General features: G+C 42.2%; 2 protein-coding genes and 4 pseudogenes across 2 annotated transcripts; 3 read left to right on the forward strand and 3 right to left on the reverse strand.

The window, feature by feature from the left end:
- The first annotated feature begins 1,742 nt into the window (after positions 1–1,742).
- On the forward strand, positions 1,743–9,188 carry LOC101694407 (annotated as a pseudogene).
- A 5,420-nt stretch (positions 9,189–14,608) lies between these two features.
- LOC106004438 (zinc finger protein 677-like) lies at positions 14,609–32,191 on the reverse strand. Its single transcript, XM_013049652.2, has 4 exons — positions 31,813–32,191; positions 28,500–28,590; positions 26,875–27,001; positions 14,609–18,268 (listed from the first exon to the last, which is right to left on the reverse strand). Exons 2-4 carry the CDS (start codon positions 28,512–28,514, stop codon positions 16,983–16,985), a joined length of 1,428 nt encoding a protein of 475 aa, XP_012905106.2. The 5' UTR covers positions 28,515–28,590; positions 31,813–32,191; the 3' UTR covers positions 14,609–16,982.
- Positions 27,107–27,237, forward strand: LOC123391284 (annotated as a pseudogene).
- Positions 32,192–49,928: 17,737 nt separating the features above from the next.
- LOC123391264 lies at positions 49,929–50,911 on the reverse strand (annotated as a pseudogene).
- Positions 50,912–50,919: 8 nt separating this feature from the next.
- LOC101670240 (zinc finger protein 679-like) lies at positions 50,920–61,423 on the reverse strand. The gene is made up of 4 exons (XM_045077458.1): positions 61,383–61,423; positions 60,777–60,862; positions 56,787–56,912; positions 50,920–51,458 (listed from the first exon to the last, which is right to left on the reverse strand). The coding sequence occupies exons 2-4, from the start codon at positions 60,789–60,791 to the stop codon at positions 51,438–51,440; spliced, it is 162 nt and encodes a 53-aa protein (XP_044933393.1). The 5' UTR covers positions 60,792–60,862; positions 61,383–61,423; the 3' UTR covers positions 50,920–51,437.
- Positions 61,424–70,207: 8,784 nt separating this feature from the next.
- LOC101670835 lies at positions 70,208–71,518 on the forward strand (annotated as a pseudogene).
- Positions 71,519–72,089: the final 571 nt, after the last annotated feature.

The following is a 72,089-nucleotide window of genomic DNA, read 5'->3' on the forward strand; positions in this document are numbered from 1 at the left end:
AGCACAAGTAGGCAAAGAGGCAGCCAGAGGGAGGAGCAGGCTCCCCGCTGAGCCAGGAGCCATATGGGGAATTCCATCCCAGCACCCTGGGATCACGATCAATCAACAAGCAAATTTAAAGTTAAATACATTATGGAGCCCCATGTCCCATTAACCACACTCATCCAGATCTCGGTTGCCCTTCCTTCTCCCTCCCAAGGATTTCTGTCTATTAATGTGTTCGAGTCTTTCTCTTTCCTGATTCTCTCCACTGTTTCTCCTTTCCTGTGATTCCCCTGGCTCCGCCCGGTTTTCTCCCCTTTTCTCTCTTTCACTACACCTACACCTTCCAGGGAACTCTTGAAACCTATTTCACCTTCCCTTACTCTTTCAGCCCAAGCTTTCGCACTGTTCCCATCTCCATAGATTTCGGCCTCTCTCTCCCCCGACCCATGTCCTCTCTGCTCCCCAGTTCCGTTCCCTCTTTCCTATCACACCCTCTGGCTAAGCTCTCGCACTGCTGTTTCTCTCTGGGCGGTCATCCCTACCGCCTCTCTGTCCCAGCATCGTCTACCCAAAACCACCTTCTCCTTCCCACTGTCTGCGTGAAGTGCGTCGCCCTTGTCACCCCACTTCTGTTAACCGAGGGCCCTCTTATTCGGCTCCCCTTCTTCCGGAGCGCCTCCCTTTCCTCCACATTTCGCTCGTTTCTTTTCTCCGCTGGCGACTTGCCCTTCCGCTCTTAGGGCCTCGTTGCAAGTCCCTCCCGCATCCTTCTCTTCTCGCGTCTCTTACGGACCCTCTCACTCAACTTTCCTCCGCCATTCTCTTTCTCCGCCCCCCACCCTATCCCTCCTCGGCCGCAGTCACGGCCTCCACAAGGCCTCCCATCCTCGCGAGGGACCTGCTCCGTCACTCCCCGCGATCTTCCGTCCTAAATCCCACTCCTGAAAGCCTGCACCAAAAAAGGTGCCCTTCCCGGGCCTCGGTCGCCTACACTGCACGCAGGGCTGCACGGATGCGTCTCAGGAGGTCCGCGCGGTCTGCGCGGAACCAGGGCCAGGGAGAGAGTCCGCGCGTCTGTGGGCCGAGCCGGGCCAGGCTGCGGCGCGAGACGCACACGCCCATCTCCCTGGACTCTCATGGCGCGGGTGCGAGCGGTGCCCGGGACGGCGTGAAGCACGGAGACAGCGCAGCAGGCGGCGTCCGAAGGCCCGAGGGCCGGAGACCACAGGCGGGGACCGACGCCGACGATGGGAACCGAAAGGCACCGGGACCCCAGGCCTGCAGCGCCGCCCGCAGGATTCTGTGTGTCTCCGTGACACGCTATTTACCGCGGTGGGAGGTGCGGGTGAAGGGACTCGAATGTACGTGGAGACCCCAGGGGTGCAGGCCTGGGGACCGAGATTCTGACGCAGGTAACAGAGAGGATCGAAAACAACAGAAGTCGTCGTGAGCTTTTAAGCTACCCAGTCGCGTCGGGGCCCACAGGGCTGTAAAAAACTGCGCGTGCGCGCTGGTGGAAGGGCAGGGCTGCGGCGCTGCCGAAGTGGAGCGCTTCCCGCAAAGGGAAGGGTAAGCTAAGTTTCCGCCCAGTGTGAGAACTCGGCCGACCCGCATGGAGCACACCCGGTAATAGGCAGGTTGTGAAAAGAGGCCAGGCCGGACCGCTCACCGTCTGAGGGCGGGGCTTGGGTGGAGCGCTTCCGGGAACGACCCGGGAACGACACACACACTGGCCAGAACGGGGCTGCGTGGACGGGATGGGGCGGAGCTTGGGGGAGCGCTTCCGGTAATGGGAGGAAAAAGGTTAGGATCCCTCCGTAAAGAACAGAAGGCGGGGGCCGAGCGGAAGCTGGGCTGAGAGCTTCCGCCACTGGGCGCACCCCAGCGAACCCCCTGGCTGGATCTTCAGGGGTGAGGCCAGAAACCTTAGACGGCCTGTGGGTGGGGCCTGGCTTTCTTCAGCCCGCTCCCAGGATGTGTCTTTCTTTGGGATTTCCAGCCTTTTGAATTTCTGTCGCTTCCTGTGGGACAGGCGTGCTGCCTAATTTAAGTGATGTCTCCAACAGTGTGAGGTAGAGCTGTAGTCGTTTGGGCCACTTAGGTTGAAAGCTAAAATATTTACGGTTTCTCAAGCTGAGACGGTTTTTGTTAAAAATGGTTTTGTCCTAGAGGTAGAGACGCTGCTCCTTGGAGAGGCCAACCAGACTCCGTGGTCTGGGACCCGTTCCTCGGTAGTGAATGGATGTGGCTCTTCGGCTGGATCCAGGAACTTAGGCTGGATCCAAAATGGGCCAAGGCTGGGTCCAGAATTTAACTTAAGCAATTTATCAAAGTAAGGAACATACCTGTCTGTAAAAGGGATGCAAACCTGAATGTGAAATGGGAAAACCTATCAATGCGAAATACTGCCATTTTTTATCAACATTTTCCAGTCACAGTGCTATGAAACTAGGAATCACTCATAAGGAAATTTTTGGAAAGAGCACAAATACAGGTGACATGATACAATCAATAAGTCAAACAAGAAATCAAGAGATCAAAATTTACACAGAAACAAATAAAAAAAATGTCCAAAATATTTGGGATGCAGCAAAAGCAGTTCTAACAGGAAAGCAATACAAGCCTACCTCAAGAAGCAAGAAAATCTCAAACAACTTACATTTGAGGGAGCTAGAAAAAGCAGAACAGAGAAACCTAAAACCGACAGAAGAAAATAATAAAGATTAGAGCAGAAATAAATGAAATAAAAACTAAGGAAACAATAGAACAAAATAATGAAACCAGGAGCCTGTTCTTTGAAAAGATCAACAAAATCAATAAACCTCTAGCTGGACTAATTAAAAAAAAAAAAAACCCTAAAACAAAAACAAAACAGTGGACTCTGTGAACATCAGAAATGAAAGAGGAGAAGTAACAACTGACACCAAAGAAATACAAACAATTTTAAGAGAATATTATGAGGGGCGCCTGGGTGGCTCAGTGGGTTAAAGTCTCTGCCTTCAGCTCAGGTCATGATCTCAGGGTCCTGGGATGGAGCTTCGCATGGGGCTCCTGCTCAGCAAGGGGCCTGCTTCCCCTTCCCTCTCTGCCTGCCTTTCTTCCTACTTGTGATCTCTCTCTCTGTCAAATAAATAAAATCTTTTTAAAAAATTATGAGAAACAATATGCCAACAAATTAGGCAACCTAGAAGATATGGGTAGGTTCCCAGAAACATAAATTACCAAAACTGAAGCAGGAAGAAACAGAAAATTTCAACAACCAATTACTAGCAATGAAATTAAATTAGTAACCAAACACTCCCAACAAACAAAAGTCCAAGACCAAATGGCTTCACAGGCAATACCCTGAGACCAAAACCAGATGAAGACACCACGGGGTGGGGGTTGGGGGGGAGAGCTACAAGCCAATATCCCTGATAAACATAGATGCAAAAATTCTCAACAAAATACTAGCAAACCAAATCCAACAATATGTTAAAAAAATCATTCACCATGGGACGCCTGGGTGGCTGGCTCAGTTGTTTAAACGGCTGCCTTCCGCTCAGGTCATGATCCCAGCGTCCTCAGATCGAGTCCCACATCGGGCTCCTTGATCGGCAGGGAGCCTGCTTCTCTCTCTGTCTCTGCCTGCCACTCTGTCTGCCTGTGCTCACTCTTGCATGTGCTCTCTCTTTGACAAATAAATAAATAAAATCTTTTAAAAAAATCATTCACCATGATCAAGCAGTATTCCTGGAATGCAAGCATGGTTTGTATTCATAAATCAATATGATACATCACATTAGTAAGGAAAGTATTTAAAAACATGATTATTTCAATAGATGGAGAAAAGCATTTGACAAAGTACAATGTCTAATCATCATAAAAACACTCAATAAAGTGGGTCTTTTTTTTTTTTTTCCAATAAAGTAGGTTTCAGGGGAACATACCTCAACATAGTAAAAGGCCTTATATGAAAAACCTATAGCTAACTCAATGGGGAAACAGCTTTTCACCTAAGGTGAGGAAAATGACAAGGATGTCCACTCTCACCACAGTACTGGAATTCCTAGCCAAGCAATCAGATAACAACCACCACAAAAAATCATCCAAGTGCTAAGGAAGAAGTAAAACTTTTACTATTTGCAGATAACTTGATACTATACATAGAAAAACTGTAAAGACTCCATAAAAACTACTAGTACCTATAAATTCAATAAAGTTGAAGGATATAAAATCGATATACAGAAATGTTACACTTCTATATTCCGATAATGAAGCAGCAGAAAGAGAAATTAAGAAAACAATCCCATTTACAATTGCACGCAAAATAATAAAATACCCAAGCATAAACTTAACATTAGAGATGGAAGACTTCTCTGGAAACTATAAAACACTGATGAAAGAGACCAAGGACAATACAAGAAATGGAAAGATATTCCATGCTCATGCATTGGAAGAACAGATACTGGTAGAATATCTATGCTACCTGGGTGCCTGGGTGGCTCAGGGGGTTAAGCCTCTGCCTTCAGCTTGGGCCATGATCTCAGGGTCCTGGGATTGAGTCCCACATCTCTGCTGAGCAGAGATCCTGCTTCCTCCTCTCTCTGCCTGCCTCCTGCCTACTTGTGACTTCTCTGTGAGCGTGTCAAATAAATAAATAAAATCTTTTTAAAAAGAAAGAGTATCTATGCTACCCAAAGCAATCTACACATTTAATACAATCCCTATCAAAATACCAACAGTATTTTTCACAGAACTAGAACAAACAATCCTAAAATTTGTATGGAACCATGAAAGACCTTGAATAGACAAAGCAATCTTGAAAAAGAAAAACAAGCAGGGGAGGGGAAGGGAAATAAAAAGTAAAATAATTAAAAAGAAAAACAAAACTGGATGTATCACAATACCAGACTTCAAATTACATTACAAAAGTATAGGAATCAAAACCATATGGTACTAGCACAAAAACAGACACATAAGCCAATTGAACAGAATAGAAAGCCCCAAAATAACTCAAAATTATATGGTCAATTGATCTTTAACAAAGGAGGCAAGAATATGCAATGGAAAGAGAGTCACTTCAACAAATGGTGTTTGGAAAACCAGGATTCATGATCTAAACGTGAGACCTGAAACCATAAAATCCTAAAAGAGGCAGTGATTTTTCTTACATTAGTCATGCAACATTTTTCTAGATGTTTCTTAGGCAAGGGAAATAAAAATAAACTACTGGGACTCTATAAAAACAAAAAGCTTCTGCACAGTGAAGGAAACAACAAAACTAAAAGGCAAACTGTGGAATGGGAAAAGATATTTGTAAATGACATATATGATAAAGAATTAGTATCCAAAATATATAAAACATATATGATAAAGAGTTAGTATCCAAAATATATATAACTCAATATCCAAAAACCAAATGATCCAATTAAAAAATGGGCAGAAGTCATGGATAGACATTTCCCCAAAGATGACATTCAGATGGCAGCAGATACTTGGAAATATGCTCAACATCACTCTTCATTAGGGAAATGGAAATTAAAACTACAATGAGCTATCACCTCACACCTGGCAGAATGGCTGAAATAAAAAACTCAGGAAAAAAACAAGAGCTGGTGAGGGTATGGAGAGAAAAGAAACCCTCTTGCACTGTTGATGGGAATGCAAACTGGTGCAGCCACTGTGAAAAACAGTATGGAGGTTTCTCAAAAAGTTAAAAATAGAATGACCCTATGATCCATTAATTGCACTGCTGGGTATTTACCTCCTAAACGCAAAAACAGTAATTTTCAAAAGGATACATGCACCCTAAAATTATTGTGACATCATTTACAATGGCCAAATTATGGAAACAGCCTGTGTCCATCAACAGCTGAGGGTAAGGAGATGTGGTGTATGTATACAATGGAATATTTTCAGCCATAAAAAAAGAATGAAATCTTGCCATTTGTTAACAACATTGATAGAGCAAGAAAGTATAATGCTAAATGAAATAGGCCAGTCAAGGAAAGAAAAATGGTATATGATTTCACTTGTATGTGGAATTTAAGAAACAAAACAAACAACCAAAGGGGAAAAAAGAGAGACTAGGAAAGAGACTCTTAACTATTGAGACCAAACTGATGGTTACCATAGATTTGGGGGCGGGTAGGCTAAACAGTGATGGAGATTAAGGAATGCACTTGTCCAGATGAACACTGGGTGAGGTATGAAAGTGCTGAATCACTTATCGTTCATCTGAAACTAGTATTACACTGTATATGGCTGGAATTTAAATTTTAAAACCTTAATAAAATAACAAACCACCACCAACAACACCTAGCCCTAAACAATTTCAAGTTTCTGTCTTTACAGGGAGAGGGGAGAAAAAAAAGGAAAATTGATGCTGATCTATAAGGCAAGTAACTTTCTTTTTCTTTCAGCTCTTAAAGATCTGCCTGAAGGGGTGCCTGGGTGGCTCAGTGGGTTAAGCCTCTGCCTTTGGCTCAGGTCATGGTCTCAGTGTTGTGGGATTGGGCCCTACATCAGGCTCTCTGCTCAGCAGGAAGCCTGTTCCCCCTCCCACACACACCCCCACCACCTGCCTCTCTGCCTTCTTGTGATCTTAAAAAAAAAAAAATTCTGCTTGAAGACCACCAAAGAACACTGCCACATACTTAAGAAATCAGCCTGGTTCTCCTGCCCACTCTCCACTCTATGCACTATAATTCAATAAGGGCAGAAGGGTGGAAGTGGGTAAGAGAAATGGGGGACAGATGGCCTCAGGGTGTCAGGTAACCTCTGAAATCTGACAGCCCACAGCAGGTGATCTTTGCACACCTACACAACCTTAGTGCCTCTCAGAAAGAGTGGCTATTGAAAAGAAATCACTTTCCTTTCAGGGTTTATTCTCTGGTTGCTCCAGACTTAAGATTTCAAAGGAGGGTGAAAGGGGGAAGAGGACTTAAAAAGGAGGGTGGTGTAATTAAAAAGATGATTTTTTTCCAAAGCTATAGCCTCTGCCCTAAAAGTGATCAAATCTATACTAACTTGGGAGAAAGTGTTAAAAAGAGCTCCATTTAAGACGCCAAAGGAAAACAAGAAAGTACAGAAAGGATGCCTGAGTGGCTCAGTGGGTTAAAGCCTCTGCCTTTGGCTCAGGTCATGATAGCAAGGTCTTGGGATCGAGTCCTACATCGGGCTCTCTGCTCCACAGCGATCCTACTACCTCCTCTCTCTCTCTCTCTCTGCCTGCCTCTCTACTTGTGATCTCTGTCAAATAAATAAAATCTTAAAAAAAAAAAAAGGTACAGGAAAACAAAACCGTCAACTTGATTTTCAAGAAGCATCATTCCACTGTTGTGACCCAGACGCCACCACCCAGTACCTGGCCCCTGCCATGACCCCAGGGAAAGTTGGGAAAGGAACTATATGGGAAGTTCTAAGTGCAGACTGTGAGGCTTCCAGCACCCTGGACTCCCAGGAGGCACTGGGTGGGGTCACCACATGCCAGTGAAGGTCTGGAACTGGAAGGCTTTACCGCAGCTCCCCTGGTGGCACTGAACTGCAGTTTTCCATCCCAGCATGCTCCCTCCCTCCCAGGACTCCCCCTCACGCCCCCCCCCCCCCCCCCCCCCCCGCCAACTTTTCCCAAACATCCAGCTTTCAGCTACATTGTTCAGGAAAGAGGCCAGCTTTCTCAGTGCCAAGCCTCAGTCCTCAGGGCTCCCAGAGGTGTTGGGTGTGGGCTGGCATAGCACCCTCATGTCCTCCCTGTGGTCCAGCCAACACTGGCTATCATATCACTCAAGTCCCCAGTTCCCAGGGGCTTTGGTGGCTACTGGCAAGCTCTCCGAGATCCAAGTGGCTACATCCAGAATGCGTTCAATGTAGCCACCACAGGTGTGGGTGGTGTGCCTTCCTGGCTCCAAGGGAGTATGAAAAGGGGACTATGGATGGGCTCCTAAAGAGTCTCACTGTGAGAAAGGGAGAGTCCAATATGTGGACCCATCCCAGGTGCTGGAAAGTGGGAGCTAGGGAAGTTCCACCTGAAAGTGAGAAGAGCCGCTACCTGTGGGAGTTTTCCTCAGGATAAAAGTATTAAAAACTTAGACTAGTAACATTAACAATAAACATGTACAGGAACTTATATATCTTTGAATGGCACCAAAGGACCCTGCATTTTGATAGGAGTGTTGTCTGTTCCTCTTATGTAAACACATCACTAAGGTGAAAGATGTTGCTAAAAATTATAGGACCATGATCATTTCTAATGGGGAACCAATGGTAAGTAGAGAGTATTGAATTGCAGTCAACATGATAAATGTAGCTCACACATTATATTCCCACGCAGGATCCTCTGACTCTGAAGACAAAATAATTATCAGCCATTGCAAGCTGAAAGAATGGCTTCAGGAATGCGACCATCAGAACAATCTTACCACAATCAGTATTCAGAATCACTGGAAATTTCTCTCTTCTCTACCATTATCTCCTCCTTTACTCTACTGGGTGCAGGGTAAGGTCCACAGATTTGATTCTCAAGCACCTGACTCTAGCCAACTCTTTAGCCCTGCTTCCTAAAGGAGTCTCCCAGACAGTGGCAGCTCTTGATTTGAAAGATTTCCTGGCTGATGTCAGATGCACACTTGTTTTCTATCTTCAGAGTGGGAAGGGGTGTGCCCATCAGCAGCACCTGTCTCTTGAGTATCTTCCAGGGTATCACAGTCACCCCCAGAAGCTCCACCATGGGCAGAACTTAAAGTGAAAGGTTCCAGGTGCATTGGCTCCTTTTTTTCCTGGTGCTGGATCCTGCTAATACTGGTAAATATCTCTTTTCTTGTGTATGTGACTGGCAAATGGAACAATGCAAACATCACAATGAAAAATTATTTGCGATACTGTTCAGGGCTACATAATAAAACCCCATTATCACTACAGTAACACTGTATCAATTCTCTGATATTTGCTGCTTGGGGGTCATGCTTTGGGCCAGTGGCTCCGTGGTTTCCAACATGTATAAGCATAAGCAGTGGGTCAGACATATCCATACCAACAATCTCTCCCCAAGATGCTCTCCTGGGTCCATTTTCCACCTTCCAACTCTGCATTGTTATTAATAACTCCAGTGTGTTGCTCTGCCTTAAACAATAGATTTTTCCCAACTATAGGCCTCCATTCTATGAGCCACGGCTCCAGTGTCTCCAGGCTGTTTTGTGTGGACAAGGAACAAAATCTCCTGATGTCATCAGAAATGTCAAATGGGGCACCTGGCCAGCTCATTCAATAGAATGTGAGATGTCTGACTGCATGGATTGTAAGTTCAAGTCCCACAATGGGGCTTGAGTATAACATAAAAAAAGAAACGAAACATATGAAGTTATGTTTATGCACAACATCCATTGTTTATTCACTCCTCTTCACAGAGTTTTACAGTGATGACACAGTCACCTTACAAAAGATGTTGGACTGAAGTTGTGTCCAATAATAAACCATAAACACAAGAATTGTAAATGGAGTACTGCATGTACTACATGATTATTATGTAAATCCTCACATAACTGTTATTATAGTGGAGTAGTTTGAATCTATGAAATAATAAAACATGGATCCTGACACAACCTGGATATTATGGGGATGTCTTTGAGCACAGAACTTCTACTTTGACATAATACATTTATCCAGAAATTAACCACAGAATGTCTGCTAAAGTTCCATGGAAAAGGAACAGTATGTAAGATGGCCATTCAAGAAACTGAACAAAATGTTCTCTGGGAAAAATGAAATAAAATGGGGTAAGCAGAAAAGGAAATCTGGTTCAGGTAATACATGTGTTTGGGGCCAAGATAGGAAATTAGTACATTACAACTTTATAGAGATGATGGTTGTTGGAAGGATAATTATATGGAGGGAGGGAAGCACATTTTTTTTTCCCTATAAAAATATCTAGATTAAACTGTAGTGGGAAAAATGAAAGCACAAAGATGTATGGCCAATTGTTTAAAAGACATCAGGTGAGTGAGAAACAAAAAGGCAAAAGGTCTACGATAAGGTGGCATGGGTTTTGCCAACTCTAGAGACTTTTCTGTATCACATGAAGATGACAATTCTCATGTTGGAAAGAAAGAGACCTGGAGGCACTCATGTCCATTATGAGGAGGTAAGTGGAGTTTTTGACTAAACCTGTAGCAGCTTAGGAAGAGTCATGTAGAGGGAAAGTCAAAGAATCCTGTTTATGTGCAGTTTGTGGCAGGAGGATTTCCACAAGGACAAAACAGTTGTTACTCAAGTATGGGAAAAAATGACAATATAGCTATCTCTGTATTTACCTAATGAAACTGTAGTAAAATATTAAGTATTCAATAATTTGAAGAGAGTTAGCTTGACATAATGAATCTTGTTATACTGAGCCCTGTGGCACAAAAATAGAGCAACACCATTTTTAAGATGATAAGAGACACTCAAATATTTGCCACACATTAGACCACAAATCAAGATGTAATACACACACACACTTGTACGAATGTCCGTGCATGTATATGTGTGGTTAGTTGTTAGACTGTTTTTCAATTATAGTACTGGAAAACTGCATATTAATAAATATACAAACAATACCACTTACAATGACTATAAGGACAACCTACATTAAACTCTATTATACAGTCCCGTTGGCAATTTACTAGGTTAAAATGTCAGATTATATTTCATTATTTTACTTTAATCCTAATGTTTTAACTTATGAAAAAAATTCACTGAATAGAGTCAAACAATGTTAGATTATAACGAGCAATTACCAATGTATGTTCAATGTAATAGTGATAAAGTGGGATTAGATTTACCAACACGCAATAGCATGTTCTGCATTACCCACGGTCTATTTTCTTATCTTTCTATCTTCTCTGTAAATTTTCAATAATTCTCTACTTTACCTTTATTTAGGAGGTTTTACACTCAATATCTTCATGTTTCACCTAGGAATCAGAGCACATCTTTTAAAAACAAATTACAGTACTATTTAATGTCTTTACAATAACAAAAGGACATGAAAACAGCACTCTATTTACCTTTAGCTGAATTTTTAAAAATTGGTGATAGGTATTTAAAAACAATTTTTCAAGATACACGTATAGGTCTTAATTACAAAGACAGTAAAACAGCATGAAGTGAACACATCTCTGTATCTATTTTGTAGTTTTTAAAAAAGCAGATTTTCAGTCCAAAAAACCTCTTTGTTAAGCCTTCCAATTACCACACACCACAGTAAATAATGTAACATTTAACAGCACAGATCACTTTTCAAAGTGCCTCTTTGGCACTTTATAGAAATGGACCCATACAGAATAGAATATTTGACTTCACATTCCAAATGATTTCGTGAACTCATTAACGTATGTTATAGGTCATTTACTAACATTAGTTCCATTGTGTGGACTCAACATTTAATAGACTTTCTTTGTGTAAATTATCTAACAATTACTTTGACCTTTCACTCCTGATGCACATGTGGGTGTTTCTCAGTTTGGGGCTATTATGAATAGCTCTGTTATGTAAATGCTAGAATTTGTGCTTTGGTGACACATGCACAAATTTATGTTGGCTACATATCGAATGGTAAATTTCACGGTCATAGGCTTACATCTGTTCAGCGTTCATTCATACTTCCAATACTTTTTAAAATATTTTACCAGTTCTCACAACCATCACCATTTGTATGAGATTCCTTATTTATGCACATTCTTCAAGGTGGGCTCAAGGTAGAACAGTGTTAGTGAAGAAAACTCCCCAGACATTTGTCATCAGTGTGTGGGTGAGAATATAGCACATTTGTCTCAACCCTCTGCTGCGAGGGTTTCACTGAGTGGGTGAATTGTTTGTTGGAAACTTAGAGACATTAGTCTCAATAGTCCTGTATAGGACATTCCTTCTCTGACAGTAGGTAAGGCTGATAAAATGTGACAAATTCAAAATCCTTTTCCAATTACAGTTTATTGGAATTATGTAGGCAATGTACAATGCTCATTCTAGCAGTAAAGACATAATAGACTTCTGGAATGTCAGAGAAAATGCAAAACTGTGTCAGATTCCACCATTTGGAGTCTCTGACAAAGGCTGGAAGTCTCCCCTGGAAGACTCCATTGGGGTTTCGACTCGGGTTTGGTTTTTTTGTTTGTTTGTTTGTTTTGTTTTTTAAAGATTTATTTGAGAGAGAGAAAGAGAGAAAGATAAAGCAAAGCAGAGGGTGGGGAGGAGCAAAGGGAGAGGGAGAAGCAGACTCCTGCTGAGCAGGGAATCCAATGCAATGCGGGGCTTGATCCCAGGACCCTGAGATCATGACCTGAGCCACCAGGGCACCCCTGGACTCAGGTTTCACATAACACAGATAAATTGCTTTTAGAAAGCAGCCACTAGCTTACTACTGAACATTTGTCAAAAGTGAAGCATGACCCATTCAGGACTTGTGACTATCTGGTGTAACATTCCCATGTTGATGAGGCAACTTGAACGCTAAAACCAACAAGGCAGAGAGGTCCTAAAAGACCTGCTGGTCAAACAGAGAAAGTATACTCAAGAATGAATCCTGACTGACATCAACAACATCTCAGCTCTACAGTAATGAGTCATATCTATGGCCTGATGCAAAGCTCCTGGTACCACAAGGACCTCAGTGATCCCAGGTTCCCCTCATTGTCTGACACTGGTCCACTGATGGCTCACCAAAGCTGAAACCTCACGGATTCGCTGGGCTGGATGTTTAGCCTCTATGTCGGACATGCAGAAATGAGAGTGGATATGGTTGTTTTACTCAGTGGTCAGAATCCAGGATCTTGGGCTACTGCCCATGTTGGAGTTACCCGACCTGCCACTTGAAAAACTACAGACTGAGATTAAGGGCACTAATCTTTGTGCAATATGCAGAAACAAGTCACTGGCACTGACATAACTATCTGCATTCATTCAATTCAGGAGCCATAGTGGGCGAACGCCTGTTCACTGAAGAAATGGACTATAATCAGGCTGTTGACCAAGCCTAGAATTTTTTTTTAACTTTTTTTTTTTTATATAAGTAAACTCTACAGTCAATGTGGGGCTCAAACTCACAACCCAAGATCAAGACTCACGTGCTCTATCGTGCCAGCCAGGTACACCAAACCTGTTTTATAACTACCACTGCATCATACCATTGTGGGTCTTCTGTTTGACTGACAGAAGGCTGTCATGTTTGGGAGGCCCTCATCTGTTCAAAAAATCCTTTTATTCTCTATCCTAAAGCTTGCTTTCTTCTTACATTTCCTCTGAATTCTGTATCCCATGGCAACACTAGGCTCTACTGCTGTCCTGGGACTGCATCAGTCATGTGAGGAAAAGGGATACAGGAAAAAAGAGATTAATCAGCTGCGTCTAAGAAACAGCAGGTGCCATGTTACTTCACTTTTCTCTTCAGGCAAACCTTCCAGGTTACGACAACAGGAGACAAGGTTACCAGGGTGAAGGCAGAATGCACAGCGATGATGCAGGAGGCTGAGAATAGCTTTTGGGGTGGTATGTTCACAAGATGAAACTGAGAAGCACCAGAATTAGGATACTAAATCACATGACCTGTGACTAGGACAGGAAGACACGTGCATGCGCAATGCCCTCCCTCAACCACATTTCACAGAAAGGTCCCACACGATGTGCAACCAAGCCTTGCATGGAAGGCACCGCCCCAAAGGAGCAATCTGAGACTGGCAAAGGTCAAACTTCTTCAAAGTCAGGACCCAGAAGTTCCGCCACCAAACCCAAGTAATAATCCTCACACGGCGCCAGAACCCACTCTTATACTTCTATTCTTAGCTCATACTGTGTGAAAACAAAATAATCTTCCCACTGCCACTTTAAGAAATGCATGTCTGGGTGCGTGTATTTCATTTCAGGGACTGTGACATTCACCAATAATACACAGTATTCTCTTAGAATCACAGGGACTGCATAGACCCTGCTCACAGACCTTACATGTACAGTCAGGATATTAAACCTAAAGAAAACTGGTTGTCTTGTGTGAGGATAGCTTCCCTCCTTAAGGCAGGACCTCTCCTCGGGTACCTCTGCTCTTCTCTCGTGTCTTGAGAACTTTGTCCAGAATGAGGAGTTTCTGACCCTATTCTGAAGGGAAAGATGGAAGCTTTTCATTCAGACATTAAGAGAATTTCGATGGTGCTTCTGGAATCGTCTTCCCCTTTCCTCTGACCATCTGCCCACTTCATGCAGGATTAGAGGTGGTTCCAGAACAAAGTAATCCACCAATGCATAATAAAGCAGACACTTGAAACATCCAATCCTGTGGTTCTACTCCTGTGTTTCTGATTCAGTTCTAAGAAGCAGAGTAAGCCGCACATTATGTGGGGTGGAAGCACACGTCATTTCCAGTGTTCTGGAAAATTACCAAGGTGGTGACAAGTTTTAAGAATGATTTTTGGAGGGACGCCTGGGTGGCTCAGTTGGTTAAGCAGCTGCCTTCGGCTCAGGTCATGATCCCAGCGACCTGGGATCGAGTCCCACATCGGGCTCCTTGCTCCGCAGGGAGCCTGCTTCTCCCTCTGACTCTGCCTTCCACTCTGTCTGCCTGTGCTCGCTCTCACTCTCTCTTACAAATAAATAAATAAAATCTTTAAAAAAAAAAAAAAAAGAATGATTTTTGGATGTACCTATAATGTCCCTTATTCCCATATGAACATACAGCTGCACCTGAAATTTCTAAAAGCCACAGCATATCATGCTGCCTTTCTGTACTTTTTATTTTGAAGAAATTAGATACACAAAATGTGCAAATACCATATGAAAAAGTCCTTATAAACTTCACCCCTTCATCCAGATTCTTCAGATACTTACATAATATAGCACAGTATATCACGCTGTAACCCAGTAAACAAATTTACATCCAAGATCAGGGAGAAAATATTCCTACCCAAAAGCTGTCACGGTGCTGGAGATTCTTGTGAAGATGATGACTAAGAAGTTGGCTACAAACAGGTGCTTGACACTCAGATCTGTAGACCTCAACCTTCACATATGAGAAAAAGGAAGATACACAGGTAAAGAAAGAAGAAAGAAACTCCCCAGGATTGTAATCAGCATCTGTGATATGAAGATGACTCCTCCCATCAAAAATCTGGAGGTCATCTGATGCAATGAATGATGCTCTTCCTTTGGGGGATCCTGCATGGGAACCTAAGTTTCACCTACACTTACCATTTCAACTGGAAACTAGTATTCTTGGGGCACCTGGGTGGCTCAGTGGGTTAAAGCCTCTGCCTCTAGCTCAGGTCATGACCCCAGAGTCCTGGGATCGAGCCCCACATCGGGCTCTCTGCTCAGCAGGGAGCCTGCTTCCCTTTCTCTCTCTCTGCCTACTTCTAATCTCTGTCAAATAAATAAATAAAATCTTTTTTAAAAAGAAAAGAAAACTAGTATTCTTCACTTATGCTTACTTCCCATTAAAACACATTTGCTCTAGGGGCACCTGGGTGGTTCAGTGGGTTAAGCATCTGCCTTCAGCTAAGGTTATGATCCTGGAGTCCCAGAATTGAGCCCCACATCAGGCTCCCTGGCCAGCAGGGAGTCTGCTTCTTCCTCTCCCTCTGCTCCTCCCCCTCTTCATGCTCGCTCTCTCTTTCTCTCTTGCAAATAAATAAAATCTTTAAGAAAAAAATATTTAATTTTAGCTTCATTAAGAGCCTTCTGAGAGTTGAATGGGGAATTCTAAAAAACACTCACAATGTAAGAATCTCTGCTGTCAAGGCACTTAAAGTCTTCATTCATCAAAAATCAGGGATGGGACTACTACCACTTTCATTCTAAGGAGGAGACCTTAGGCACACAGGGTTGAGTGATTTCACTAACTTCACTCCTTGTTTAGCAGCAGTATGGGGACTTAAACTTACTGGGGAGGTAACAAAGCACATGATTAAACCATTATGATATACCGAAAAAGCTGGAAGGCTATGTTCTTACAATAACCTAGATCTAAAAAATAATAATAATAATAATAATAATAATCTAGATCTACACTTAGGTGTTTTCATAACTTGTACTCATGTTTTAGATTACTGGTATGTTTATAATTTTGGCTATGACCAGTTTCCATTTATGTGCAAAGATTTCTTTTATATGCCAATACCAATAACGCATAAAGCTTCTGAGACCTTAACAAACTGGATACTCTGATTGCCAACACAATACATCCAGAACCTGCACCATAACCAAGCTGGACTTAAATGACTGCAAGATTCAATCGGTATTAGTATGGTAACAGAGAGTCCTGTGTCTTGATGCCAGAAACAAGATAGAGTGGCACCTGTCACCAGAACTTCCAAGCCACCTCATACGATGCACAAAAGTATGGTAGATAAAATACTAATGTGCAATAACACCAAGGCTGTGGGGTACAAGATCACAGTACAAAAGTTAACTATCTTCCTACATACCAGCAAGGAACAAATGACTTGAAAATTAAAAATAAACCATCATTCACATTAGGACCAAAACAAGAAGTTCCATTGTGGCAACACATGGAAGGTCTATGATGAAGACATAACATCATTAATAGATTTTCTACCACAGATCCAAATTCAATAATAAAGTAAACCTCATCACAATATCTAAATGAGTAAAATGACTATATAAACTGATGATTAAGTGGGCATTTCCATAGATGCCCCTGCTCCTTTGATACCCATTGTCTTAGGAATTTTAAATCACTTTGACTTCTAATTTTCCTGCAGAGTTTGACATGTGATTTGATTAATCTTCAAGAACTAGACTTAGTTCTCACTAGTAAGAATTCTGTCAAGTACAGTACATTGTACAACTTACTTAAGCAATTCACCACAAGTTGTATTTCTAGGGTTTTCTCCAACATGAACTCTTTGGTGATTCCTGAGGTCAAATCATGGCACGAAGGCCATGCCATTCTTTTGTAAAGTTTCTTTGCAATATGCATTCCCTTATGACTCCAAATATGAGATCATTTAATAAAAGCCTTACTACAGGCTCTACATCTATATCTTCATTCTGTGTATATTCTGGTGTCTACTCAGGCTTGAGTATTGCTTGAAGGCTTTACCACATTCACGACATGTGTAAGGTTTCTCCCCAGTATGAATTCTCTGATGAACTGTAAGGCTTGAATTCTGACTAAAGGCCTTGTCACACACGTTACATTTATATGGTTTCTCTCCAGCATGAATTCTCTTATGTTGAGTAAGATTTGAACTTCCAGAGAAGGCCTTTCCACACTCATTACATTTATAAGGTTTCTCTCCAGTATGAGTTCTCTCATGACCCCAAAGATGTGAACGGGTGATAAATTCCTTACCACACTGATTACATTTGTAAGGTTTCTCTCCAGAATGGATTCTTTTATGTTGAACAAGATTTGAACACTCAGAAAAGGCTTTTCCACACTCATCACATTTGTAAGGCTTCTCTCCTGTATGAATTCGCTCATGTCCCCAAAGGTGTGAACGTATCATAAAATCCTTACCACATACGTTACATTTATATGGTTTCTCTCCAGTATGGATTCTCTGATGCCTTGTGAGGTTTGAGAACCTGTTAAAGACTTTGCCACAATCATTACATTTGTAAGGTTTCTGCTCAGAATGAATTCTTTGATGAGTAGCTAAGGTTGAACAATGGCTAAAAGTCTTCCCACACTCTTTACATTTGTAAGGTTTTTCTCTTTTGGGTGTTTTCTGATGTTGTGTCTGTAATGAAGAATGTGTAAGAACCTTCCCATACTTGTTAGAAATGTTGGTTTTGACACTAGAAGGAATTTTTGGAAGGGGTGAAACTGAGGACTTTTTGGTAGACTTCTCAACTTGGTTACTTTCATGAATTTCCTCTTGGGTTTCAAATCTCTGCAGTTCAGCCAGATGTGAATGAAAGCTTAAACCAAGCCTATTGTCCAAACAGTTCCTATACTTATTTCCTGAAGAGCCTGCCTTGTTTTTCAGTGCGTTATTCGACGTATCATGTTTGTAGTATTGAGATTTACTATTTCTTACAGAAACACTATGCTTTACAGGAAAATCATTACAGAACTTGTGATGTTGTTGGTCTTCTCTACAAGTGAGATTTTTATAATGGGATGTAGTCATTCCTTTGCAATTTTTTTCTTCACATAGCCACTGAGTCTCAAATTTGTTCCCATCTTGCTGAACCCTCAAACCGAAGTCAAAGTCATGACTTATGCGTCTTTTCAAAATCAAGGTTTGGAATAATTCTCCATTATTAATGTTGTCTTTTGGTGGTAATTCTTTGTTCATACATCTAGTAGAGATATCTGTAATATATAAATAGTGATAGGCTTCATATTAACTAGAGTACGAAGACAGATATTTTATAAGAAAAGGTATTACACTGGGCACCCAGGTAGCTCAGTCGGTTAGGTGTCTGCCTTCAACTCAGGTTATAATCCCAGCATCCTGGGATCGAGCCCTGAGTCAGGCTCCCTGCTCACTGCGGGGGCCTGCTTTTCCCTCTCCCTCTCTCTCAAATAAACAAATAAAATCACACACAAAAAAGTATTACACCAAAAGCAGAATTCGTAATTACCAGAGTTATCAAGCTTCTCAACCATGGTGTGCAAATGTTTAGAAACACCAAAACAACCCCACAAGATTTCTCAGTAATGAAAGAGTGATTACAACATAGTTCAAATCATTTTCAGGGAAGCCTATTTAAATGCTCTGTGATCAAAAGTTCCAGTGCCCTTGGGACGCCTGGGTGGCTCAGTTGGTTAAGCAGCTGCCTTCGGCTCAGGTCATGATCCCAGCGTCCTGGGATCGAGTCCCACATCGAGCTCCTTGCTCCGCAGGGAGCCTGCTTCTCCTTCTGACTCTGCCTTCCACTCTATCCGCCTATGCTCGCTCTCGCTCGCTCTCTCTGACAAATAAATAAAATCTTAAAAAAAAAAAAATAAGTTCCAGTGCCCTGAAATACAGGAATTTTCCATAGCCATCCCAAAGCCTAAAAACCTCACAGGAGGGTTAGAAGTGAATCATACTTGAAAAAAAAAAAAAAAAAAATTAAAGTCAATTCTTGAGGGGCACCTGAGTGGCTCAGTCAGTTAAGTGGTTGCCTTTGGCTCAGGTCATGTTCCCAGGGTCCTAGGATCAAGCCCTGAATTGGGTTCCCTGCTTAGCAGAGAGCCTGCTTCTCCCTCTGCTTATGTGCTCTCTCTCTCTCACGCACTCTGCAAACTCTTTTTCTCTCAAATAAATAAAATCTTTTTAAAAAGGGAAAATTCCTTAATACTTATTGTCTACAATATTAAAATAACATTCAAAGATAATAAAATATCCTGAATACTTCTTCCAAAAATATAACCACACCAAACAGGCATACTGCAATATAATAATCAGTGAAACATGGTTATATACCATAATACATGTAGAAATTACATGTTAATCATGTTAAAAAATGATAAACATGTTAATAACCCCAAGTGAATCCAGAAGTAATTAGTAAGTATGTTCATTTATAAAAATTACACAATGTATACAGACTTCAGAATTCTAAAGGGTTTACCCAAAAGAGAAAAATGGGCTGAATTTCAGGAGAAGCACATGACATCATAAATGGAAAATATGTTGAAATCACCTATTTTGAAACATAGTTCTGACAAATATGTACTATCTGACAAATATGTAATATCATAGAGATTAACAACAGGGAACTGTGATGTCAAAATCGCAAAAAAGGGAACACCAGGAGAATACTGCAGGAGATGAACTACCAAAAACGGTCCAAATGAACTCTGTAAAAACCCTGGAAATTAAACACAGGATTCCAGCAACAAGGTACACTCTTCACCAAGAAAAAGGTAGGTGTTTCAACTTGCCCTGAATCTGTGCCCTGCACCTCAGTTAGAAAGTGGCCTTGAAGATGGGAGTCTGCAAGGGGTACAGGCTTCCCATACACAGGGAAGAGATGGGATCTTCAAAGAACTGTGACTGGTTATTTGCTTCTTTAATCTGTCTGCTGGCTCCCTGAAGGACTGGCTCAAAATGCTTGCCTTTCTTTGGCCTACCTCAGATCTCTACCTAGGTGGAGGTGATAACCAGGGGCCTTTGTCACAAACACACACACATACAAATACACATTCCTTCATTCAAAGACTTCACATATTTATTTGACAGAGAGACACGGTGAGAGAGGGAACACAAGCGGGGGGAGTGGAAGAGGGAGAAGCAGGCTTCCCACCAAGCAGGGACCCGATGAGGGACTGGATCCCAAGACCCTGGGATCATGATCTGAGCCTAAGGCAGAAGCTTAACAATTGAGGCACAGGGGCCGTCACAAACATTTAAAGGTTAAGTCTAGTAGCCACTGCCACCTAGGGCAGGGATAACAACTGGGGCAAACAATGGGCAAGTGAAACCCCAAGGAAAACACAAGGGAGCAAGGTACACTGGGAAATTAGGTTTTGAAAATCCCCCACATATTCCAGGGACCCAAAATGGTTTCAGGCATGCCCAGGACCAGACGCATGAAAAAAGACCTGAGAAGACCCCAAGACTATACCTCCTGCTATCCAGCAGATTCTGAGCAAGCAGAAGTGAAGGACAGGGCGCTGTTCTCTTAAACGTCTACCCTGTGTGCTTCATGCACTCCCCAACACACATACACACATACAAAGGTGGAAAGTTGGTATGTTTTGTGTTTGGTTCCAGCAGTCTAAGAAGTCTGCTGAATCTCTAGCTGACCGAGAAGTGAACCAAACGCATCAATGGCTACACATAACAAAGAAAATACACCACACAAAATTTATAACAACAATCACAAGAGACATTAAAAAAAAAAAAATACTTGGAAGGGAGAATATTATGATTTCCAAAGTTTCAACATATTCAAAATGTCCCATTTTTAACAAGAAGGTACACAGGAGCCAACACAACAATAAAGCAGGACCCATACAGAAAAAGAAATATTAAATAAGTAACAAAACCTGGCCCTAAGGAAGCCCAAGTTTTGGACTTACTAAACACATGCTTTAAATCAACTATTTAAAAAGCTAAAAGGAATGACCGACAAAGAACTGAAAAGCAATCAGGAAAATGCTGTATAAATAGAGAATATCAAGAAAGAGATAGAAAGTGGAAAAAGAACCTAACCACACTCTGAAGCTGAAATGTAAAATAGCTGACTTGAAAAATCTCACAGAAAGGTTCAATATCAGGTCTAATAAGGTGGAGTAAGACTCAGCAAACTGGTAAGGAAGTCAGTTGAAATTACCATATCTGAAGAGCACAAAGGAAAAGACCAAGTGTAAATGAACAGAGTCTAACAGTCCTGGAAGAGAACACCATGTGAGCCAACACATGAACCACGGGAACCCCAAAAAGAAAGGAGAGAAGGAGGCAGAAGGAATATTGGAAGAAATATGGTAGACAATTTCTTAAATGTTAAGACAAGACTCTACAAATCTAAGAACTCACTGAACATCCAATTTAAGAAAAAAATCCAAGATGCACATGCAACAAATTATGATCAATACATGGAAGAGAAAGATATCAAGAGAGAATGTTGACACCAAGAAGGGAGAAGCATCACGTATAATAGGACACACCATAGCTTTCAGAGCTGACTTTTCAGCCAAACCATGAAGACCAGAGACAATGGGATAAGATACTTAAAGTGTTGACAAAGGAAAACAACAACAACCACCAAAAAACCACAAAAAACTGTTAATCAACTCTATCCCCATAGAACACTGTCCTTTGAAAATAAGGGAGAAATTAAGGCTTCCAAGAGAAACAAAGGGTGAGGAAGTTTCATGTAAATAGAACAGCACTGTAAGAAATGAAAGATATAGGGGTGCCTGGGTGGCTCAGTGCATTAAGCCTCTGCCTTTAGCTCAGGTCATGATCTCAGGGTCCTGGGATGGAGCCGCCGCATCAGGCTCTCTGCTTAGCAGGGAGCTTGCTTCTCTCTGCCTGCCTCTCTGCCTACTTACCATCTCTGTATGTCAAATAAATAAATAAAATCTTAAAAAAAAAAAGAAAGAAAGAAAGAAATGAAAGATATAGAGGTGCCTTGGTGGCTCAGTGGGTTAAGCCTCTCTCTGCTCAGGTTGTGGTCTCAAGGGCCCGGGATCAAGCCCCGTGGCAGGCTCCCTGATCAGTGGGGAGCCTGCTTCCCTTCTCTCTCTGATTGCCTCTCTGCCTATTGTGATCTCTTTCAAATAAATAAATAAAATTAAAAAAAATAAAAGAAATGAAAGATAGAACATGTCTTAATTTACTCTCAGAGGCCAACTTTAATCTTTATACCCCAAGGATTATTTAAAGAGAGACGGAGTGAGTAAGTCGTAAAGGGAAAGAGTAGAGGGAGAGGCACAGAGAAACCTTTTTTTTTTTTTTTAAGATTTTATTTATTTAGTTGACAGACAGAGACAGTAAGAGAGGGAACATAAGGTGGGGGCAGTGGGAGAGGGAGAAGCAGGCTCCCCGCTGAGCAGGGAATCCAATGTGGGACTCGATCCTAGGACCCTGGAATCCTGACCTGAGCTGAAGGCAGACACTTAATGACTGAGCTACCCAGGCGTCCAAGGCACAGAGAATGTTAAGCAGACTCCATACTGAATGTGAGTCCAACATGGTGCTTATCTCATGATCCTGAGATCAGGACCTGAGCTGAAACAGAGTTGGAACCTTAACTGACTACGCCCCCTTGGTGCCTCCGAGGCCAACATTATTCCGATACCAACCCGAAGACATCACAAGAAAACTTCAAAATAGTATCCCCCTTATTAATACAGATGTAAAAGTCTTCAACAAAACACCAGCCAACTGAATAGAAAGTATTATTAAAATTACACAACAAAGAGGCACCTAGGGGGACGCCTGGGTGGCTCAGTTGGTTGGACGACTGCCTTCGGCTCAGGTCATGATCCTGGAGTCCCGGGATCGAGTCCCACATGGGGCTTCCAGCTCCATGGGGAGTCTGCTTCTCCCTCTGACCTTCTCCTCGCTCATGCTCTCTCTGTCTCTCTCTCAAATAAATAAATAAATAAAATCTTAAAAAAAAAAAAAAAGAGGCACGTAGGTGGCTCAGGGGGGTGAGTGTCTGCCTTTGGCTTGGGTAGAGGTCTTGAGGTCCTGTGACAGAGCCCCATGTTGGGCTCCCTGCTTAGCCGGGAATCTGCTTCTCCTTTTTCCTTTGCTCTCCCTCCACCCACCTCCTGCTCTCTGTCTCTCTCAAATAAATACATAAAATCTTAAAAAAAAAAAAGAAAGAAAGAAAAAATATTACACAACATAAATAAGAGGGACTTGTTCCAAGAATTCAACAGTGGAAGGTTCAACATATAACATCAATAAACATAGTATCTATTAATGGTAAGACAAACAGAAAAAAAAAAAAAAAAACCCTATACAATGATCTCATTGTATGCAGAATATTTGAAAAATTCTAAAATTCTTATGAGAAAAACACTCAGCAGATTCAGAAGAGAAAGGACTTTACTCAACCTCTTGAAGATTATTTATGAAAACCTATAGCTAATGTCCTAGATGAAACAGTAAAAATTTCCCCCTTAGAAAAGAAATAAGACATGGATATCCATTTTCACTGATGCTATCTAACATTATTCTGCAAATTCTAACCAGAGCAATAAAACAAGAAAAAGGAGGAAAAAAAGTACAGATATTGGAGAGCAAAAAGAAAATTATCTCCATGTGAAGACATCATAGATCTCCATAATACAGAATTCCCTGAACTATCCCCTGAAAGACATAAACACACAAACACATACAACCTTTTAATGTTACAGTGATGTCAGAAAAGTTACAGGATACTCAGCTGTGCTTTATGTACTATAATGAACTTCCTGAAAAGGGAGTTATAGAAACGATTCCATGTATAATGAACCATTCAAAGAATAAAATGCCATAAAATCAATTTAACCAGGGGTGTGAAAGACCTGTAAGGCTAAGAATTGTAGAACACTGCTGAGAGAAAGTAAACATGTTTACATAAATGGAAAAGACATAGCATACAATGCATTGGAAAATTTCATATTTTTAAAAATGGTAATATTGACCAAAGTGGTCTAGAGATTCCACATAGACAAAAACCATTTTTATCAAAGTAGAAAAAACATGGTATTCTATAAAATAGATAATCAGAGACAAACACAGCCTGGTGGTTTCCAGGGGATGGGGATGTGGAGAAACTGATGAATGGGTAAAGGACAGTAATCTGGAGTGATGGGAATGTTGTACAATTAGACAGAAGTGGTTCAAGTAGACAGAAGTGGTATTAAAAAATTGACATATTCTGATGTTAATATGTTAAAAATTTTGAAACTATCTGGAAATAACAGTTTCTCTTAGACTGGCTTCCTCTAATTACCTGAAATTCTATCACTGCATCTCTCAACATAGTTTCACACATGAAACAGACATGAGGTGACAGGCGTTACTGCCATATGTAGTTATAAACATACAGTTATCATGAATGAATAAAAATTAATGTCCAGTTGCCCAGAATTAATGAATCCTGACTTCACAGAGATTATCGGAAGACTATATATAACCTTAAGGGTCATATGACTGAGAGCAAGGAATAACTTCTAAGGCAGCATTATCAGTAGCATTTGAGGACAGAAAGTCTATTTGCCAGTGCCAGAAGATGCATGTGCAGAGGTGATCACCATAAGAAACAGTGATACCCAGAAAATTACAGAACACTCTAGAATGTAACAGCCTTCATGGGTTACAAATAAAAGGTTTTCCAGAATTTTACAAATTTGGTGGAAAACTCTGTCAAAAGTCATAGTGATGAAAAAGTACATGAAATGTAAGATCCATATGTTTCTATAAAATAAACTTAGAATTTTAGGTATTAGTTCAGTGTACCTAAGAGTTACCTGGTGAATACAGACACAGAAATGATTTAACATGAAGCATCTGAACGGACTTTAAAACACCTCTACAAAATTCATGTGAAACCTAACAAGTTACATTTAGAAAATTTAGGATATACTACAGAAAAACCAAAATACCTTATAAAACGAACAATGAATGAATTTCTTTGTATTTCTGAGGTGAACAGAGACACTTCATAACAAGAGCATAGTCTCAAGATATCCAATATGCCCAATTTTAAAAACCCAAATTCATTCAAATGAAAAAGGCTCTTTGTCATCAAGCAGGTACTAACTCAAGCAAAACAGATATAGGAAGGATAACTATGATTATATTTTCACCAAATTCCAGAGGTCATATAGGTTTTTGGACAAAGCCCACTCCTTCATATCCATCAGAACTGTAAATAAGTGTTCTCCATCCAGAATGTTCGTTCACCCAGTAAAACTCCTCATGGGAGAGCTCACAAGTTGTCCGGCACCTGAAGGCTGGGTTATCACAGCAGAAAATGAGGATAAAATTCCAGACGCCGAGGAACTGTATTTCAAAACCAAGAAAATTTCAGAGGCAAAACCAAACAAATGTAGGAAACCAGGAAATCAGCCACAGTCAAGGGCTTCCCACACTCCAAGACTAAGGAGATGCTGCATGAGCAAGACACACAAAAGGCAGGAAATTAAGGAAGCGGGGTGATTTTGTGGAATGCTCAAACACGACCTGGTGTCTGCTTACAGATTCCAGGCTGAGGGCCCAGAGCCTGAGATACAGTCCCCTTGAAGGACTGGGAATCAAAGGTTTTCCCTGCCCTCTCTCTACAGAGCACTGCCGAACAGCAATGCTAAAACACCCCATCTACTCCCAGTACACATGCCCCTGCAGGGCAAAAGTGGAAAGGAGGATACAGAGGATATGGTGGAGGCACGAACAGCCAGAGGGCTTTGGACAGCCCATGCTTCTGCCTGGAGTCCCACAGGCAAAAGAGCAGCCGACGTTCCCACCGTGACGGGTCACTCAGCACATGAAACGGGATGCAAGCCAGACAGGGCCTGCAGTCAGGACCGGGGGTGGGGCGGCGGGGAAAGCCCTACATCAGATCTGTGTGGACTGAGCAGGGAAGGAGAGGCTAAGGAAGGAAGAAAGCCCCTTACAAAGAGCCCTTCCTGTGCTCCCCAAGGTTGAACCAGTAAAGGGCTCTAAAAGACAGAATAGCATGTCTGGGTCATATTAAAGACTCTGCCCTTGTCGCTGACCAGAGCAGCAGAACCATCAACAGTGGAAACATACACATATGAAGAAGAGGACAAGAAGAGAGGGAGAACAAGCTCCTTTGAGAGCCCAAGAGAAATCGATTCTCCTTTCCCACCCCCTCTCCCATGTGGGGACAATGTCCCAAATGACATTTCTGGAAGTCACCTCCTCTCTGCATCTGCCTCTTACTTGTGTTCACATCGCTGACTTCTTCCCTCTTGCCTGGGTTTTGGGGCTAGTTTTGCCCCACTCCTGGCATTCCAGGGCTCTCCCCTGCTACACAGGGAGGTAACTTTCAGCTCAGAAAGAGATTCCTGCTGACACAAAAACTGGGAGATGATATCCTGGGATTTTCCTAGCCCTTTGTCAGCTGGGACCAAGGACGTTCATTATAGGCAGGTCTAGAAAAACATTTCACAACTTTGTTTACGGATACACCTCTTCCTAATGCTTAAATGTTTGACATGCAAATATCCAGCTCTCTTCCCTGAATGACCAAATCAAGATTACAGGTGTAAAACCAGGCAATGTGATAGTTTTAAAAAATTTCTGACGTAAGGTCTTGTTCTTCCTCCAGTTCTAGCACCACCACAAACCTGCACGATCATCTGGGTGTAAAATCCAGACACCACACTGTGAAGCTTTTCAATTCTGAATCAGCAGGGCTTCAATCTCAGGCAAGTAGGGAAAGGGCGCCCAAGAAATTTCCAAGAGAAACACAAAGATATACTAGGGCAGTTCCCAACCTCCAGAGGGAAACTATCCTTACTCAGGGAGACCAGGTTCCTGTAGTTCTCCACCATCACATCCCTGTACAAGGCCCTCTGGGCAGGGTCCAGGCACTCCCACTCCTCCCGAGAGAATTCGATGGCCACATCCCTGAAGGTCAACCGTTCCTGAAATAAAAGCACATTTCACCAAGAGGCCATTAGGAAACTACTTATTTCATAAAAATGAGGGGAGGAGAGAGGTATAAGGGTCCATTAGAGATGACTGCTTCAAGCTTTGCGCAGTGGCAGTATCATGGCCAATGAGGTTTATTTGAGGCGCGATTATTGCTAATTGAAAAATGACTGCTTCAATAGGTCCACAAAAGATCATTTTAAGCAAGTCATATATCCCTGATTTTGATTTGTTACACTTTCCCATCATAGGATTTCCTTCAGCTAAACTGAGGATTTTAGAATATTGTGCCAGATAAAACACACAAATGCAAACACATCAACAAATGGTAAATTATATGCAAGTTCTAGATAGTATGTACTACACACAAAATGACAGCTGATTTCTAAATGAGCAATAGCCTAAGTAGAGTGTTCAGGGTTCACAAAGTCTACAGTAGTGTCAGTGAAAGGTAGAAACTGCAAAATGGGAATCTCATTAACAATAAAAGCATCTGAAGTTCTGAACACTTCCCGTATGGTACGCATTACTCTAATGCTTTATAAGTGTTAACTTGTATAAGGACACTGCATCCCGTTAAATTAGTATTTGTCCCCATCTTACATAGGACCCAACTCTGGCACAAGTACTCTAACGAACACACTCTGGTCAAACAGAGATAGTAAGTAGCAGGGCCTGCACTTGAACCAAGAGGTCAGGCTTCAGGATGGAACACATATCCATCCCACGCAGTGAATGAAGTAATGCATACGACAGTAAAATCCACTGACAGAAGGTTTGCTAATAGAGAAAATCTGAAACAAGTTCAAGGCTGGAACATAACACATGCAAGCACACCGTATTCTTAAAGCTATTATCTCATGTCCGTGTTGGTGTAGAAATAAATTTAAGGCCATGGAAAACATGTCAGACATAAAATGATGTCTTTTTTACATACCATGGGCTAGTATTCACACACAGGTGTGGACACAAAACGCACACATTGAAAATAACTGAAATCAAAATACTAGTCTCTAAATGACATCTATTTTTGCATAAATCATCATTATCATTTTTTATTCATGTGTATTTCTGGAACACTAAACATGCACAAACTGTTTTAGATGTAAATGAAATTATCAATGTCATTCTATCCAGTTTGCTGACAAAAACAACCCTATAAGAATATATATATATTTTTAAGTAATCTCTACTCCCAACATGGGGCTCAAACTCACAACTTCTAGATCAAGGGTCCAATGATCTTCCCACTGAGCCAGTCATGCACCTCTGCAAGGTTTTTTTAAAAACAGTAACAAGTACTTTTGATCCCCGTTAAATACGTATAGGGAAATAGAACAGCTGGAATCTGCATGCAGACAGGGACTGATGGAAGTCCCTGGGCTGAGCATGAGCCAACCTGGCACGAGGGACCCTTCCAAGTGTGATGAGCTTGGTCACATGGAGGTGAGGACACAGAGCACAGAACAAGGAACCGAGACAGGACTTTACCTGAGAAAGAGTCATTCCTGACTCCTGGGCTTTCTTCTTCTCCCTCTTCTGGGCTTCTCTCCCAGGCAAGATGGGTCTTGAGACGTCAATCCTGAGCATCAAATGTATGCTGTTTAGAACTGAGTCAACATTCACCTGCCTGTGCCACACCCCCCCACACGGGAAGATCCCCCCATGTGGGACACAGCCCTCTGCTGCCCACGGCCACAGTGCGGATTCGGGGACAGTAAGCTGCTACATGGAGACCAGTACATGAGTGTTCTGACCTCTTCCTGCAGAACTTGCTCCCCTCCTGGTGAAGCGCACACAGGAGCTGCAGCAGAGGGGATCCGGGCTGCACTGAGCCTCCCTTCAAGTCACAGACCTGCCCTGATAACACCCTATGCAGAGAACAGCCCCCTCACCTCTCTCCAGATTAGGGGCTGCTTCCAGTCCTTATCAATGGAGGAGCTGGCCTGGGGCTCAATACTGGATATAGATCAGAATCACCTGGGGCCCTTTCAACACCACTGAGGCTGAGCCCCATTACACAAGAAATCCCTGGGGACTGGGACCTTGAGGAATCCACAAAATGCCTCAGCAATCCCATGGGCAGTCAAGGTGGAACATGACTCAGAAGAGCCCAGCAGCCTACCCACCCCTGTGGCTCTGCTCTCTTGTGGGACCATCCCCCGTAACCAGACGGTAGAAGAGGAAGTAGCCGAGATCCACACAGAGAGGCATAACAGGCCAGTGCGGGTAGGGGGAGGCTGGAATGGGACACGGCAGTGTCAGAGATGGCCCCACGAGAAGGTGATATGGCAACAAACACCTGGGGAAGGAAGTCCACCACCAGCATTTGAAGAGTCAGAGAATCCTAGACAGGGACCACCCTTGGAAAGCCCTGAGGCAGTCCTGACCCTGGCCCCAAGAACAGCAGGACAATGATGACCCTGGTCCCGAGAACAGCAAAGAAATCTGTGGGCCTCAATCCTAGTGGGAGGAGAGGATAAGCAGGGGATCAGGTCACAGAAGTAGATTAGGAATGTCTGGCGTGGTCTTCAAACACTCTTCTCCTTCATTTCAAGTGAATTTTGGAAAACACATAGTCTTTCACCCAGATCACTGTGTTTTGTTTTGTTTTTAATTCTATCATAAATGAAAACACATACAAAGAATATGCTGTGTCTTTTAAAAACATGCCAGGATGGTCACCTAAACCCCAGGAAGGACAGCACTTCTCTTAACTGGGAGGTGGAGGACTGTAGGAAACACAACTGGGGAAGTTTAGGAAGTCATGTTTGGAAACTGTAAGGTGGAGATGACTGTTAGATGTCCCAGCAGAGATGCAGAGGAAATAGCTGAACAATACATTCTGGCACTCGGAATGGAGGTCTGAGATGGTGTGTGAACCTAGGAAACCTCAGGGTATTTAAACCCTGAGATGCAGGGACATGGAAAGTCACTGGGTGTAAACAGAGAAAAGAAGAGGTCCTAGACTAGCCAATGGGGTACTCCTCCAATCAGAAAGCAGAGAATTGAGCAAAAATCAACAGAGGAAACTGAAGTTAACAAGTGCAGAGAAGAAAACTGAAAACACACACACAGATAATAGATAAAATATGTCAATTCTGTAATGTCTGGAAAGCCATGAAAAAAAGGTCTTCAAAGGAAAAATGAGTGGTCACTGTTCAACTTGTTGCTTTCAAACAGATGAAGAGAGTCAATTACCCAGTACATTTAGAAAATTGGAGGTCATTACTGCCTCTGACAAGGGGATGGAATGGTAGATGAGAAAGTCTGTTTTAAGGTCAAGTGTCAAATGGAAGCAAGACTGCAGAGTACAGACAAGTTTTCAGTGTTTTGCATAGAAGAGTTCAATGCATCTTTTCACTATTGTAAGTAATGCTATGAACACAGAGTACAAACACTTGTTCTGGTCCCCGTTTTCAACTTCTTTGTGTATATACACAGAAGTAAGTTTGGCGGACTATATGGTAATTCTATGCTTAATATTTTAAAACTATCTCATGATGCTAATAAGTATAAAATGCACCAGCCTTATAAGCAGTAATTCTTTCTCACCTGTTCAAACAAGCAAATTTAACATTAAGTACATTGTGGAGACACAGGTCATTGTAACACAACGGAATCAGCCATGTCCCATTTAGCACCACTCATCCAGATCTCGGTTCTCCTTCTTTCTCCCTCCCAAGGATTTCTATTAATCTGTTCGTGTGTTTCTCTTTCCTGAGTCTCTCCACTGTTTCTCCTTTCCTCTGATTCCCCTGGCTCCGCCCGGTTTTCTCCCCTTTTCTCTCTTTCGCTGCACCTACACCTTCCAGAAAACTCTTGAAACCTACTTCACCTTCCCTTACTCTTTCATCCCAACCTTTCGGACTGTCCCTACCTCCATAGATGTTGGCCTCTCTCTCCCCTCACCCGTGTCCTCTCTGCTCCCCAGTTCCATTCCCTCTTTCCTGTCACACCCTCTGGCTAAGCTCTCGCACTGCTGTTTCTCTCTGGGCGGTCATCCCTACCGACTCTCTGTCCCAGCTTCGTCTACTCAAAACCACCTTCTCCTTCCCACTGTCTGCGTGAAGTGCGTCGCCCTTGTCACCCCACTTCTGTTAACCGAGGGCCCTCTTATTCGGCTCCCCTTCTTCCGGAGCGCCTCCCTTTCCTCCACATTTCGCTCGTTTCTTTTCTCCGCTGGCGACTTGCCCTTCCGCTCTTAGGGCCTCGTTGCAAGTCCCTCCCGCATCCTCCTCATCTCGCCGTCTATTACGGACCCTCTCACTGCTCTTTCCTTAGCCATTCTCTTTCTCCGGCTCCCCCCCCTCCCGCCCCCATCCCTCATCTGCCGCAGTCACGGCCTCCACAAGGCCCCCATCCTCGCGTGAGGGAGGGGACCTGCTCCGTCACTCCCCGCGATCTTCCGTCCTAATCCCACTCCTGAAAGCATGCACTGAAGAAGGTGTCTTCCTGGGCCTCGGTCCCCTCACTGCACGCGGGGTTGCATGGGGACTTCTCAGGAGGTCGGCGCGGTCTGCGCGTAACCAGAGCCAGGGAGAGACTCCGCGCGTCTGTGGGCCGAGCCGGGCCAGGCTGCGGCGCGAGGTGCACACGCCCATCTCCCTGGACTCCCACGGCGCGGGTGCGAGCGGTGCCCGGGACGGCGTGAAGCACGCTGACATTGCGGCAGGCGGCGGCGGGCGGGTGGGGGCGACAGGCGGGGACCGACTCGGACGATGGGAACCGAAAGGCCCCGGGACCCCACGGGCCGGCAGCGCCGCCCTCTGGATTCTGTGCGTCTCCGCGACACGCTACTTACCGCGGTGGGAGGCGCGGGTGAAGGGACTCGAATGTGCGTAGACACCCCACACCTCAGGATTGTATGCCTGGGGACTGAGGTTCTGACGCAGAAATGAGCAAGTTAAAAGCCCTCAGGAGCCGATTTGACCTTCTCTCCGGTCAGCCGCTTCCGGGTCGGCAAACAGGTGCGCGTGCGCGCCGGCGCACCGGCGAGACTGTGAGGGGCGCTTCCGGTAATGAGTCGGATGCGAAGGGCTGCCCGGCCGGGGTGCTCGCCGCCTATGGGAGGGCCTGAGTGGGGCGCCTCCGGCTGTCCGGGGAAGCCCGTACTGGCCGGGCCTTCGTCCTGAATTCGGCGGGCGGGATGGGGTTTAGTTTCGGAGAAGCATTTCCGGCAATGAGAGGGAAACGGATATGATCTTTGGGTCCAGGGCGGGGGCAGGGCCGAATGGGTCGGAAACGGCATAGAGCTTCCGGCAACGGGCGCGCGGGAAGGGTCGCCATGTCTGCGCGGTCGGAGTCGAGGCCACTACCGTTCGGCGGGCCCTGGCTAGGGCGTGGACCGGGAGATTCCCGCGTTCAGGGAGCCCAAACGACCAGGGTCTGGAGCCTGGGAACACAACCGGGACCTAATGTGGGATCTGGATGGAGCCTGGTTTTCTCTGCCTCTGCTCCCACTACGTGGTTTCGGAATTTTCATCCCTGCCAATTTCTGCCGCGTCCTGTGGAGCAGGATTGCTGCCTGCCCATTTAAGTTGATGTTTTCAAAAGTTTGAGGTAAAGGATGGAGTTTTGTGGGCCCTTTGTGTTGAACGCTAACGTGGTTACATTCTCTTAAAGTGAAAGTGGCGTTCCTGAAAAACCATTTTGACGACAAGGAGCAAATCTTGGCAAGGATGTGGAGAAAAAGGAATCTTCCTGCACTGTGTGCGGGAATTCAAACTGATGTGGACATTGTGGAAGACAGTATGGAGGTTCCTCAAGTAAAAGTAGAACTAACTTCCAAACAGTAATGGAACTACTTCGTATTTACCCAAAAAATATAAAAAACACTAATTCAAGAGGATATATGCACCCCTATGTTTACTGTAGCGTTATTTATAATAACCAAATTATGAAGCAGTGAAGTATCAGTTGATAGAGGAATGGATAAAGGAGATGAGTGTGTGTGTGTGTGTACACATACATACACAACCACAATGGAGTGTTTCTCAGCCATTAAACAGCAATTAAACATCGAATTCTCTCGATGGCCACATCCCTGAAGGTCAACCGTTCCTGAAGTGAAAGTATATTTCACCAAGAGGCCATCAGAGAAGGATTTTTATTTCACAAAAATCAGAGAAGGAAAGAGGCAGAGCAGTCAGTGAGAATTGAATAACCAGATAAATACATTAAAGATCATTTTGAGCAAGTCCTATATTCCCAGTATTGATTTGTTACACTTTTCTACCAGGGAATTTCCATCAGCTAAACTACCGAATTTTATAATACTATGCCAGATAAAATACACAAGTGAAAAAATTCAACAAATGGTAGACTATATGTAAGTTCTAAATATTGTGTTGTATACACCGCTGTATGATAGCTAATTTCTGCATGAGCTCGGCCATGAACAATGTCTTCCCGGATGACCAAATGCACAGAAGTGTCAATGAAAGGTGAAAACTGGAAAAATGGAAAGCTGATGATAACTGAACCGACTAAAAGTTTTGTACACTCCCCATATGGTTAGTATTACCCTCATGCTTTACAAGTGTTAACGTGTTTAAAAACATAGTATCCCATTAAGTTAGTATTTGTTTCCCTCTTACACAAGACCCAACTCTGTTACACTCTAAGGAATGTGCCTCTGGTCAGACAGGTAATACTCAGCATAGCCTCCACCTCAACCAAATGGTCAGACTTTAGGATAGACCCCGTAACAACCAGACAGTAAAGTAATGGATACAAGAGTAAAAATCTGTTGACAGAGGGTTTGCTAATGGAGAAAACCTGAAACAAGTTCAAGGCTGAAACATAAGCCTGGATAAATGATTACTATAGAAACATGCACACACACATGCATAAACATACAGTTAGTGCTCTTACTCCTTGTAGCTTATTCGTGTAGTGGTGTAGAAAAAATTTTAGGCCATGAAAAATATTTTAAACATACTTTCAAAGTTAAAATAAAAGGTATTTATGACATGACAACTTTTTTACACACTACAGACTCCTGCCCATAAATGTGTGCACATGAAAACACACACACTGAAAGTAACTGAAATCAAAGTTGAAGTCTCTATATATGTTTTTAGAATAAATCTTCATTATCTCTCGGCTTTTACTCATGTGCATTTTAGTATCTCAGGTATAATAAATGTAAATAAATTGTATTAAATGTAAATAAAATCGTCAATGCTATTTAGCCTGCTTACAAAAACAGCCCTGCAAGAAATTTTTTTCTGAAATAACATTTAACTTTGATCTTCATTAAATACATACACGAAGTGTCTGAGCTGGAATCTGCAAGCAGACAGAGGGACTGAGGGAAGGCCCTGGGCTGAGCATGAGCCAACCTGGCATGAGGGACCCTTCCAAGTGTGACGAGCTTGGCCACATGGAGGTGAGGACACAGAGCACAGAACAAGGAACCGAGACAGGACTTTACCTGAGAAAGAGTCATTCCTGACTCCTGGGCTTTCTTCTTCTCCCTCTTCTGGGCTTCTCTCCCAGGCAAGATGGGTCTTGAGATGTCAATCCTGAGCATCAAATGTATGCTGTTTAGAACTGAGTCAACATTCACCTGCCTGTGCCACACCCCCCCACACGGGAAGATCCCCCCATGTGGGACACAGCCCTCTGCTGCCCACGGCCACAGTGCGGATTCGGGGACAGTAAGCTGTTACATGGAGACCAGTACATGAGTGTTCTGACCTCTTCCTGCAGAACTTGCTCCCCTCCTGGTGAAGCGCACACAGGAGCTGCAGCAGAGGGGATCCGGGCTGCACTGAGCCTCCCTTCAAGTCACAGACCTGCCCTGATAACACCCTATGCAGAGAACAGCCCCCTCACCTCTCTCCAGATTAGGGGCTGCTTCCAGTCCTTATCAATGGAGGAGCTGGCCTGGGGCTCAATACTGGATATAGATCAGAATCACCTGGGGCCCTTTCAACACCACTGAGGCTGAGCCCCATTACACAAGAAATCCCTGGGGACTGGGACCTTGAGGAATCCACAAAATGCCTCAGCAATCCCATGGGCAGTCAGGGTGGAACACGACTCAGAAGAGACCAGCCCAGCAGCCCACCCACCTGTGGCTCTGCTCTCTTCTGGGACCATCCCCGGTAACCAGACAGTGGAAGAGGAAGTAGCCGAGATCCATGCAGAGAGGCCTAACAGGCCAGAGTGCAGGTGGGGGGAGGCTGGAATGGGACACGGTAGTTTCATAGATGGCCCCAAGAGAAGGTGATATGGCAACAAACACCTGGGGAAGGAAGTCCACCCCAGCATTTGAAGAGTCAGAGAATTCTAGACAGAGGGACCACCCTTGGAAAGCCCTGAGGCAGTCCTGACCCTGGCCCTCAAAACAGCAGGACATCTGTGGGCCTCAATCCCAGTGAGGAAGGAGGGGACAAGCAGGGGATCAGGTCACAGAAGCAGATCAGGAACGTTTGGCCATCGTCTTCAGACACTGTTCTCCTTCATCTCAAGTGAATTTTGGAAACCATGTAGTCTCTCACCCATACAGTCTTTGGTTTTTGCTTTTTTTTTTCTTCCTTTCACTCTTTAAGAGAAAACACACACGAAAAGCATAATATGCTATGTATTTTGAAAACAATATGGTCACCTAAGATCCAGGGAGTTGGCACTGCTCTTAACTGGGAGGTGGAGGACTGCAGGGAACACAATTTGGGGGAGTTCAGGAGGTCATGTTTGGACACTGTATGGTGGAGACGTCTCAGCAGAGATGTCAAGGAGACAGGCAGTGAAAAAAATCTACATTTAGGGCAGAAGTCTGAGATGGAGTATGAATCTGGGAGACTGCTGGTTTGTTTGTTTGTTTAAGATTTTATTCATTCATCTGTCAGAGAGAGTGCACAAGCAGGGGGAGTGCCAGGCAGAGCACACAGAGGGAGAAGCAGGCTCCCTGCTGAAGTAGGAGCCCAAAGAAGGATTTGATCCCCTTGACCTGAGGGGATCAGGTCATTGATCCTCTCATGACCTGAGCCAAAGGCAGCTTGCTTGACCAACTGAGCCACCCAGGCGTCCCACCCCTGGGTATTTAAAGCCACGAGACATGGTGACATGGAAAGTTCCTGGGTATAGAGAAGAGGTCCATGACTGTCTTGTGGGGTGCTCGTCCAATCAGAGAGCAGGAAGCTGAGGAAGAATTGGAGAGGAAGTGAATCAGCTGAAAAGTGAATAGAGTTGAGAGAAGAAAATTGAAACACAGATGAGAGATAAGATTTGTCAACAGCAAGATGTCCTGAAAGCCATGAAAATACATGTTTAAAGGAGTGTCCAGTTTAACATGCTGCTGATCAGACAGATAAAGACAGATAAAGTAAATTAACCAGACTCAGGAAATGTAAAAATACCTGATCGCTTTCCTGTTTATAATTTCTCTGGGTATGTACCCACCAGTGGATCTGTGGATTATCTGATAATTTTATATTTACTTTTATAAAGAAATCACTAACTTTTTTTTTTTTTTTTTTTTTTTTTTTTTTTTTTTTTTTTTTTTTTTTTTTTATAGGGGATGCACTGTTTTCAGTCCTTGGGGCAGTGCACAATACTTTCAGTTTCACCACCTTCTTTCCAGGGCTTGTTCTGAAAGACCCTCGATCCGCACCCAAGAAGCAGACACCAAGCCTCCACTGGATGCAAGTTGCAAGAGGTTTATTGGTTACACAGGCGCCTGCAGACGCATCAGCCTTTGTGGACTGAGCGCGCCGGGCTAGGTTGGGGAGCAGATTATATAGGGCAGGGTTGGGGTGGCGGGAAGCAAGCTTACAGAAGCAGATGCATGGTTACAGGGATCTGATTGGCTAATTTAAATCAAGCATAGTCAGGCGTTGGGTTTAAGGCAAGGACACAGCCGTTCTGGCGGGCCTTGCCTCAGCACTCTGGAAAGTCCCAGGTACATTCTATTCCTCATTTGTCTTCCCTTTTTGACAGGCCGGTTGACCATAGACAATAGACATCCTGGTATGTGTTGCCATCCGGCTATGGGGACAATCAAGCCTCAGCAAGGGGAGAGGGGGTGCTGTGGGGACATCAGGTTACTTAAACAAGCCTTTAGCAAGGGGAGAGGGGTCTTTCAGTTTTTTTCGGAGCCTACACTTTTTTTTTTTTTGAGTAGAGTCACACAAGTGGGTATGCAGTAGTATCACTCTGTGGTTCTGATGTGCAGTTCCCTAATGATTAGGATCACTGAGCACGTCTGCATGAGCTTAGTGGCCATCCATCTGTGTATCTTCTCCAAAGAAATGTCTATTGTGGTCTTTTGCCTACTTTTTACCATTTACCTATTTTTCTTTTTTTGTCTTGCTTTCCACTATCATATCCAGGAGTCTGGATTTTTTTCATGAAGGTGATGGAAAGCCAGTGGAGAATTTAATGCCAGTGACTGACATGACAGGACTTCAGATTTACTCTCTGTAAATTTATTCTCTGGCTGAGCCTAGGCCTTGCCTCTTTCCTCACAGTAATGTTCACTATTGTTGGGCTAGGACCAACTTAATCTTCTAATTACAATGGGTAAAAACCTCCTGCAGAAAAATGCCACACGGACACAGGTGCAAAATTTCAATCACTTTAGGGATCATGGTCATTCCGATTTCCTGCTCTTGTCCTTCATCTCCATGCTTCAGCTGTGTTTACTGAGGCCTAGGAAGGAAGTCTTATCACAAGTTACCTTGAGAACCTCTGAGTTCAGTGAGAATTAATTACATGTAACTGGATTGTGAAAGGGCACCCTAATGAAACATGGGGCACTTTTCTTTATCCTGATCATATCAACTCCATTTTAAAAATTCAAGGATCAGAGTGTCTGGCTGTCTCAGTAGGTACAGCATGGGACTTGATCTTGGCTTGAGAGATCAAGCCCCAGACTGGGTGTGGAGCTCACTTAAATAAGTAAGTTAAGTAAGTAAATAAATATAAATAAAGGGCACTCCATAAGAAAAAAAATATGTGACATTAAAAAAAGAAAAATTCCAAGATCATCCAAAACATGCCTGAGCAAAAGAAACTTCTTTCGTGGTTTTAATCAATGGGGAAATATTTTATTATTTTTTAAAGATTGAATTTATTTATTTGAGAGAGAGAACAAGCAAGGAGGGGAAGAGAGAGAGAGAGAGAGAAACAGACTCCCTGCTAAGCAGGGAGCCCAATATTTGCGGCTAGACCAGGATCCCAGGATCATGACCTGAGCTGAACCCTGATGCCCACTTGTCAGAGCCACCCAAGTACTCCATCAATGAGAAAATATTTTAAACACATAAAATGATAAACACAGAGATTTGGTACTGAATACTTTGAAAGAGAGTCATCTGTGGAGGTAAGCTCTGAGCATATTACCTCACCACAAATAGATCAGTTCTACCGGAACAAAGTTCAGAGTCAATCCAGCCCCACCTTCTATATGTTCATACAAAGGACCTGAGGGACCTAAAGGGAACATCTACTTTGGAGCTGGCACCTCACTAATTAAACAAATCACATCAAGGAAGAAGAGACACCAGGGAATGTCAGACTAACTTACTTAACTAGTTTCTGACTATTAAGATCATGGGCACCCTTACCAGACACGCATTGAAATAGTCCAAAGTTATTTACTAACTACCAAATAATGTTCCAATATATGAAAATGAGTAGAATGAATGCAGAGGTTCTCAAGTACACACAATGTATTAAGAAAAAAAAAAAAAACAGGTTGTAATTTTTAAAAAATCTAGTATCTTCTGGAGTCAAAGCTTTCTTTCCTTAAAAAAAAAAAAAAAAAGATTATTTATTTATTTATTTGACAGAGAGAGAGAGAGAGATCACAAGGAGGCAGAGAGGCAGGCAGAGAGAGGAGGAAGCAGGCTCCTCGCTGAGCAGAGAGCCTGACTTGGGACTTGATCCCAAGACCCTGGGATCATAACCTGAGCGGAAGTCAGAGGCTTTAACCCACTGAGCCACCCAGGCGCCCCAAAGCTTTCATTGACTGATTGATTGAGAGGGGGAGAGAGACTCCCAAGCTGACTCCAACCCCAGCACAGAGCCCTAGCTGGGGCTGGATCTCACAACCCTGAGATCATGACCTGTGTTGATATCAAGTGTTAAAAGCTTAACTGATTAAGCAACCCAGGAAACCTTTGGGTCAAAGCTTTTAACATAATACAACTACCTAACATTTAGAAAGAATCATAAGAGCTGGTTTAAGATGTCACCATTATTGCAGAAGTTAATGATGATTTACAGAATAGTTGATGTCCAATACGCTAACATTTACCTCAATCTGACTTACAAAATGAATTAAACGTAAGAGACGTAGAAAGAAAAAGCAAATCCATTTCAAAGAAAAAGAAACACTTTTAATATTGCTTTAAAAAAAATCATGAAAGGATTGATTCGGGAATTTCTAGTTCCAATCCCTCTCCCCATGCGATCCCAAGATAAGAGGGTGATCCATGACTGACTGACACAGGTCTCTCCCCTCTCTCTGGCTGATCAAGGGTTGCAAACGCAAGCTATCTTATGATGCTAATAATTATTAAATGCACGAGCCTTATAAACAGTTGATATTCTCTTTCTCAACCGTTCGATTCAAACAGGCAAATTTAAAGTTAAATACATTATGGAGCCCCATGTCCCATTAACCACCACTCATCCAGATCTCGGTTGCCCTTCCTTCTCCCTCCCAAGGATTCCTGTCTATTAATGTGTTCGAGTCTTTCTCTTTCCTGATTCTCTCCACTGTTTCTCCTTTCCTGTGATTCCCCTGGCTCCGCCCGGTTTTCTCCCCTTTTCTCTCTTTCACTACACCTACACCTTCCAGGGAACTCTTGAAACCTATTTCACCTTCCCTTACTCTTTCAGCCCAAGCTTTCGCACTGTTCCCATCTCCATAGATTTCGGCCTCTCTCTCCCCCGACCCATGTCCTCTCTGCTCCCCAGTTCCGTTCCCTCTTTCCTGTCACACCCTCTGGCTAAGCTCTCGCACTGCTGTTTCTCTCTGGGCGGTCATCCCTACCGCCTCTCTGTCCCAGCATCGTCTACCCAAAACTTTCCTCTCCTTCCCACTGTCTGCGTGAAGTGCGTCGCCCTTGTTACTCCACTTCTGTTAACCGAGGGCCCTGCTATTCGGCTCCTCTTTTTCTGGAGCGCCTCCCTTTCCTCCACATTTCGCTCGTTTCTTTTCTCCGCTGGCGACTTGCCCTTCCGCTCTTAGGGCCTCGTTACAAGTCCCTCCCGCATCCTCCTCATCTCACCGTCTCTTACAGACCCTCTCACTCAACTTTCCTCCGCCATTCTCTTTCTCCGGCTCCCCCCATCTCCCTCCTCGGCCGCAGTCACGGCATGCACAAGGCCCCCCATCCTCGCGTGGGGGAGGGGACCTACTCCGTCACTCCCCGCTCCTGAAAGCCCGCACCGAAGAGGTCTCAGTCCCCTCACTGCAAGCGGGGCTGCACGGGGGCGTCTCAGGAGGTCGACGCGGTCTGCGCGATACCAGGGCCAGAGACTCTGTGGGCCGAGCCGGGCCAGGCTGCGGCGCGAGGCGCACACGCCCATCTCCTTGGACTCCCACGGCGCGGATGCGAGCGGTGCCCGAGCGTGAAGCACGGAGACAGCGCAGCAGGCGACGTCTGAAGGCCCGAGGGCCAGAGACCACAGGCAGGGACCGACTCGATGGGAACGAAAGGCCCCGGGACTCCCGGGCTGGCAGTGCCGCCCGAAGGATTCTGTGTGTCTCCGCGACACGCTTCTTACCGCGGTGGGAGACGCGGGTGAAGGGGCTCGAATGTGCGTGGAGACCCCAGACCTCAGGGGTGAAGGCCTGGGGACTGAGGTTCTGACGCAGATAGGAGCACGTTAAAAGCCCTCAGAGGCCCATTTGATTTTCGCTCCCTAACAGCCGCTTCCGGGTCGGTGAAAAACTGCGCGTGCGCGCCGGTGGAGCCGCGGGACCGGGCAGGGCCTGAGGGTACTGCTTCCGGTAATGGGAGGTGTGCGAACAGTGGCCAGGCTCTGAAGCGCATAGTGTGTGGGCGGGGCTGGGGCGAATCCTGGATTTTGCGCTTCCGGCAAGTGGGGGAACTCAAGCCCCGCCAGACCTCGGCCCTAAACCCGGGGGACAGGATGGGGTGGAGCTATAGAGGAGTGCTTCCGGTAATGGGAGCGAAACTGAAATGGCCGGTGGAACCAAGATGTCGGAAGGGCGGGGCCAGGCGGAAACTGGGCGGAGAACTTCCGGCACTTGGCGAGTCCTGAGGTTTGCTCTAGCTAGGATTTCCGGAGAGAGACCGGGACTGCTCAGCGGCTGGACAGGATCTGGCGTCCTTGTGCCTTTTTTTTTTTTTTTTTTAATTTTTAACCTTTCCTACTTATTTTGTGTCCAGTGGGATGGGACTACTTCCTGCCAATTTAAGTTCATGTTTGAGCAGTGAGGTAAAGTTGGAGTTGTGCGGGACATGTGTGTTGAAAGTTAACATGGTTACATTTTAAGGGTGAAAGTTGCTTTCCTCAGAAACTGAGAACAAGAAATAACGTCTGGCAAGGGTGTGGAGAAAAAGGAACCCTCCTGTACCGTCTGTGGGAATGCAAACTGGTTCAGATTATTCAACCATAAAAGAGTGACATCTTGCCATTTGCAACAACATGAATGGAGCTAGATGGTATAATGCTAAGTGAAATAGTCCTTTTTCTCCAAGTCTTTGCTAACACTCATTGTTTCTTGTGTTGATTTTAGACATTCTTACAGGTGTGAGGCGATATCTCATTGTACTTTTGATTTCCATTTCTCTGATAGTAAGTGGTGATGAACATCTTTTCATGTATCTCTTGACCATCTGGATGGCTTCTGTCAAGTTCACTTTACTTTTATCCAAAGTAACTAATGTGTTTTCATTAAAAAATTATTTTATATTTTAGCACTTTGCTCCTTTTCTGTTTCATTTTGTATAAAAAGACTTTTAATATAAAATTTGTAAGGTTTCACTGACATGTACATTATATGACATTTCATAAGCTTTAAAGTAATGCTTAGAGTCTTGATGTTTATTACGTTTGAATTCCTTAGCATTTACTAAAATTTGACTAATATTAGAAACTCTAAGTTTTTCACTCCAAAATTAACATTGTGATGATCCCACAAAGATTAAATTTTGGGTGAAAATGTTGCCATGTATATTGCATTTTAAGATTTCTCTGAGGTAGCTATTTATTGATGTTTACTAATGTTTTACACTTGCTTAAATATGGTGCCCATTCAGTATAATTTTAAGATCTCCCCACTATGAATGTCTGACTAGTGAAAATTCATCTGAAAGACTTTGCAAGTTCATTACTTTTGCAGTTTTTCCCCCAATAACTGTGATATTTTGTTATCAATAAAGGATGGCTCAAAAATTTCCTACCTTTGCAAGTGTTGGTTTTGACACTAGGAAGAATTCTTTCAGGTTGTGACAGTAAGGATCCATTTTGACAGATTTCTTAACTTGATTATGTTCATAATGTACATCTTTGGTTTTAAATGTAAGTCATCCAGATATAGCTGAAGAAAGAATCCAATCATATTATCAAATCATCCCATGAATTTGTTTCCTACACATTAAAAAATAGTTTTGGGGATACATTTGGAGATCTAGCAGAAGGTAGATTATATAGATTATGCTGTACTATGCAATATTGTCAACAATACATGTTGGTTTCAGCATGGACTCCCATGTTCACAAGCAAAGTTCCATCAGATTGTGGAAGTTGTAGAACTTCCATCAAACAGTTGTGGAGAAGCCAATTATAGGTGAAAGCCATGCACCTATTTTGTTTATGGGGAATTCTGTTGCTTATAAAATTTATAAGTCAGCAAAATGAACACATTCACAGGTGAAAAAAAAGTATTTCCTCAATCACAGGAAGACTTTGATATGTGTCTCCCTCTTATAACATTATAAAAAGGATGCAAATTATTAAAGATTTCAAAATCATTAGATTTCAAATTTTAGAAAAACACAAACCTAGGTGAATTAAAAATTAAACTCTGCATCACAAAAACAGAGTATACACTTTTTAAGCACACATGGAACATGTATTTATCACTATCAAAATTTAAAAATCTAGACTTAGGTAAGGAGAGAGATATATACAAAACATTCTTGCAATAGAGAAATTTCTCTGATCATAAGACATACAAAAATCTCAATGTCTGACAGGAGAAAAAGGTTTTCTAAAAAGGAGTAAATAAGACTAGCAAGAAGAAGAGATGTGGTAGTATATAAGCAGATAGCATGACGTATAGTTAATCAGGAAATTTTTTTTAAAGATTTTTATTTATTTTAGAGAGAGAGTGGGGAGAGGTACAGAAGGAGAGGGAGAGAGAATCCTAAGCAGACTCCCTACTGAGTGCAGAGCCTGAAGCAGGGCCTGAGGCATTGCTGTAGGAGTTTGATCCCAGGACGCATGAGATCATGACCTAAACCACAATCACAAGTCAGACACTCAACCAACTGAGCCACGCAGGTATCCTGATCAGAAAATATTTTACCCTGAGGTCAGCCCTCTTTTTTGAGGGTCTGTTAGCAGGAAGTGTTTTTCCTAATTAAAGTCTTAAGATGAGCCAGTGTTCAGGTTCTGGAACCTTGGAAGAAGGAGAGAACTTAATATTTGATTAAGTCACGTTACAGGTATTGAATTCTGGCTGATCAGTAGGGGTAATCAGTTCACCTAATTATTTACAAAAGGGTGGGGTACTTTAAAGGACTTGTGCCTGGCTTTGTTCCAAGTAAACTATAGACTGTAAGTCCTACCAAGTAATATAAGAAGGGGTATTTTTTGCTGTAAGCTGTTTCCTGGAAGAGAAAGCATTAAGGAATTTCTTAACCATACTGTTTTCCAGGATTCCATACTCAGATAAATGTCAATATTCTCATTACCTATTAGAAGGCCCTAAAATGAATAGAGTTCAAAAAAATGAGTACATGTTATATTTGTAAAAAGGAATATTAAAAGTGTGGATTAATAACAGTGACAGTGAATTTGCCTAGGAACTCAAAAACATATGCCTGTTTATGGCATTGAAAGTCCCTGCATCTTTATTATACCATTTTTGCAAAATTTTGACAAGAAGTAAGTACACAGCTTTAAAATTATTGTACAAAATAGGATGTGGTGCACAATGATGAATGCATTTTGTATGATAATATGACATTTTGTGAAAAATCATTTCATCCTAAAGGGGTCTTTTCTAAAAACCTTGAGAAGGGAGTTAGCCCATATTCATTTTCCTTGGGTACAGGGAAACAGATCATATTTACATAAGGAAAAGAATATGGGGGGACCAGGGGTCATACAACTGACAAAAATGATGTTTAGTTCAGCCTGTATGGTTACAACTGGGGAAAGATGGACTCAAAATAGGCGAACACCTAGTTGTAGCAATGTAATTTCATAGGTTAACACCCATAGGCTTGTGAGTATAATCAGTAGTATCATACGGGAATAAAGAGAAATTGGCTACAGGTAAAAACCAAGTGATCTTCAACATAGTGAATAGATCACAATATTTGGTGACAGATCTAACCATCAGAAAAGTTTTCCCCTTTTGCAATGGACTGAAACAAGCAGATTGGAGCACAGTCTAGGGAAAATCAGAAATGAAATCTTTGTGTGCAACTATGTAAGAAAAGTTTCCTTTGCTCAAGCACATGAAAAACTCCTGGAGTATTAGAGGGGTAGTGAGAAAACCAAACCCTGATCCCTGCCCCCTCCAGCCCAATGGCTTATTTTTTGGTTGGGAGATTTTGATAACTGATTCCATGTCCTTCCTTGTCATTAGTCTGTTAAGATTTTATTTGTGATTTAGGCTTTGTGGATCGTATATTTCTAGGTATTTTTTAGGTTCTCCAATGCGTTGGACTGTTTAGACTTTCTTATGATCTTTTGTATTTCTATGTTATCTGTTGTAATGTTTCCTCTTTCATGTGATTGAGTCTTCTTTTTTTTTCCCAGTGAAGCTCAGATTCTGTCAATTACGTTTAGCTGTTCAAAAAGCCAGTCTTGGGGCACCTGGGTGGCTCAGTGGGTTAAGGCCTCTGCCTTTGGCTCAGGTCATGATCTCAGGGTCCTGGGATCCAGCCCTGCATTGGGCTCTCTGCTCAGCAGGGAGCCTGCTTCCCCCTCTCTCTCTGCTTGCCTCTCTGCCTACTTGTGATCTCTGTCAAATAAATAAATAAAATCTTAAAAAATAATAATAATAAAGAGGACAAGCCAACAAGAAGATAAAGCAATTATAAATATTTGTGCACCCAACACCAGAGCATTTTTTTCCATAGGAGCATTTAAATACATAAAACAGTTAATTACAAAAATAAAGGAACTAATTGATAATACAATTATAGTATGGGACTTTAACACCCTGCTTACATCAGTGGACAGATAACCTAAACAGAAAGCCAACATGAAAACAGTGGCTTTGAATGACCCACTGGAACAGATGGACTTAACAGATGTATTCAGAACATTCCATCCTAAAATGGCAAATACACATTCTTTTCACATGCACACAGAACATTCTCCAGAATACGTCATATATTGGCCCATAAAACAGCCTCAACAAATTTAAGATCAAATTCATACCATGTGTATTTTCTGAACACAATGCTATGAAAAAAAGTCAACCATAAGAAAAAATGTGGGAAGATGACAAATATACAGACGTTAAACAACATGTTACTAAACAATGAATGGATCAACCAGGAAATAAAATTAAAAATTTTTTAAGTATATGGAAATAAATGAAAATGAAAACACAATGGCCCCAAATCTATGGGATACAGCAAAAGTGGTTCTAAGTGGAGAGTTTATAGAAATACAGTTTAAAATATTTTATTTATTTATTTGACAGAGAGAAACAGTGGGAGAGGGAACACAAGCAGGGGGAGTGGGAGAGGGAGAAGCAGGCCTCCCACTAATCAGGGAGTCTGATGTGGGGCTTGATCCCAGGAATCTGGGATCATGACCTGAGCCGAAGCAGATGCTTAATGACTGAGCCACCCAGGTTCCCCAGAAATACAGTTTATAGAAATACAGAAATACAGGAGTACCTCAAGAAGCAAGAAAAATCTGAAATAAACAACCTAATACTATACCTAAAGGAGCTAGAAAAAGAAAAATAAAACCTAAAACCATCAGAAGAAAGGAAATAGTAAAGATTAGGACAGAAATAAATGATGTAGAAACTAAAACAAAACAGATCAATAAGACCAGGAGCTGGTTCTTTGAAAAAAAAAAACAATAAAATTGATAAACCTCAAAAAAATTGATAAACCTCTAGCCAGACTTACCAAGAAGGGAAAGGACTCAAATAAAATGACAAATGAGAGGGAGAAATAACAACCAACACCATAGAAATACAATTGTACATGAATGTTATTAAATACTATATGCCAACAAATTGAACAACTTAGAAGAAATGGATCAATTCCTAGAACATAAACTTCCACAACTGGAGAAAGTAATAAATAAAAAGTGAACAGACTGATAACCAGAAAAGAAACTTAATCAGTAATCATAAAACTCCCAACAAATTCAAGTCCAGGCCAGATGGCTTCACAGATGAATTTTACCAGACATTTAAAGTAGAGTTAATACCTACTCTTCTCAAACTTTTCCAAAAAAAAAAAAAAAAAAAGAAAGAAAGAAAAAAGAAACAAAGAAAACTTCCAAATTCGATTTATAAGGCCAGTATTATCATGATACCAAAACCAGATAAAGACACCACTAAAAAAAGAGAACTACAGGCCAATATCCCTGGTGAACACAGATGCAAAAAAATCTGAATAAATTCTAACAAACCAAATTCAAAGAATCATACACCATGATCAAGCAGGATTTACTCCTGGATTGCAAGGGTGGTTCAAGATTTGCAAATCAATGTGATACACCACATCAATAAGGGAAAGGTAAGAACCATGATGTAAATGGGGTGTTAAAGTCCTGTACTATAATCGTGTTATCAAAAGTTCCTTTATTTTTATAATTAACTGTTTTATGTATTTAAATGCTTTTTTGTGATGTTTTGTGTTTTGAAATTGCTCTGGAGTTAGTAGTGATAGGTTTTACAAAATTGTGAATTCACAAAAAGCCACTTAGTTGTACACTGTTAAGGTATCAACTTTATGGCATGTGAATTATATATAAATAAAATGAACAAATGTCTAATATATTTACATTGAATTCAGGAAAACATTCTGACAGATTGTCTCTGGCCTCAAGACCTTGGAGATATAGGGCCCAAACTCCACTGCAGTACAAGTGATGAGGATAGCAGTTATAATGGCAGGAAAAGAAGAGATTTTACATATATATATATATATATATATATATATATATATATATATATATATTTTAAGGATATAAATCCTCATAGAAGAATACATTTTTAGAATTGGATGACTTTTTTTTTTTTTGATAGACAGAGATCACGAGTAGGCAGAGAGGCAGGCAGAGAGAGAGAGAGAGAGAGGAGGAGGAAGCAGGCTCCCCAATGAGCAGGGAGCCCAATGGGGGGCTCGATCCCAGGACCCCAGGATCATGACCCGAGCCGAAGGCAGAGGCTTTAATCCACTGAGCCACCCAGGTGCCCCGTGATTTTACATATTTTGAGGTGAAATGAGCACATTTTAAACCAAAATTCCGGTGTAACTGGAAGCACTTAGGTCTCCTGCCTTCACATTTCAAGATGTCTGTCAGTTCATCTTGCATCACTGCAGTTATTACTGAACTAAAGATATGAAGGACCCTCTTTCTGTACACTCATAAAGCACTTCCTTTGAACCTCTCATTTTTATGTTGTACAAGTTTCAAAACAACCCTTTTGTCATACAGCCTCCAATTTTTTTTTACTAAAGGGATGAAATGTAAATAAAAATATATAAATTAGTTTAAAAGGTGTCGAGGGAAAAGTGGTAAGGAAAAATTTTATAATAAAATTAAAGTGAATTTCTAAGACAGTTGAAAAAGAACCATAAACCATAAGGCTTGTTGATGTATTCTCAAATTTAGATTTTTCTAGCCTTTGAAAAATTTCTTTCTTAGTAAAATCATTAAATCATTATTTATTGTCTGATAAAACTTCTACACATCAATTTTCATGAAACTACCACAAAAATATCACAATTTATCTAAACAGTATTTCACACTTCCCATAACATATTGTATAAAGAATCCTACCTGTGCAGCAGCAAAGGTATTAGCACCAGGAAAAATGGTCTTTCCCAACCAAGGAGTGAGACACTTCAAAAGTAAACGTTCAGTGTTGAGTTATTCTAACTTAATTTTTAAAAAAGATTTTATTTATTTATTTGACAGACAAAGATCACAAGTAGACAGAGAGACAGGCAGAGAGAGGGCAGGGGGAGAAGCAGATTCCCTACTGAGCAGAGTGCCTGATGCAGGGCTCAATCCCGGAACCCTGGGACCGTGACCCAAGCTGAAGGCAGAGGCTTTAACCCACTGAGCCACCCAGGTGCCCCATCTAACTTCATTTTTAAAAATTTGATTATTAAAAACTTTTAAGTCTCCCACCCTTCCTCCCATTCTACCTCAAACCTATATAGGCTGATGAGAAAGGCTGTGAACTTTTTATTTGGCACTGGTAGAAAGTTTAGGCCACATTCAGTACCCTCTCCTCAGCTCCACCATAAGAGCCCCATTCCAACAAATCTGGACAAGAGGGTCCTTAACATATTAATCATGACTTAGATAGTAGTTTTACATCTATTATATGCCACTCATGCTGTCACTCAAATTTATATTATATTGGATTATAATTTCAGTGTTCTTGTTCTTCCAGTAAATTCTGGACATGAATGAGCATCACCTAATGAAGTCTACCCTTTTATCTTATTAAACCCTTCCAAGAGGTCTTTGTGGTGACATGAAAGGATTATAATTAAAGTATAATATCAGCAGAATTCAAACCTCAGGATGGAAATCACTGATAGTAATTTGGCCTTTTCAAGAAACCTGAAATAAACTATTTAATAAAATGAAGGTAGAGGACTTTTCCACAGGCATCCTTTTAACTTTAACAGCCATTATAGGTATTATTGATTTTTAATCAATTATCAATTATTAACTTTATTTAGAATTAAATTGAATAATCTTTCAGAAGAGCTTAAGAGACCATTTTCTCTACTATGAATTATATGTAGCCAATTGTGAGAAATGGTTAAACAACTTATCACATTCATTACAGTTTTAAGGCTTCTCTACAATATAAATTCTTTGGTAAATCTTGAGATTAGATCATTGTCTAAGGGTCTTGCCACTTTCAATACATTTGTATGTTTTCTCTCTGATGCGAATTCTCTCATGACCCCTAAAGTAAACATTTGAACATCTGATAAAAATTTAACACATTCATTACATTTATAAGATTTCTCTCCAGTAGGAGATATTATATATGTTTGATCTTTGCATAAAAGCCTGGCCATACCCATTACATTTTTATGGTTTCTTTCAAAGATGCATATTCTGGTGTCTACTTAACTGTGAGCCCTTGTTACAGGCTTTGCCAAATACATGACTTTTATATGGTTTCTGTTCAGTATGGATTCTTTGATGTTGAGTAAGTCTTGAAAACACATTAAAGGTTTTGCTACACACATTGACATTTGTGAGGTTCTCTTCACCACAAATTCTCTGGGAATCCCCAGTGCTTGATCTTTGGATAAAAGCATTTCCACAGGGGCGCCTGGGTGGCTCAGTGGGTTAAAGCCTCTGCCTTCGGCTCAGGTCATGATCTCAGGGTCCTGTGATCGAGCCCCACATTGGGCTCTCTGCTCAGTGGAGAGCCTGCTTCCTCCCTCTCTGCCTACTTGTGATCTCTGTCTGTCAAATGAATGAATAAAATCTTTAAAAAAAGCATTTCCACATATATTAGGTTTACAATGTTTCTTTTCAGTATGCATTTTCTGATGTCTAGTAAGATTTGCCTTGTCACATTCGTTACATTTGTAAGGCTTCTCCCCAGTATGGATTCTTTGATGTCAGGTAAGGCTTAAACACACATTAAAGGCTTTGCCACACTCATTACACTTATAAGCCTTCTCTCCAGTATGAATTATCTGATGTTTGACAAAGTTAGAGGACTGGTCCACATTCCTTACATTTATAAGGCTTTTCCCCACTATGAATTCTCTTATGTTGAGTAAGGCTTGAATGCTCCATAAAGGCTTTGCCACACTCATTACATTTGTAAGGTTTCTTTCCAGTATGAACTCTCTGATGAATTATAAGATTTGAATGTTGACTACAGACCTTGTCACATGTATTATATTTATATGGTTTCTCTCCAGTATGGATTCTCTCCAGTATGGATTCTCTAGTGAGTGTGAGATCCGGTTAAAGGATTTGTCAAACTGATTACATTTGTAAGGTCTCTGCCCAGAATGATTGGTGAGATTTGAGCTTCCTCTAAAAGTCTTCCCACACTGATTACATTTATAAGGTTTCTCTCCAGTATGAATTCTCCTATATCAAGTAAGGCTTGAATCCTCAGAAAAGACTTTGCCACACTCATTACATTTGTAAGGTTTCTCTCCAGTATGAATTTTCTGATGCCGTGCAAGATTTAAATTTTGCCTACAGCCCTTGCCACATATATTACACTTATATGGTTTTTCACTGGTATGGATTCTCTGATGCCTAGTCAGTTTTGCAAATTGGGAAAGGGCTTTGCTACACTCATTACATTTGTAAGCCCTCTGCCCAAAATGAATTCTCTCATGACTAGTGAGGTCTGAGCTTTCTCTAAAGGCCTTCCTACAATCATTACATTTGTAAGGCTTTTCACTAATAGGTGTTTTTTGATGTATAAGTAATGAAGGAAGTATAAAAAGTTTCCCAGACTTATTACAAATATTCATATCAATGCTAGTAGGAATTCTTTGAAGTGGTAAAGCAAAACTACTGTTGATCAAATCCTCGACTTGATTACATTCATAAATTTTCTCTTCAGTTTGAAACTTCTGGAAGTCATCCAGATGTGACTGAAATTTTATTAATCCAATCCCATTTTCAAAACATTTTATATACTTATTTCCTGCACAGGTTATGTTATTTTTTAGTTTTAACAAATACTTTTATATGATTTTTCATGCTTGTAATATTGATAAGTTCTTTTTCTTACAGAAACACTCTGCTTTAGAGGGAAATAATTCCAGGGTTTGGTGTAGTGCTAATCTCTTCTACCACTGAAATTTTGGTTATGGGCTGTGGTTACTTCTTTGTAATTTGTTCCATCATATGTATACGGACTTTCAAACGCATGCATATTTTTCAGAACTTCTCTGAAACCCAAATCCTTGATGTCATTTCTTTTGTGTCTTTCCAACATCAATGTCTGGAATAATTCCTCTTTGTTAATACCCTCTTTTGGTGATAATTCCTTAATCATACTTCTAATAGCGATATCTGAAAGATATAAAGAACCATAGATTCCCTATTAATAGAGTTATAAAGTGAATATTTTACCTTGAAAACATAATATTAGGCCAAAAGTAATGCTGATATAGTTATAAAACTTCTCAACCACAGTACACAAATATTTAGGAATAAAGGGAATTGGATTCCTCAATAAACAAAGGGTGTTTATTTACACATCTGTGTTTACACACAGATAAAATTATTTTCAGGAAAGCCCAGTTCTAACACCCTATGAGCAAACCACTCAGAGTATTTACATAAGCCCTAAACAAAGTGATATCTTTCTGTTGCCACCCCAAAGAATTCACCAATTGGCATGGACATTAGGGTGTTTCATATTTGAAGGAAAGCAATATTATATTAATGCGTATACACATACCTAATTATATAGGTACAATAAAGCAGAGGACTATAGATAAAAATGGTAAATACTATCTTAACAACCTATCTAACAAAAAATGGCAATTCACAATTACAAAATAAAAATAGCACTGAGAAAATGAGAAGAACTTGATAAAACACCATTGTAAGAATAACAAAATACTGTTCTGAAGTTCTATAATAAAACCCTCTATATTCATGCAGAATAGGCATTTCACAACATTAACCATTGGTGCATGACAGTCATAATACACAAAAGATATTTAAAAACAATTATCTATAAATCATAATAAAATGAATAAACATTTTAGAAATCCACAGTAAATCCAGAAGATAAATAAGAAGCCAAAACAATTAAAAACCATTATAATCTGTGGCATTCTAAAGACTTCTTTCTTCAAAACAAAGTACAGAGCTCCTACTCCAGAAGGAATACATAATATGAACATTGAAACCTATGTTAAGAACCACTGACTTGGGGCGCCTGGGTGGCTCAGTGTGTTAAAAGCCTCTGCCTTTAGCTTGGGTCATGATCCCAGAGTCATGGGATCAAGCCCCACACCAGGCTCTCTGCTCGGCAGGGAGCCTCTCCCCCCATCTCTGCCTGCCTCTCTGCCTATTCATCATCTCTGTCAAATAAATAAATAAAATCTTAAAAAAAATAACCACTGACTTTTTAAATATCTGGTGCAGGTAAATACATAATATTTTAAGATGAAGAATTTGGGAAGGCAATCAGAATTCAGAATTATGATTTCATACCTGCAGTTAACTACCAATCAACAGAGCTATTTCCAAACTGTGAAGCAGCCTTTAATAATGTGATTCTGTAGTCACAGAATACATGTACTGCAAAGTATGTGCTTTGAAATTTTACTAAGGCAGAAAACACTAAGATGAAACAAATCACAAAATGAATATAAATACAATATACTGTGGGCAAAGGCCAATTACATATTAAACACAGGAGGAGGTCAAGAAATATTAGGAAAGAAAGGTAAATTTCCAGTCCTTGCTGTATGTTATACAACATTCAAAATCTTTCTTTCTAACAGCATGAACATATTTAAAATATTTTCGAGATATGTTATCATAGTATTTCAGATTAAAACAACAGGACTGGGGATGCCTGGGTGGCCCAGTTAGTTAAGCTGCTGCCTTCAGCTCAGGTCATGATCCCAGCATCCTGGGATTGAGTCCTGCATCAGGCTCCTTGCCCCACAGGGAGCCTGCTTCTCTCTCTGCCTCTGCCTGCCACTCTGCCTGCTTCTGTGCTCTCTCTTTCTCTCTCTCTCTCTCTCTCACACACACACACACAAATAAATAAATAAATAAAACTATTATTTATAAAAATTTATAAATAAAAATAAAATAATTAAAAAAAAAAAACAGGCCCATCATGTTTATGTATCCAACACTAATTCACACAGGGAAAAAAATGTGAAAGCTAAAATCTGAATCTAGGCCTGCAGGCTCAGACCACATGTCCTTGAGCACTAAACAGTTTATTACTGCCCACTCAGGAAGTGAGCACAAGGCCATAGCAAACCCCACCAGTATACAGGGAAATGCTTCAAGAAAGGCACAGGAATTGAGTTGTATTACTAATACTGTTACTGACTCATCCCACCTGGATAAGAGCATCTCAATCATCACTTCCTGAATGTGTTGATTCAAACAGTGACCAGGCATGTTGCTATGCTGAACTAGCTGTCCTCTGGGAGAGTAGGGATCTTTATACAATGTGGAATGGGTAAGGACAGGGAACGCTGAGGAGACTTGGGTGTCCAGGGGCTCAAAATCAATCTGCTAAGGAAAAAATAGTGTTCCTCATCCAGATCCATGAATCAATGAACAGGGGAGATCAATGAACGGGGGAGAATGGAAGAGATGAAGAAGGCAATTAGCATGATACAGTGGAAGGAATACAGGTTTAGCTCTATTCTAATATTTGCCCTGAAATTTCTCAAAAGGAATATCCATTGCTTTCTATTTATAAGCATTTACTCAAGAGAGCCCTACATATAGACATGTACAAAAATGTTCTTAGAAGGCATCAAAAGCAAAATTCTGGACATTGGCATCAAGGGCAGAATGGATGAACTCACTCTACACAGGCAGATGCCATAAAAGTGTGTCAGAATTCAACAATGGAGAGTGACATGTGTGCAAGATGGTGAGTCCCGTGGTGGGGACGACAGAGTTAGCAGGTTTTGTCAAGGTCTGAACTTTGGGGGAGATGTGGATAGATTAGCTAAAAGGAACATACCAACCAAATTATTACTTACTTAATATGTTTTATAAATAGAAATTTACCAATTTGGCATGCTAACCTTTTTGAGACTGAGTTTCCTTGTTATATAAAAACCATAGTGCTTCTTTGGGTGCCCGGGGGGCACAGCTGGTTAAGCATCCCACTCTTGGTTTTGGCTCTGGTCATGATCACAGGGTCCTGGGACTGAGCCCCATGTTGGACTCCATGCTCAGTGCAGAGACTTCTTGAGATTCTCCCTCTTCCTCCGCCCCTCCTGCTCATGCTCTCTCATCCTCTTTCTCTTTCTCTTTCAAATAAATAAATCTTTCTTAAAAAGATTTTATTTATTTGACAGACAGAGATCACAAGTATGCAGAGAGGCAGGCAGAGGGATAGAGGGAAGCAGGCTTTCCACTGAGCAGAGAGCCCAATGTGGGGCTCGATCCCAGGACCCTGGGATCATGACCTGAGCTGAAGGCAGAGGCTTTAACCCACTGAGCCACCCAGGCGCCCCAGAATAAAACATTTTGTACCAAAATATGAAAATAAGTAAAATTCAAATAAAATCCAAGAAATTATATTTAGAAAACTTAAAATATACTACAGAAAAAGCAAGGTATCCTATATAAAAATTATGGCAAATCAATTTAATGATTTCTGGCATGAATATAGTAATTCAATAAAAAAAATTTTTCTCAAGATGTCCAATTTTACAAATCCAACCAACTTGAGAAGAAGGTATTTTAGTAATAGGTAAGTCAGGTGAAATAGAAATAAAGGGACTAAGACAATTTTTTCATAAAGTTCAGGAATTTGAGTAGGTTTGGGGGAAACTGCTGTTGACCCATAACCCTCAGCACTCAAGAAGCAAATCTTGAGATTATATATATATATATATATATATATTTAAATTAACATACAATGTAATGTAGTATATATTTTAAAATATATGTCCTCCTTGGGATAAGTTTGTACATCTATGATTGCTGGCTCAAAGGGAATGATCATTAGCTATTTGATCAACACTGCCACACTGTCTTTGAGAGACTCTGTGACACTCTAAAGGAACAGAAAGAGAACTACAATCACTCATCAGTCAGACTTCCCTGATACTTCCTATCTCAGCCTCCCTAGGACTTGCTGACCACCCCATTCAGTGGCTTAACTGGGCACTTCTGTAAGTGGCAGGACAGCACTGTAATACAGTAATCAAAATGTTCTTCTTCAAAAATGTTGTTACCCAATAAAACCCCTCTGTGGATAAGTCCACCAGAAGTTGTCCATCATCTAAAAGTGGGTTATCAGAGAAGAAAAAGAGGATTATTCCAGAACCTAGGAAAACATGTTTCACAAGCCAAACTGCACAGACTTAAGAAAATACAAAATCTAGACAAGCCAAGTATTGTCTGCATTACTAGCCCAGGCAGAGTGCAGGAGGAGAATAAGGCAAGATAAGAGATGTAGACCAAGGGAGTTCGATTTTGCAGAGTCTTTGAGAAGACAAGAGATGCTCCCCATGTAGGACTGGGTTTCAAAGAGAATTTCTGTCTACTGTCTGCATAGTACTGCTGACAAATCATCTCAGAACCCACCATATTGCCTGGTTATACTCTTGATGTGTGGCAAGAGCAGGCCTGACAAAATGACCAGGAAGCCCTGAGACAGTCCCATGCAGCCTTGGGGCCCCAAGTGCCATGGAGGAACAGCCAATGTTTTCTTATCTCCAAAACATAGGAACAGAGGATGAGACCTGGACAGGTCCTGGAGTCAGATCTATGGAGGAACTGACAGATCAGATGGAATCAGCTGGCATCAAGTATGGAGGGAGAGACCAGAGAAAAAGAGGACCCCTATGAAACAGCCCTTCTCATCCCTCTCAAAGCCAAGGGACCAAAAAGGTCACAGCAGCCAGGTAAGAGTGTCACAGGTCATGATAAAGACTGACATAGTCTCTGTATCAGCTGGAATGTCATGTCTGCAGAACAGAGAAATGGGGGAGAGTTCCTTTGAGGGCTCACAAGTACTTTTCTTTTCTCACAGACCTCTCCTCTTTGAGGAAAGTTTCCCAAACAATATTTAATGAAGCAGTTGCATCTCTGGCCACCTCAGCTGCTACCAGTATTCGCATCTTCGGTATAGTCCCACCCACTTGGTTTTTTCACTATTTTCAGCTCGCCCTCCACAGCCCTTCGCTCTGTCCCTTGCTCCAAAATAGAGATACTATTTGGGTCAGAGAGTTCTGCTTATAAGAAAGGAGAACTATGTGCTGGGGCTTTTCTAGAACATAATCCCAGCCCCTTGTTCAGCTGAGGACAGAAGATGTTACAGATGGGTCTACACTGATTTTGTTCACTGACTGGCTTAGGAAATATTTTACCTTTATAGACATCTAGCTCTCTTCTGAGAATTACTGACTCAAACACACAGGAGTAAAACCAGGGAATCCAATATTTTAAAATTTTGCTACAAGGTTTTATGATTACTCAAGTGGTAAAAGCAACACTGATCTAGTGAGGAGTGGGCAGATCATCTGAAGAAAGGAGGAGATGAACGTCCAGGTGCCTTCTCATGAAGCTTTCAATTCAGAGTCGATATAGCATCAGTCCCAGGCTAGCAGGGCAGGGGCCCCACAAGAAAGTCACTAGGGCAGATCTCAACATCTAGAGGGACATTATCCTCACCGAGGAGATCAGATTCCTATAGTTCTCCAACATCACATCCTTGTACAAGGCCCTCTGAGCAGGGTCCAGGCACTCCCACTCCTCCAGAGAGAATTCTATGACCACATCCCTGAAGGTCAACAGCACCTGTAATGAAAACACATTACACTAAGAGACCATGGGGAGAGTTCTTATCTTCACACAAATTATAGGAGAGAAGTATAAAGACTGATTTGGCTGTAGTGACAACTCAGTGTAAGATAATTTTGTGTTATTGTACTTCTCAACCAGAGGACATAAAGCCACAAAATCATTGTGCACTCCACAATTTTGTGAACAGCAAAATATACAAATAAAATGTATCACAAGATGGACTACATAGAAGGGCTAGATAGCACATTTGACACACCAGTTGTTTCTTTGAGGAGCTACACTATGAGTAGTGTCTTTTAAAAATTACTTTTATTAACATATAATGTATTATTTGCCCCAGGGGTACAGGTCTGTGAATCATCATGCTTACACACTTCACAGCACTCACCATAGCACACACTCTCCCCAATGTCCATCACCCAACCACCCTATCCCTAACCCCCAGCAACCCTCAGTTTGTTTTGTGAGATTAAGAGACTCTTATGGTTTGTCTCCCTCCTGATCCCATCTTGTTTCATTTTTTCCTTCCCTACCCCCCAAACTTCCCACTCTGCCTCTCAACTTCCAGATATCAGGGAGATCATATGATAATTGTCTTTCTCTGATTGATTTATTTCACTAAGCCTAATACCCTCTAGTTCCATCCATGTTGTTGCAAATGGCAAGATTCCATTTCTTTTGATGGCTGCATAGTATTCCATTGTATATATATACCACATCTTCTTTATCCATTCATCTGTTGATGGACATCTACTCTCTTTCCATAGTTTGGCTATTGTGGACCTTGCTGCTATAAACATTCGGGTGCACGTGCCCCTTTGGATCACTATATTTGTATCTTTAGGGTAAATACCCAGTAGTGCAATTGCTGGGTCATAGGGTAGATCTATTTTCAACTTTTTGAGGAACCTCCATACTGTTTTCCAGAATGGCTACACCAGTTTGCATTCCTACCAACAGTGTAGGAGGTTTCCCCTTCTTCCGCATCCGATGAGTAGTGTCTTTAAAGATTACAAAGTTCACAGTGCCTTTTAAGAAAGTTTAAAATGCAAGAACGTGATGATGGTGATTATAATGGCAGAAACAAAAGTTTTTTAAACACTTATGATGTACTAAACATTACTCAAATGGGTATTATTTTGTGTAATAACATTAGGGAAATATCTGTGTCCACTTTATAGAAAAAGCAACTGTCACAGAAACTCTAAGAAACTAGCCTTGGGTCAGATAACTAAGAAATGGCAAAGCTGGTGAAATGCCAACTGAATATTACCCCCACCTTAAAAGACCACCAGAGACGTGAGTCAAAGCCAAGCAGCAAGGGTCGTTTATTGCAGGTTCGAACCTGGACCTCTGCGCCGCTCGTTGCCAATAACGCCGAGAGGTCCAGAGCTGGGTTGGTGCAGGGTTTTTATAGACAGATACAAACAAGTTTCAGGTGGGGCTGAGCTGATTGATTGACAGTTTGAACAGGCATACTTGGCGTCAGTGGATTGGGTCAGGGGACCCGCCCGCGAAAGCAGACAAAGCAATCTTACAGAAGCAGAACTGGCCGGTTAGCCCACGCATGCGAAAAAAAGCACTATCAGGATATTGAAGGCCTGGTTACTATCAAGCCAAGGCCACTTTCCCTCTAATGAGGCACTAACATAAAGACAATTGGGAGTCTCCTGGTGGAATGTTACATTCCTGCTATCAAACATCCTTGTTAGTGAGATTTAGGTTTAGAAGAAATGTAACTTTACTTTTCTTTCTACCTCCGCCTCCTTCGTTTTTTCATGGAGGGGAGGGTGACATTAGGGCTATTGATAAGGTAACTTCTTTGTTGTGAATCTCAAGGACATTTGCAAACCTGCCTTGCAGGACTGTGATCTCTGCAAGTTAACTATTTATCATTTTATGGCAGTCAGGGGTGCCTGAGGAACGCTACACATATGGAGGGGAGCGGGCGAAGGGGGGGGGTGCAAGGTGCCAGCTTTTGCTTTGTCCTCAGCCAGCCTCCTGCTCCTTCACTGGCACCTGAACCAGGTGTTAGGAATTTAGACTTGAACCTGAGAATCACACAGGTAAGTAACAGATAGTGTTGAAAGTACATTGATAGTGGGTTTCCTAAGTGAGAAAAGATAAAACAAGTTCCAAGTTAAAAACACAGACCTGCAGAAAATGTCATTTTATATGTACACACATAGTATGTTACTATTGTTACCACTATTTTTTTTCAAGATTTTATTTATTTATTTGACAGACAGAGATCACAAGTAGGTAGAGAGGCAGGCAGAGAGAGAGGAGGAAGCAGGCCCCCTGCAGCGCAGAGAGCCTGATCCGGGGCTCGATCCCAGAATCCTGGGATCATGACCCAAGCCTAAGGCAGAGGCTTTAACCCACTGAACCACCCAGACACCCCAGTAAATGCATTCTTAAAAGACACACAATCTTCCAGAGAACAGGCAATAGTGATTACAGAGTTGGTGAGTGATGATGGAGGGCATGACAGGGAAGGAGATGTTTACTTCTTTGTCCAAAATCTGCAACACTGCTTGGGGTTTTACCTCAAAACAAGGATATATGGCATGTGATGTTTAAAACAAAAGAAATGTAACATTTTAGTAACAATTGGTTATAACAAAGACTAAGTTTTTGCTCCAATGTAATGACTGAAACATTTTTAGCTAAAACACCGGCTACACAAAAGTTCCTTAATGAGCAAGGGTCTTCATGTGATGGATATGCTTTGAGTGATGTTAAAGAACTTAACTGTTAAAACAAATTATACAATAAAACATCCTTTATCATTGATAAGTTTCAGAACTTTCAACTCTAACCCAAATTATTAATATTTTAGAACTAGAAACATGCTGATTCACTTGTTTAGCATCAAATGCTTTGTAAAATCAGGGACAACAGGTTTTACCCTTCTCAGTCTTATTTTCCAGCTCTTCCTGCATATTAATATGGCACATAAATGTGTAGGTCATTTTTTTCTTTTTCAAATTTGTACTTAAGTTCTAGTTAGTTTACGTGCAGTGTAATTTTTTTTCCAGGAGCAGAGTTTAACCATTCATCACTTACATGTAACACCCCAAGCGCAACAGGACAAGTGCTCTCCTTAAAGCCCATCTCCCCATCACCTACCTACCTCTCTCCATCACCCCTATGTTTGTTCTCTACCGTTAAGAGTCTCTTATGGTTTGCTTCCCTCTTTTTCCTCCTTCCCCTATGTTCATCTGTTTTGTTTCTTAAATTGCAAATATCCAGGAAATCATATATTTGTCTTTCTCTGCCTGACTTATTTTGCTGAAGGACCTCTTTTTTTAAGATTGTATTTATTTATTCGACACAGAGAGAGCGAGAGAGAGCACAAGCAGAAGGAGCAGCAGAGGGAAGGGGAGAACCAGCTCCCCTATCCCCACAGCAAAGAACCCCATTCCAGACTCTATCCCAGGATCTTGGGATCATGACCTGAGCGGAAGGCAGAGGCTTAACTGACTGAGCCACCCTGGGGCCCCTTAATGCAATGCTTCTTGATGCTACTCTACATGGAACTGACAGTGCATTCATACGCAACTCCTAAAACAGTCCCCTTTGCCAACGCACTGACACCAAAGCCCCACTCCCAGTTTCTGATTCACACCTGAGTATGAAACCCTCCCCCTGATGATCCCCCAACAGGGTCTCTTCATAGGTTCCTGTCTCTAGGTCCTGATGAGATGGAATGTAAGTGGAGATGGGGGGTAAGGAGGCAAGGCTGGGGTGAGTTCGAGCAAACGTTAGGCAGGTCCCTTGAGAATACATTACCAAATCTAGAAAAACCAGCATTTTAGGAAAGACAGAAGAAACAATCAAGAATGTGAATTTTACCTGGGCATGAGTCATTCCTGCCTCCTCTTCCTTTCCTCTTCCTCTGGACTTGTTTCTCAGATAAGATCAGTCTTGACAAGTGGACCCTGAGTGAACACAGGCTTCTTAATGCCTCTAACGCACACACCCCCTTCCTGTGACAACCACGCACACGGGGAGGACCTCAACAAGTAAGACAGTCCTCGGCCGCCCGCTGCCCAGGAGGGGCTCGTGAACACAGAGACAAGCCAGTGAGGCGGTTTCTCCCCTTTTCTTCCCACCTCACTGCTCCTCTGTGAAGCCCACGTGTTCTGCGGCTGCCGCAGCCCGAGCCGCGGCACAGAATAGAACCCCACCTTCCCGCATCCGGGACGGGGGCAGGGCAGGACAGTGGAGCGCCCGAAGTGGCGTCTCCACGAATCCAGGGGCTGAAAGCGGACACGGACGCCGCGCCCCGAAGCTACCGGGCCTGGAGCGCCTCACGACGACGCTGGGACTCATGTTGGCCTGAACATGAGTTCAGGCAAGAACATCAGTTGTAACCTCCAGAGAACCTGGGTATGGAAGACTGGAGGCTGTGAGGCCGCAAACCACTGGTGTGAGACTGAACATCCGAAATCCACTCACCCGAGCGTTTCTGTCACTCAGCCCATTCACTTCCGCGTCTGCAGGCAACTACGCATGTGCAGACAAGAGAGGCGTTGACAGGGGCAGGACTTGGGCAGGGCCTGGACTTGGGCAGGGCGGGGGGCCTCAGGGAAGACGGCAATTCTGTGTGTAGCAACTCTGTAGTTTTGTCACCAACTATTCCAGAACAATATGCCCGATCCTTTTGCTTTGTGATGTTTTTGCTGTCCTATTTTTGTCCATGCTTTTGCCAAACACATAAATAAGAATTATGATGTTTACCACCAGCATTTGCAACTTCTAGCATAGGGTGACCAAAAAGCCAATGAACTTGGAAGTTTTTGTTTTAAGCTCTGTCTGCTCTGAGTTCCTGAGGCCGATCGTGATGGTCTGGAAGATACCCAAAAGGCAGTGGTGCCGATGGACACCCTTCTGGCAACTGTAAACACACTGAGCAAGTTTACCTCCAAAATAACGGGTGTGTGTGTGTGCTTTAATCCGAAACCTCCACTGTATGGGGGATTCCTTTAGAAAGAATAAACAAGGAATTGACTAAGTCAGGTGCTTGAGAATCAGATCTATAGACCTTAACATGCATCCACCGAAGGATATATGTAGTGGTAAAAAAGTGGAAAAGAATTAAGAAATTCCCCAGGAATCCAACCACAATCTGTGATGAGACGATCACCCCTGTTGCCAAATTCTTAGTAGCCATTCTGTCATTTCCCACTAAATAATTTTTATATTCAGAGTCCTTTCTTGAGACTGGAAGTTTAGGTTATTATTATCATGGCAACTGAAATCCTATATTCTCCACTTAGAATTTTTTCCCACACATATAAATTTACCAAGATTTATCTCCTGTTCTCATGAGATTTTTCTAGGTTTATACATTCTATCCAAGGAGAACTCCTTTCCCACATGTGAGCACTCAATCACCTGGATTCTTGATAAGCCCCCTTCCCTTACAGACTATTACTCAAACTGAAATAGAAAATACTCACCTGATTTTTCCTTCTGTTATGGCCACGTCTGCCAAGATCACTCACTGGAGATACTCAGCTTAACTGTGAGGGGAGAGCTAGCAGTCAGTTAAATTTAAGATACATGCAACAGCTGGAATGCTGTAGCAGGATGGAAGTTACTTGCTTCTGGAGGGAAGCCCTAGGGGAGGAGATACAGAAGGACAAAATATCATTAACACCCCTCTCTCCTCATACGTCCTGGGGCTAAGGTATTCCTTAAAAAAAAAAAAAAAAAAGTACCAGTTTTTTGCGTTTCCTTTGCCTGCAAAGAATCAATGTGCCCCATTACAAGATCTACAGTTTCACTTTTTTCCCAGTCATCACTTATTTCTACCCAAACATTTCATCCCAGAGATTCAGGTATAAAGGAGACAAACTCTTCTCTATAAATGTAACCAGATTTACATTTGTGTCTCATAACCCTATTTGGGCTGGGCTATCACTTGGAGATACAAACAGTGCTGGCCTGGGGTGGCCACTAAGGAAGGAAAGCCACATTCTGCCAAGGAATGGTCGATATGGAATTCAGTTGGAACATAGTTCCATATAATCTCCACTACTCCTCTCATCCTTTTCCTGGAAGCATCTGAGAGAAATTATAATCCCTTTTTTATTTATTTGTCAGAGAAAGTAAGCACAGGCAGACAGAGAGGCAGGGAGAGGCAGAGGGAGAAGCAAGCTCCCTGCTGAGCAAGGAGCCTGATGTGGGACTCGTTCCCAGGACCCTGGGACCATGACCCGAGCCGAAGGCAGCCGCTTAACCAACTGAGCCACCTAGGCGTCCCATGATAATCCCTTTTTGAAGGACAGTCACATCCAATCACCAAATTGCCTTACCATGTTGGGCCAGGAGGAAGTAAAGGAAGTAAATAGTTTTTGTGACAAAAGGCATAACATAGGTCAAGTTGTAAATGGACTGGAAAGTCTAAAAGGTGATGCAGATTCATTTTAAAGGCCAGAATGGTGTGGCCAGAGTCAACCTATATGAATGTGTCATCAGTGGTGAAGCATGACCAATAAACTGGAGAGGCAGGTCAAAGGTGCAATGGAATTATTCTGCGAGGAGTGAGCATGAGCCTCCCAAACCATGAGACAAACACATCATCTTTCTCCTGCAGCCACAACCCTGGCATATACTGATAGCCTCTACATCAACACAGAACCAGACTTGATCAGCACCTTGACAGTGGTCAGTACCCTCAGAGAAAAAGTCCTTACCATGTTATTACCAGACAACAGACCAATAGCTGAGGTTTATTTCTATTTTGCAGCCACAAAGAAGGTGTCCTTAATCAAACTGCCTGTAGTGCCCAACATGGAAAACTAAATCACTAGAACATGGGCAACAACCCAAAACACTGAGTTCTGAGCTCTGAGTGGAATGATTATACTGCTTTCATGTTTGCATGGCTGGCTCTGAAGCCAAACAGCCACAACAACCCAGTGGACACCATTAGGTGTCAGCTCCTGTGACCCATCAGTGAACCAGGACAGACATTTAGAAGACACTTGGTGAATCAGAGACCCTAGAGCCAGCAAGATTTGTTTCAGGCACAGGAAGGGGACATAAAATGTCCACCGAACACAGGTCCTGACTTTGCTTGTATAGCTGAGAATTTGCTTGGGAGAGTTGGGAGAGTTGGATTTCCTTGTAAATGTATTATATCCAAATAAACCAATAAATGTAAGTAAACTTTTTCTGAGTTCTGTGAGCTGTTCTAGCAAATTAATTGAATTCAAGAAAGAGGGTCATCAGAACCTCCTATCTTTAGCTCATCAGTAAGAAGCACAGGTTGATAATGTGGGCTTACTACAGGCATCTGAAGGGAGAGATGAAGGCAGTCTTATGGGACTGATGCCTTAACCTATAGAATTTGATGCTGTTTCTAGGCAGTAGAATTGCTGAGTTGTAGGACACACTGCTCGTGTCTTGTTGGTGTGGGGGACCTTCCCCACCACCATGATGGAATTTGGTGCTCAGACTCCTTTTTAAGGATCCATACCTAAATAGTATATATTTCCATGTGTCTGACTTCTTTCACTCAACATTAGATTCATGGGAACCATCCCATGTTGTTGAATACAAATGAATTTCATTTGTTTTTATTACTGTAGAAGTATCCCATTCTATGTGTAAATTACAGTTGTAAGCCATACCTACTAAGTTCACCTACCCCAAAATGAAAATACTGGGCTGGTCTCTGTGGGTCAGCTTTCAGTTTTAATCAGAGCTCTGTAGCAACTGAATAGCCTCTTTTAGAATCCACATCACTGTTAGTTTTGCCAGGGGAGTTTTGAGTTTAAGACCCCAAGGGGGGCCTTCAGGTGGAGGCTTTCTCCCTTTGCCAGAGGCTCCAAATGACAAAATCACCAAGTTTTCTTTAATCACTGGAAGAATCAAGTGTTGTAAGTCTGCTCACATAGTTCCAACAAACCTTAATTGGAAAACAGGACTCTAATTATTTTCAGGTTTTATCAGCCATCTCTAGTGTCAGAAATGTAATATGGACAACTCAGTGCTACTGACACTTAGACTTTTTACTTGCCAACAAACAGACCATCTATAGAGTGAACATTTGGATACCAGAGGGTAGAGACACTCATGCTAGATTCCGACCTGCCCACAGGGTGGCAAATGGCAGTGGAGTGTGACTCCTGAACACTTTGGAACTGAATCCGAGCCCCTCTGCCCAATGCACAGCAAAACCTCTCACTGAGACATCAGGGGTGTAAGGAAAGGTTCATTCAAGAGGCAGCCAACTGGGGCACCTGGGTGGCTCAGTGGGTTAAGCCTCTGCCTTCGGCTCAGGTCAAGGTCTCAGGGTCCTGGGATTGAGCCCAGAATCGGGCTCTCTGCTCAGCCAGAAGACATCTTCCCCCTTTCTCTCTTCCTGTCTCTCTGCCCACTTGTGATCTCTCTCTCTCTCTGTTAAATAAATAAATAAAATCTTAAAACAAACAAACAAACAAACAAAAAGAGGCAGCCAGACAAGGAAACAGGAGGGCAAGCCTCAAATCCACCTCCCCAAAGTGGATAAGAACAGTTTTATTTTGTTTTCTTTTAATAATCATAGGGGTTAAGATTATATACATATTAATGAAAAGGGCAGGGAAACATAAGACTGTTCATGAGGAAAGATGGAGCATAAATGTTGAACAAATATATATGTGACACACATCCCATGTTCACTTTGAGGTGGAGACTTAACATTAGAAGGAGGCAAAATTCAGCCCCTGATGTCAGGAGGTTATCTTAGGACAAGAAGAGGGACTATGGAAAAGCTCTGAGAGCCGGTATAAACTGGATGGGGTCATGGTCTCATTACCCAAGGTAAGGAATGCAGAGTCTTGCTTGCTCATGGCCTGGAACAGAACTCCTGGCTTCTGCAGAGACAGCTAGTGGGATTGTTGGTGGGGTTTGAAAAGATGCAGTGGTTGAATAGGGGAAGACAGTTCCCTGAAAAAGATTTAAATTTTCTTCTAGTTTCAACCTCATTAACCCTATGGGGCATGATTTCAACTTTTCTACCTGCACCTCAGCAGATGGGAATAATCCCCTCTGACACTATGGGTCAGGGAAGTATAAGAACATCAATCCCTACTACATCAATCCCTACTATAGATTCCGATGTAGAAAGAGCAACAGGGTATGGAATTAGCACCTGCATCATCACTGTAGCTTTATTCTCTCACTATGTACTCTGCCCAAACCTTATCAGTTGGTTTGGGTCCCTTTTTCCGCCTCCCCCACCCCATGTGAACACAGATGAGAATGTTTAACATCTGTATGCGTCAGAGGCTGCAGTAAGATTGTGTTATTCCTTGAGCAGGATCTTGGAGAATGCAAGGGTCCAGAAGAGACTAACATGATGTGTGGGAGATGGCCAGGGCAGTAGGGAAGGTACCCCAACTTTTCATTCTCCAATGCTTTTCACCTTAAGGTCTGAGCTGGCTTCCCCTTTGCATCTCCCCTTTGTGGCTTAGTTTAGAGGTTTCTTTATTCCTGCCTGTTTGCAGCCATACTTGACCCTATAGTCCTTGTCACTTAACCTCCCTTCCCACAACCATGGAAGACAGTGGCATGGCACCTGATCCAACAAATCTATACAAGTTTGAGTTCCTTCTCTCCGCCAAACATGTTGAAGCTTGTGGCTAAAGCAGTTGAATTCAGGTTTTAGGCTGACAAAGACATCAGGAGGTCCAGAGGGAGAGAGTGTCAGTGTGCTGTAAGCAAGGTGCTAGTAAGGAACATTTTTTTTGGGGGGGGGTGGTTTCTGGAAGGCTACTGGCCACATGCAGCTCAGCCACATTAACTTACAATGTTAATTCACTCAAATCTCTTTATCAGCTGTGGGGACTCCTTTTGCCTCCCTCCCCCACATCAGGAAAAGAACAAACACCACTTCTAGACCCTTCATCTTTCTGCCAGGGTAAGATGAAAGAACAAAGCACATTCAGGTTGCTTCTTTCAATCCTACTCCCCCACACAGCAGCCTTCATTAACAAGTAAGACAGTGGAAGGCCCTACTCACCACCATCCTGGTCTAACACCTGGATGAGAGAATTTGCTGTTGGTCCCAGAGAGCCTTCTTTTCCATAACCAGACCAACAAAGAGACTTTGTCCCTTTCTTTCCAAAGAGTCATGCCTCCTTATTGCACCATCCTTGACACCAAGACTGCCAAGAAATGTGAAGGATGTCAGCCAAAATAAATTAGCTTGCCAGTTTCATGGCTGCTGACAGAATGCACGAGATTCCTAGATTGGACACAAAAGATTTTATTAATCATTTGACAACTGGAGGCAAGAACTTCAGTTCACATGCCCCTTCCCCACTCCACACCCCGCAAGGGGAGGCAAAGGGGCTCGGGTAGATGCTGCGTGAACAGATTTATGTCACAGCTGAGGAAACTCAGCCCAGAGCTTTTATTATTTATCACAAACAGAAAGGTTCAACCTTGCCTCAGAAGGAGGTATAACCTTTATTATACTGGTCAGGAAATCAATCTACCCTTTGGTCCAGTGAAAGACACTATCACCATCTTAAAACAATCCTTGACAAGAGACTCTGGAAAAGAGCTGATATAAGACATGAAAAAAAAAAAAAATCCTGAGAGGACTGTAGAGAAATGTGTCCTAGCAGAGTGCACTTCTCTTTCTAAATGTGGTTTTAAGGACCCCTTCAGGAAAAAGGGCCACTGAAGGTTTTTTTTAAGATTTTATATTTATTTATTTGTCAGAGAGAGAGGGAGAGAGAGCAAGCGCAGGCAGACAGAATGGCAGACAGAGGCAGAGGGAGAAGCAGGCTCCTTGCCGAGCAAGGAGCCTGATGTGGGACTCAATCCCAGGATGCTGGGATCATGACCCGAGCCGAAGGCAGCCACCCAATCAACTGAGCCATCCAGGCATCCCAAAGATTTTTGACACCAAGATGGGCTTTGCTTGTGTGATAGGCAGGAGAGGATGGGAAAATTTAAAGGGGATCTTCATGGAAAAAATCAGCTCTATGGAGTAATATTAATGAGATGCCCCAGTGACAGATGAGAACAAGTGAAAACAAAGTATTATAAAACATTTTCATAATGAAATGTCTTAGCTGCATTGGGAAAAGTGGATCTCTAAACACACCACACAAAAAATTAATTCTTTTTCTTAAAAGATATTACTTATTCACTTGACAGAGAGCGAGCACAAGCAGGGGGAACAGCCAAGGGAGTGGGAGAAGCAGACTCCCACCTGAGCAGGGAGCCTGATGCGGGGCTCGATCCCAGGACTCTGGGATCATAACCTGAGCCCAAGGAAGATGCTTAACTGACTGAGCCATGCAGGCACCCCCCAAAAATTAATTCTTAATGATTTGCAGATCCAAATTTTAAGGACAGATAATGAAGTTTTTTAAAGAAAACACAAAAGAATTTATCTGTGATTTTAGAATAGGAAATGATGCCTTAACCAGGACAAAGCATTCTCTATGAAGGGGAAAAATGACACATTAGATTATTGTATTGAAATTAAGAGCCTCTTTTTATCAAGTGATAGACATACTTACATAATAATTATATAATCTTTCATTTTTAGTTGCTGCTATTAATTATTATTATTACTGGGGCAGAAGCTCAGCCTGTCTTGTTCAGACTCTATTGCAATGTGCCTGTTTCATAATTGCACTTACAGTGCTCACTCTCAGTGAGTGAATAAACGATGGGATGCTGTGCAAATGCATACATTTACTCATACTTTTGAATAAGATGAGCGGATTTTGTGTTCCTTATTCAGGCAAGGCAGAACCTGGGCACACTGTGGCCACTGCTCATGAGCAGAAAGGGGCTGACAATTGGAAAACAGAGAGATTATAGCCGTGGTGTTCCCCAGCCACCAACTGGGATTATAAATAAGAGTAATACAAACTTGAAAGATGGAGGAGAGGAAGTAAAAAGACACAAAGGTGCTCTGGGTGGCTCTGGACTCAGGAGAGTATCTGGTGGAGACAGTAGTCCTGTGAATGTGTTGGACACGCTGCTTGTGCCTGTGCAGAACACAAACCATGGAGCTGCTGGCCCAGATTATGAGCCCCAAAAACAGGACTGCAAGGAGTAACAGCAAGGCTGCATACAATGAGTCTCTGGTTTTGTCATGATGAACTGCAGAATAGTATCCAAAATCTTTTTGTTTGTGATTCTTTTGTCACTCAGTTTTACCAGTCACATACGTAGGAAAAATAACATTTACCAGTGTAGAGGACCAAACATAGAAAATGAAGAAACCAATGCACTGTAGGACTTTTACTTTAAGCAGTGCTCCCTAGGAGACTCTGCTAAAGAGGCTGGTACTGAAGAGGCAGGTGCTGCTAAGGGACCCACCCCTGCCCACTCTGTGCACATGGAAAAGAAGTTGACATCTAAAGTCACTGAAGAAATGTTCAACCCAGAATTTACCGTTGTCTATAGATATCATTCTGTTAGATTTCCTGTACCTATGGGAGTTGGGGGAAGGGTGAATATTGGAAAACTGTATTTTGCAAACTTCCCATATTGACCTGCACTTCCAAATTAACTGTAATTGAGATGTGCAAATGTGTCCATCGGTTTCTAATGTAAATTATATATTGTTATCATGTACTTCATTTTATTTGTATTTCTTAGAAAATCTTCTCGGTTACTTTGTTTCTATATTTCTGCTTATAGCATAAATGATGCTTTGGTCCACAGGTCTGAAGACTGAGAAATAATTCTTTTGGGGTAGAAAAACTTTTCAGGGGAATAGAGAATACAGTGTGACACACGTGCTTCAAGGCCAGTCCCACCTGTGTCAGACCTCAGTATTTCCTCCTCCCTCCCTAGGAGACCCTGTCTGCCTCCAGGGATCAAAGGAAAGAAAGAACCCTCCCAACACTTGCAAAGGTCTCTTTGGAGATGATAACCACAAACTTGTCATCTGGATTTTATGAAGATATTCAAAACTTTTTCATTGTTGGTATTAGCCTAGACAATAAGCATTTACACATAATTGGAAACCATTTCTGTGTACAGAATACAAAATACCAAGTGTAAAATAATATAACAAAGTATGTTTCTTTATTTTTAAAGATTTAATTATCTCTTTGTCAGAGAGAGAGAGAGAGAGAGTGGCAGGCAGAGGGAGAAGCAGGCTCCCCTCTGAGCAAGAAACCCAGTGCTGGACTCAGCCCTAGGACACTGGGATCATGACCTCAGTTGAAGGCAGACGCTTAACCGACTGAGCTGCCCAGACATCTCCCCACCTGTATTTTGAAGAAGACTTCTAACTTTGTTAGAACAGCACCATGTATAAAGGTACTGCCATTATACCAGCCCAGCCAGGATCACCTCTTCCCATTTCTATCAAAATGGCTTGAATTTGGTAAATCATTAACCTTTCTCTGCCTCAGTGTTCTTTATCTTTTCCACGAAAACGCTAGTACTGACTCTCTCATGAAGTTGGGAGGAATCCAGAATGTCTGTAACTGTGCGTTGTATGAATCATGTTCTCTAGAAAGCACTGAATATGAAACAGTCAATACTTGGAAACCTGTTATTGTGCGATTACTAGAGGTAATTATTTGTAAGTTGGAACTAATGTAAGAGGAAAATACTGAATTCCAGCTGGTATGACACACAGAGCTCACTCCTCATGCAGGGATCTCTGGCTTGGAGGAAGTATATCATTCCCTGGGACCTGGCAGAAAGGCTGACAGGGATTTGGCAATAGGAATCATCCTTCTACTACAGATAATAGTTGGAATTCTGGGGAATTTCTCACTTCTTTACCATTATCTCTTGCTTCACTTGACAGAATGCAGGGTTAGGTCCACAGATGTGCTTCTCAAGCACCTGACTTAGTCATTTCTTCTAAAGGAATCCCCCAAACGATGGCAGGTTTGGGGTTGAAATATTTCCTTAGTGATTTTGCATGCAAACTTGTTTTCTATGTGTACAGAGTGGGCAGGGATGTGGCCATTGGAACCATCTGCCTCCTGAGTTTCTTCCAGGTCATTATAATTAGTCCCAGAAACTCCAGATGGTTAGAGCTTAAAGTGAGAGCTCCCAGGTACCTGGGCACCTCCAGCATCCTTTGCTGGGTCCTGAACATGATGCTAAATATTACTATTTTGTTTATGACTGGCACAAGAAACAACATAACCATTACAAGGAAAAGTGATTATGACTACTGTTATTCCATAAGTGGTAGCCACATAGCACAGTCATTGTATGTAGCATCAATATTGTTCCGTAATGGTTTCTGTTTGGGGCTCATGATCTGGGCCAGTGGTTGCATAGTTTTCATCCTGCACCAGCACAAGTGGCGGGTCCAATACATTCACAGGAATACTCTTTCCCCCAGACCCTCCCCTGAGAGCACAGCCACCTGAAGCACCCTTGTCCTGGAGAGCACTTTTGTTTCCTTCTGGACTCTGTCCTCCCTCTTCCACATCTGTCTGGTCGTGTTTAACAACCCCAGTCTGTGGCTGAGGAATGCTTCTGTACTACTGAACACATGTTTTCCTACTGTCAGTCCCTACATCCTCATGAGCCATGACTCCAGAAAGTCCAGCCTCTGCTTTCCTTGCAAAGGAACACAAAATCACTTAAGCTGATCATAAATATGTAAATTGTATATTTATTCAAATGGTTATTTATTTACCATCCCCTCCAGGTATAAGCACTGCTATGAAACAGTCACAGGGCAAGAGTAGCAAACAGGAATGACTGAGCTTCTGCTCCTCAGTAAACATTACTATGAACAGCAATAGTAAATGAAATAGAATTACATTAACATTCATTGATAATTGATAATTGATATTTATGATGGTTGCGGTGGAGGAGTTCAGGTTCTGTGTGGTGATTACATGAGTGGTTCTGGAAACCTCCCCACTGGTGCTCACACACACTCCCTCTCTCAAACAAATAAAATCTTTAAAAAAGTCATACAAAACGAGTTTACACAGGTCTTGACATTTAAACCTTGACAATTTGAACTCTGAACTTCCAAATTCTAAATATGCCCACTAGAAACACATCTCATACTGGATATTCCTCATGATTATAAATATATCCCCATCCCAAAAATATTCTTTTATTTTCTCTAATTGTATTTTCCCCCTCACCTGTATGAACTACTACTTCATTTATTTCAGCAAGAATCATAATCATAATACAGACATCTTT

This window comes from Mustela putorius, unplaced genomic scaffold (genome assembly GCF_011764305.1).
Source record: "Mustela putorius furo isolate JIRA1106 unplaced genomic scaffold, ASM1176430v1.1 tig00000196_pilon_pilon_pilon, whole genome shotgun sequence".
NCBI classification, from domain to species: domain Eukaryota; kingdom Metazoa; phylum Chordata; class Mammalia; order Carnivora; family Mustelidae; genus Mustela; species Mustela putorius.

Bases quoted from the DNA above. Each gene is read 5' to 3' on its own strand.
- LOC106004438 (XM_013049652.2), bottom strand. The intron at 18,269-26,874 runs GTAAGGATAGTT...TATATATTACAG, and splicing joins CAGGAACCTGGTCTCCCTGA to ATATCTCTACTAGATGTATG.
- LOC101670240 (XM_045077458.1), bottom strand. The intron at 51,459-56,786 runs GTGAGGATAATG...TATATCTTTCAG, and splicing joins ATAGGAATCTGATCTCCTCG to ATATCGCTATTAGAAGTATG.